The following is a 72,089-nucleotide window of genomic DNA, read 5'->3' on the forward strand; positions in this document are numbered from 1 at the left end:
AGCTCTACTACCTTGCTCTCCCTTTTTCTATCGGTGAGAGCAGAAAACCCGCCTTTGTCACGATTCCTCAATCTTACCTGAGGATTTACCAGTGCACCCCCTGACTACAGCAAGTTCTGGGCTCCATGGAGAGAGGTTTGGAGGTTCCCCATACGGGCCACCACTTGTCGTGCCCGCCTCGACCAGCAAGGAAGACGCAACACCAGAGCTCTTCTTGCAGGAGTTTTATTCAGGATCTTTTTCACAGCAATCGTTCTCTCTTTCTCTCTTTCTCTCTCTCTCTCTTTCTCTCTCTCTTTCTCTCTCTCTCTCTCTCTCTCTCTCTCTCTCTCTCTCTCTCTAGGCAAACCTCTTCCAGCCCTTAAAAAGGCATGGCTGCCAATCCTGGATTGCCATGTGGGCACTGCCCATAGGTTCACGCATATGCTAGCAGCTGACAATCATTGCATGATAATAGCATGAGTCAGGCCTTAGCCATATCAGGAGTTGATTATCACAGAGAACACTTGCTTTAGGGATCGTGGAGGGCGGGAGCTAGCACCATCAGGTGCGGCTCCACGCAGCTCTCTGCAAATAGGTGTGAAGAATTGTGTGAGGTGAAATTTAGAGCAATTTAGAAGAGAAATATAATGAAACACATTACATGTGTACATTGAAATATTATACTATGACCTTTTATATTATACTGTTAGGAAATCCTGAAAAAGGTGAAGGAAAGGTACACCAGTGTGCCCCTAGTTTATTACAAACTTCTGAGTCTGTTGAAATGTATATGCTTTCTACAGATAATGGTTTAAAACTTAATTCGTTTGAACTTCATAATGCAACAATAAATGAAATAATTTCTGCCTTTTCCTTACATATTCTTAGAAATTTTGTGCAGTATTTGGTACAAATCAAATCAAAAATGATGATAACATTGTGCCCACAGAAGAGCAACTATACTGTGATAACAATGCATATGATGGAATTTTAAAATCCCCCAGATATGGCTACCCACAACAGAGTCCCCTGTTCATGATGGAGGAGGAATTCAAGGGCTTGAAAATAGCCACATGCTGGCCATGGGCCATGACTGTGAAAACTCAAAGTACTAAGGAAAATATAAAATAATTTAGTACCTCTTTTGTATTACTCAATTAATGTATGGCTTTAGTAATATTGGTATGGTAGGAGAGTTTGAACTGTAGCATAATACAAACTTAGATGAATTAATTTAAGGATATATAGGTACAATTTATCTTTTTTTTCTATTTTTCATAAGACTGGCTGTTTCTCTTTCAGAGGCTGACATAGAAGTCTTTATGTTGATCAGAATGGTTACAAACTCATAGGGAATCTCCTATCTCTACCTTCCAAGTGCTGAGATTACAATAAGCAGATATGTGGAAACTGGAATGGTTTCTTTATTGATAACTTCAAATAAAATTGTTTTTAATTTATATATAAAAGTCAAGAAGAATCAGGCGGTGGTGCACATGCCTTTAATCACTCAGGAGGCAGAGGCAGGCGGATCTCTGTGAGTTGGAGGCATGCCTGGTCTATAAGAGCTACAGAGATATCCTGTCTCGAAAGAACAACAAAAAAAGTCAAGAAGATTAAAGTCAGTGTATTAATTGAAATACAATCCTCTTTTGAGAACTATTTTACTCTATGGTGTCCTAAAGTTTTATGGCATTGTAGGGGTCAGAAAGAGTCAACTTACTACATCTGCAGTTGATCTTAGCTGGTTTAGTTCTGTGGAATCTCTAGAATTCTTTTTAGAATCCTTTTGGGTTATTTTTCTAAGAGATGATTATCTATAATTCTGGTGTCCTCCCATTTCTTTTCCCAGGGCTGATTGGCATAAGACATCTCTCAACCCAAGAAGAAAATATGCCCTGGTAGAAATGAACCGACCAAGCATTATCTCTCAAGATATCAAGACATGATTCAAATTCTTTAATAAATGGCAAGAGAGTCCCATTAAATATTGAAGTCACGAGAAACAGGGGACCTATAGAATTTATGTGAAGATTTTCTTTCTATCCTTTCCAAATTATAGCTCTTATTGAGATCACTAATATAAATTGAAACTTCTTTGTCCTGAAAATAGGTTTAATAAGATTTCATTAGAATGTATATAAAATTTTGAATTTCCTGCAGACTTTTTAAAAGCATGGAGTTAATAGCCACTATTGTAGCTGGTGACTTGATTGTTTTCATTTTTATTAGTAGATTTTAAATATAAAATTCAATTCTTTTTAATTTATACACATGAACATTGAGTTTCCAACTCAGTGGGCATGCTTGATATAAAAGGGAAAACAGCATTCTCTAACACCCAAAATAATGGCAGTTCAGGAGAATTGCATTAATTCTCTATAAGTAATAAACATACTGTGGTTTGTGTGCAATAATTTTGACTTCTTTATTATTAATACAAATTTTGTTAAAATAAAACATTTTATTTTTCATCTGAATGAACTATCGATTTCTTCCACACTTTCCTTATGACATTCTTCATGTCCTTATTTCTAAAAGTATAAATCATTGGATTAAGTAATGGGGATAGCATGATATAAAATATTGCTATCACTTTGTCAAAGGAGAAAGAAGTAGGAGGCCTTGCATATGTAAATATGCATGGGATAAAGAATAAGACCACTACAGCAATGTGGGACCCACAAGTAGACAGAGCTTTCCATTGTCCTTCAGAACTGTGGGATTTTAGTGAAAGCAAGATAAAACCATAGGAAAAAAGCAACAAGGAAAAGATTATGATGCAGATAAACCCACTGTTGGCAGCCACCAAAAGTCCATAGATATGGGTGTCAATGCAGGCAAGCTCCAGCAATGGGTATAAATCACATATGAAATGATCAATGACATTGGGTCCACAGAATGGCAGCTGCAAAGTGAAGATAATTTGTATAATGGAATGTAAGAAGCCTCCTGCCCAGGCCACTGCCACCAGAATTCCACAGAATCTCTGAGTCATAATAGAAGAGTAGTGTAAAGGCTTACAAATGGCCACATAGCGGTCATAGGCCATGGCTGTCAGAACAATCACCTCAGCCCCACCAAAGAAGTGTTCAAAAAAAAGTTTTATCAGTCATTCTTCAAAGGAGATGGTTTTTCTCTCATAGACACAATCTACAATCATCTTGGGTGTCATGGCAGAGGAGAAGCTTGCATCCAGTAAGGACAGGAAAGCCAGAAAGAAATACATGGGGGAGCCCAGCAGTGTAGGGCTGCAAACAATGGTCACCACAATTGTCATGTTGCCACCGATAGTTGCAATGTAGACAAATAAACATATAATTAATATCAATTTATGAACATTTGGGTTCTGTGATAGTCCCAGGAAGACAAATTCAGTTACAAAACTCTGGTTTTTCATTGTTTCCAAGGAGAAGATGAATGTCCAATTGAGAGCATGTAATTTGGTAATGATAAATATTTTTGTCAATCCAATTTATGACTTTGAGATCAACAAAGACTTAATACAGCTAGATACAAAATTACATTGAGTGTTTGATTTCACTGAGAAACAAAAAAAAACCAAAAAAATACAAAAAAAATTTACATAGTAGTAGTAGAAGATCAATCAGATTGAGGTAAAGATACATTATAGAATAGTTAAAACCTAGAGGTCTGCACACATAGAAATGGAAACAGAAACATGTGTAGAAGATTTTCCATTCATTTCCACTTGTCCACACAAATGAAAATGCTTGTGCTCTTGCACTCATTAATTACATGTAGCAATAGAGAATCATATATTTATGACAATCTGGACATGTTTATAACTTTTGTTAAAAAATGTAAATAAAAATATTGTTTACTGTAGAAGTTAAAAATAATCTATGTTTATAAATTACACTTTCAGTTAATAGAAATCATTTCAACAATAAATAAAACTAAGAAACATGCAAAATGTACAATAGTTTCTGTCTTCAATTCTCTGATTAATTTCTATTAACTATGAATTCTAAAACTATTTACAAACTATCACCAAGTAACAGTAGGATAAAACAAAGTTCAAGTGATCATGACATCAGCCATTTCCTATGTATCTTCAAGGAAAGTATGCCAGTACATGAATCAGGGTCTGGCTACTCCAGCCTAAGGAGAAAACAGAAAGCAAATGGCAAAAATGAGTCAGAAAACCAGCTACTGACTCTCCCAAGCATACCCAATACAGGATTTGCTATTTGTTTTGTGGCTTGGAGCACATTACTTAAGGTTCTAAAAATTCTCAAAACTTGGAGTGACATTTCTGTGTTTGAACTTGATAAATATGTCTCTCAATTCATTCTTAAGAAAGCATGAAAACATGATAAGAATGCTGTCAGTATAAAAGGAGAAAGTATTGAGGGGTAAGAGCATACCACAGAGTCAGAAGAATGGTATTCTACTCCTAATTCTAACTGTACTATCACCACTAATGATGAACATTTTACTAACGTTCCTATAGATCTAAATATTTTAAATTATTTTAACCGGTCACAGCACAATCACAAACATTAAACATCTCTCCTTCAACAACTGATAAATGTACAGCATTGCCCTCAAAACTCCTTTCCACATAGCTTCATTGTATCAAAAAAATCAAATTGACTGGGACAGTGAAAAAAAGACAAAGCTTCTATTAATTCAATTATTCTTATTGCCTATTTCCTTAGCAAATATAGTGAATTAAGACTATGCAAAGTAAAAGTTAGCATTAAAATATTTAGTTGCTACTATCAGATATCTAATAATGACAGCTTGTTCATGTAGCAGACATTTTTCCCCAAACAAACTAAGCTACTTCTATATCTTCTGACATAAAATAGGGACAGGAACACAGATCAAGCTCAGAGACTTGTGAAAGTCTACCAGACAGTTATGTAATCACATTTTACAAAACACGCATCAATGATTATAGACAAAATTGATATCAGCATGAATTTAAGCAGCATCTACATAGAAAATAAAATTTTCATTAGCATAAAAACCTGCTCTTTAAAAATTATGCAATCTTCAATTATAACTCAAATTGCAACAAAAATGATTTTTTCATTAAACTATTTTATAAAGAATATGAATAATGATTTTGAAAATATAAACATGTTTGGAAACTTTCTATTAAATATCTCAGCTCTATAAACTTACTATAAAAGTGAAATGAATAGAGAAACAACATAATGCAAGATCGTGAATTATGTATATTAGTAAAATGGAGAGTACCTAAAATTTGCATAGAAGACATTTATACGAATCAAGCATTTATTCCTTATCCACTTAGGTAAGAATGTTCTTTTACATGACAATCTGGGAACTCTGACCCCTGACCCCTTCAGATTTCAGTACCTTCTCTTGGCTTTTCCTGATACTCTGATGATTGCTCCAAATGCTTCAATTGTCATAATATTGATATTTCTTGAGTAAGAAGGACTCTGACACCATTTCTGTGTTTCCACTGATGTTCATTCTAGAGGGTACGTGAACCCTCTCCTGGTTTCTTTCTAATTCATCTGATTTAAAGGAGACACTAATCCATGGCCAGCACCAACATAGCACATGGTTCCAGATGCTCAATTTTCCTGAGCATTCTAAGGCAGGAGCCTAACATTATTTACAAACATCAAATGAACACATTTAACTCAGAATACTCCACTATCTAACTTGTAACATTTTTCTTACCTTAATGCCTCTTCTTATGAAGTTGTCCTGTGTGTGATTACGGACATGGTAAATTCTGTGTTGTATATTAGTAAGTAGAAAGAGGACAGCATTCCATGATTCTGCATCAGGATTCTGGATATATTCTCTGAAAATTCACTATTTATTCTTAAAATTGAGGAAGTGCCATAGGATTAAAATATGTTAGAAAATAATTCCGTTGCAGTAGAAAAGTAAATTATATGCTTGCTGCATTTCTGAGTTGAATTTCATTCACAGATAAAATCTCAATAGAATATTAATTTCATTAAATTAATATAATATAAGAATGGGTGCTTTGCCTCCTACTTCAAGATTCTTATTAGTTTTTAAAGGCTTCAGTATTTATTGGATATTTATTATACATCAAGTCCTGTCCTACAGGTTTCATAGATGTTGTTTTACCTGCTTCTCCCATCATTGATCGGAGCAAACATGATTTACACACTAGAGCCTCTGATAATAAAATAAAATTATTATAAATCTCACTCATGTTAATCAATCCATTAACAGTTCTAGTGATGTCACTGTCCTGTTTTATACGGAGTAGGTTTACTCAGTACCTGGTCAAACTCTAAACCGATTTCTAATCTGTTTTCTCATCTAGGACAAAGTACAGGAGCTTCTTCTGCAAACCACTGCCCCTCATATGCTCTCTGCAACAGGTTATCAAGGAGAAACAAAAGAAGCTGTATTTTCTTTCTTTATTTGCAAACAGAATTTAAAGAGTTTTCTATGTGATTCAAGAATATGTAGCCCCACCCATCCCAGAGCTTGGAAACTTTCCATTATTGTGACCTCTAAGACCTAATTTTGAGAGCTGTTATTTTCTCACTTGTTTATGAATTTCTATGTCCTCAAAGAATTAGAGTGTTTTTTTCTCCTTTGGACTTCTCCATTATTTAGTTTGGAGATGCTTCCCAATATTATTTGAGTGCTGAGAAAAGATTGCACTCATCCACAAAAGAAGCATAATTTTTTTCTGGTACATTTGCATATTCATCAAAGAATAATATGTCTATTTACACACAGAAATATTTATTAGTTACTCAGAATGTTATGTTTTTCTCTCAGAAACTTATTTGGAGATTCTATAACTTTAAAACTAAATGCAAAATTTTGGCAATTAAATTTTTATAAAGGTGAGGGCATAAAGCTGGCCACTGTCATGTTAGTGAAACACAACAATGTTGACGGAGGCTACTCATTCATTGGCAGCTGCTCAGACCCAAAATAATCACACAGAAACTATATTTTTGCAATAATGTTTGGCTAGTAGCTTGAGCATATTTCTAGGTAGCTCTTATATCCTAAACTAACCTATCTCCATTAAGCTGTGAATAACCACAAGGTCGTGCTCTGTTGGCAAATTTTGGAGTCTGTCTTCTGCATCAGCAGCTACATGGCATCTGACTGACTCTGCCTTCTTTGTCCCATTAGTCACTTTAGTTTTCCTACCTAGCTCTACTCTGCCATATCACAGGCCAAAACAGCTTCTTTATTCAATAACAAGAAAAAGCAGCACATATACAGAAGAACCTCTCACACCAAAGGACAGACATGAGAGAAGCTAGCAATAAATCTGACACTAGAGAAATTCCCAGGAACCCACACGGATGAACCCAGCTAAATCCCTAAGCAATAGAGGAGAGAGTGCCCAAACTGATCTTAACCTGTTGTCAGATTGTTGAATATCTTAAAATTCATCATAGAACCTTCATCAAGTAACTGATGAAAACAGAGGCAGAGACCCACAGCAGAGTACTGGGCTGAAATCTCAAAATCCAGTTGAAGAGTGGAAGTAGTGAGAATATGAGCAAAGAGATCAAGACCATGATGGGGACACCTACTGAAACAGTTTACCTGAGCTAATGGGAACTCAGCAACTTCTGCCAGACAGGGAAGAAACCAGCACAGGATCAAACTATACCCTCTGAATGAGAGTGATATTTGTTTTTTTTTTATTTATTAAAGATTTCTGCCTCCTCCCCGCCACCGCCTCCCATTTCCCTCCCCCTCCCCTAATCAACTCCCCCTCCCTCATCAGCCCGAAGAGCAGTCAGAGTTCCCTGACCTGTGGGAAGTCCAAGGACATCCCACCTCCTTCCAGGTATAGTAATGTGAGCATCCAAAAAGCCTAGGCTCCCTCAAAGCTAGTACATAGAGTAGGATCAAAACCCAGTGCCACTGTTCTTGAGTTGTCAGTAGTCCTCATTGTCCGCTATGTTCAGCAAGTCTGGTTTTATCCCATGCTTTTTCAGACTCGGGCCAGCTGGCCTTCGTGAGTTCTCGATAGAACATCCCCATTGTCTCAGTGTGTGGGTGCACCCCTCGCGATCCTGAGTTCCTTATTCGTGCTCTCTCTCCTTCTGCTCCTGATTTGGACCATGGGATTTCAGTCCTGTGCTCCAGTGTGGGACTCTGTCTCTGTCTCCTTTCATCGCTTCTCTAGGATCAAAAATTATAGGCTCAATGTCCTTTAGTTATGGCTAGAGACCAATTATGAGTGAGTACATCCCATGTTCCTCTTTTTGGGTCTGGGTTACCTCACTCAGTATAGTGTTTTCTATTTCCGTCCATTTGCATGCAAAATTCAAGAAGGCCTTGTTTTTTACTGCTGCGTAGTACTCTAATATGTATATATTCCACACTTTCTTCATCCATTCTTCCATTGAAGGGCATCTAAGTTGTTTAAAGGCTCTGGCTTTTACATACAATGCTGCTATGAACATAGTTGAGCATATACTTTTGTTGTATGATAGGGCATCTCTTGGGTATATTCCCAAGAGTGGTATTGCTGGGTCCAGGGGTAGGTTGATCCCGAAATTCCTGAGAAACCACCATACTGATTTCCAAAGTGGTTGGACAAGTTTGCATTCCCACCAGCAATGGATTAGTGTACCCCTTACTCCACAACCTCTCCAGCAAACGCTATCATTGGTGTTTTTGATTTTAGTCACTCTGACAGGTGTAAGATGGTATCTTAAAGTTGTCTTGATTTGCATTTCCCTGATCTCTAAGGAAGTTGAGCATGACCTTTAAGTGTCTTTTGGCCATTTGAATTTCTTCTGTTGAGAATTCTCTGTTCAGCTCATTGCCCCATTTTATAATTGGGTAAATTAGCATTTTAAAGTCTAGTTTCTTAAGTTCTTTATATATTTTGGATATCAGACCTTTGTCAGTTTCAGGGTTGGTGAAGATTTTCTCCCAGTCAGTGGGTTGCCTTTTTTTCTTAGGGACAGTGTCCTTTGCGTTACAGAAGCTTCTCAGTCTCAGGAGGTCCCATTTATTCAATGTTGCCCCTAATGTCTGTGCTGCTGGGGTTATATGTAGGAAGTGGTCTCCTGTGCCCATGTGTTGTAGAGTAATTCCCACTTTCTCTTCTATCAGGTTCATTGTGTCCACTCTCTCCATACCTCTTCAATGTAGTGCTTGAAGTTCTAGCAATAGCAATAAGACAACATAAGGGGATCAAGGGGACTCATACTGGAAAGGAAGAAGTTAAACTTTCGTTATTTGCAGATGATATGATAGTATACATAAGAGACCCGAAAAACTCTACCAAAGAACGCCTACAGCTGACAAACACCTTTAGTAATGTGGCAGGATACAAGATCAATTCCAAAAAATCAGTTGCCTTCCTATACACTAAGGAAAAAAATAGAGCCATATCTAACACCATGCACAAAACTCAAGTCCAAATGGATTAAAGACCTCAATATCAGTCTGAACACACTGAATCTGATAGAAAAGAGTGACATTTGTATGACTGGGCAGACTGCAGAATTTACGGCAGTGGCACCAAGATTTATCCCTCCTGCTTACACTGGCCTTTGGAACCCATTCTCTTTGGATGGATACCTTGCTCAGCCTAGGTATAGTATGGAGGACCTTGGACATTCTCCATAGCAATGTGACTTACCCAGTCTGAGAATTATATGTGGTTGGGTTGGGGGAAAAGTGAAGGAAATCAGAAGAGGGAGAGAATGAGAACTGGAATTGTTATGTAAAAAGAAAAAAGTTTGTTTTATTATTTAAATATAACATTTCATAAAAAGAAAAATGAAAATATGGTACATTTACCCAATGAAATATTATTTGTCCATTAAAAAATTACATCATAAAATTATTATCAAAATGGATGGCACTAAACAAAAGCTATCTTGAGTTAGGTTTCCCAGATGCAGAAAACAAATATAGTATACATTTACCTATATGTAGATAATAGCTATTAAGTAAATGATATCCAAACTGTATTCTATAGAACCACTGAGGGTAGGTATATATAGTAACAGAATATATTGAACAGATATGGATCTCATTAGCAAAGGTAATTTGAGTAGATAATTATGGATGAATGGAAATAACTGGAATGGGAGGATCAAGTGGGAAGGAGAGAGGATATGGGGATAGAGAACTAAACTTAAGGACTATATGAGGGTTGGTCTGGAAACCTAATATAGTAGAGGCTTTCTAATATATATCCATATATGAAGGCAATCTAAATACGATTGCCAAATAAAGGGAGACATAGTCCCAACTCTACAGTTCTCTTGCCATCAAATGAAGCTTCCAGAACTGGGATTAGATTACATCTAACTGAGTTGTTGTTCGAAGGGGTTTATGGAGAATACTCAAACAACTGAGGCAATTGCCAAGAAAATAGGTTTCTGTCTGCAAATTGACAGAATGACCCATTACTGAGGACATTTTCAAAACTCATTTGTAACAGGAAGGGAACTTGTTTGTCCTGGCTGCCCAGAACTGAAATAACCACACAGAAATTGTATTAATGAAATTACTGCTTGGCCCATGAGCCCACTTCTTATTGGCTAACTCTTATTTTAATTTAGTCCATTTCTATTAATCTGTGTATTTCCACGTGGCAGTGGCTAACTGGTGAAAATTTACTGGGAAAAATTCCCAGCAACTATCTCCAGTGGATCCATGCCATCTCTCTGACTCTGCCTTCTTCCCAGCATTCCATTTAATTTCTCCACGTACCTAAGTTCTTCCCTATCAAGGGCCCAAAGCAGTTTCTTTATTAACCAATGAAAGTAAGACAAAGACAGAAGGACCTCATACACCATGCATTGAACATAGATTTGTCTATCTGATACTTATAAAAAAGCCTTTACTCCTACATTCTAGACTTTATAAAGTACAGACTTTGGTACAGGAAGGTACTCTGCTTGATACTAGAAGAAAGACAAACACCAAACCAGCCACAAACCCTTTGATCTATAATGATGTCCTACCTGAAAAATATGCTGAGACAATATTGCCACACAGCTTGTGGGAATAACCATCCAGTAACTGATTTGACTTATGATCTACTCAATCAAGTGGAACCAATACCCAACATTATTTGCGACCAAAACCATGATACTAGATAGTCCATGTATCTAGGGTCAACCCAAATAGTACTGGTCTAAAAAAGAGGAGAGATGATAAAATAATTTAATCAAAATGCAATTCTACTATATTTATAGATCAGTGCCTTGTTCATCCATAGTCAGTGGTACTTCCTCCTGTAGCATATGGGAACAAGTATAGAGACCCTCAGTATGACATTATATAGACTGTGAGATATCTGGGAGCACTCATGCCCAAGTTTGTCATCTCCATCAAATTCTTTCCCTCATAACTGAGAGAACACTGTGGAAGAAGAGGCATAAAGGATGTTAAGAACCAGAGGTGGGGGCCAGACGGTGGTGGCCTACGCCTTTAATCCCAGCACTCGGGAGGCAGAGGCAGGTGGATCTCTGTGAGTTCGAGGCCAGCCTGGTCTACAAGAGCTAGTACCAGGACAGGCTCCAAAGCTACAGAGAAACCCTGTCTCGGAAAACAAAAACAAAAACAAAAACAAACAAACAAAAAAAAAACAAAAAAAAACAAAAAGAACCAGAGGTGGAGGGGGATGTAGGAGACAGTTTTATCTTTTCCAGCAGAAACTATATTAATTAAAGCACAACTTTGCCTATTAGCTCGGGTTTTTTATTAACTAGTTTTACATCTTAAATCGACCCATTTCTATTTTTTTATATTTTACCCCATGTTCATGGTTTAATGTTAAAGTTTGGTAGGAGCACACCTTTCTCCTTCAGTGTCTACATGGTGTCTCTCTGACTCTGCCTTCTTTTCTCCTTTATCTCTGCTTGGAATTCCCACATTGCTCTGTTCTGGGCTGCCATAAGCCCAAAGCAATTTCTTCATTAACCAATGAAAATAAAACATATTCACAGGATATAGAGGGGAATCCGCTATCACCTCCCTTTTTCTGTCTAAATACAAAGAAAGGCTTTAACTTTAAGATTACATGACTGCTCTTTGGACTGGAGAGGGAGGGGGAAAGGAATGGGGGGAGGGGGAGAAGGGTGGGAGGAGGGGGCGTAGGGGGGAGGAGGGGGAGGGAAATGGGAGGCTGGGAGGAGGTGGAAACTTGTTTTTTTTCTCCTTTTCTCAATAAAAAAAGAAAAAAAGATTACATACAATAAAACTGTTATCAAGCTATCAAGAAAGAATTACAGTCACAATATTTAGTCCACATACATTTGGCAAATTAAGGAAGATACTTTATTATCTATCCTATTTTTGTGGATTTAAAGTTTTATTTCTAATCTATATTTTATAATTACAACTATATTTCTTCAACACCTTAAAAAACTCCAGAAGGATATAATAATACCTAAGTAAACAGGAAGCACACTGTAAGCAACTTCTAAAACTCTATAATTGACCAAGTCATCTTGCTGCCTGGAGGGTCACCCAAAGTTCTTCTGTACTATTGGGGCATCCATTTTCAGCCTTCAGGCCCATAATATCAGACAATCTTTTCATGAAGAAGGAAGTTTCAAAGACAGTTCTTCCTATAGTGGCAACATGTCGGTCACTTTCTTCTGTGTCCTGCAGAATGTCTAGCATAAATTTTAATGAAAGATTGTTTTACCTTTAGGCAAGTTCAGCAGTCATTTGTCTATGGGTTCTGAATGCCCAATTCATACAACATACCACTAAGCAATCCAGGTTCCCTAGCAGTTTCTTGCCCACATGGTTAACAAGCTACATAAGAAGCCTTTTCAATGACCATCATCCTCTTGAAGTAGATTGGTGATGACAGGAGCAGATGAGCATCATTGTTATAAAAAGTCCTAAGTTCTTAAAACATTTTGAATGCCAGATTCTGTTAGTCTTTCAAACGTTTGAGGAATACATACCCATCTGAAATATATCTCTGTACATCAAGAAAATTTAACTAACAGGACTACACGCTTAACTACTATAGATGTCTATTTACTTGTATTTCTTAATATACATTATATTTTAAATGAACTTCACAAACACAATACCTCAATCAAAAAAGAAATATTCATATATTAAAATTGACTTTAAATTTGTATCAATAAACCAAGATTCAGACCAATGCAAAGTATTCACCTCTATAGCATAAACCCTTTAAATTTAAACAAAAATTTCTAAACAATCATTTTGGGAATCTAGGTGTAGTTCTCTAAACCTCTTCATTTTGATTGGAAGTACTGTTATTCATGTTTTATGGGGTATCCTGTGTGCTAAATCATCTCAGTGAGCAGTCCTGAAGCTACCATGGATGTTGGACCATCTATGCCATTGTTTCATGGGGTCTTGTTTGATCAAGCCATATTAGACAGTAAGGAATCCACAGCTTTCTATCCTCTGTGGAAACAAAAGCAGATGCTCTTTTCCAAAGCAACATCTTTAATATATTGGGTTAGCTTAGTAGTCTGTACAATGAAATCTCTCTTTACTTTGCTAATCCAAGTAAAAAAAATTCAAAGAAAACAGTAATATACATAATCCAGGCTCACTGCATATATTCCATCTTTATGTGGCTTATTTTTATTACTCTATTACTTTTCTTGCATGTTTAATATTTATTTTTTATCTTTACTCTTTTAATCTATGACTGTCTGTACTCTTTTATATTATAACTCTCTATACTCATTTTCTCTCTATCCAAGCCTATATACATTTATCCAACACTGTGAATCATTCAGAAGTCTTTTTAATCTGAATCTGTCTTTATTGTGTGTGTATCTGTAATTTTTTTCTGATCAGGAGCATCTTTTTTTTTTAATGCTGAGTGGTCATGGCTAGGATCAAGTAAGTAGCCCTGCCTGTTGGCTCTGCCCAGTCCAACATGGCAGAAGCATGTTCAGTACCTCTGAGAGCCATGCATACCACCTTAGCTCCAGGGAGGCAATGGGTCTGTCACCATTAAGGAATTTACAACACACTGCTAACAGACCCCATTTAAGTGCTCGTCCTTCTGAAAGAGCCAGAGTTATTCTGGCAACTAGCACAAATTAGGAAGTCATACCTAAAGAAGCCATGAAGGCTTTATGGCCAATGCTGAGTCAGGAAGCCCTCTCTTAAAGGAGATGTGGTGCCCCTGCTGGCTGCCAGCAATCAGAGACAATCAAAAAAATATGTGTCTACCAAGAAGGTGGATGAAACTCTGTTTTTTTTCCTCCAGAATTCCTTTTCAAGCTCTCTCACATTTTATGTGGATATAGTCTGCCAAATGCTATGGGCCTGTAAGCTAAAGATAGGTGCCCCCATGTTTCAGAAGAACTTTGGGTGACTGTCCAGGCAATGAGACACCTCTATCAATTCTAGAGTTTTAGAAGTTGCTTGCAATGCACTTTCTGTTTCCTTAGGTAATAATATTTTTTTCTGGAGTCTTTGATGGAGCTTAAGAATAGATAGCTATAGTTTTATTTTATTAAGATATAAGATGAAGTGGGAATATATAAATATTGCGACTATAAATCTTGCTTCATACCTGTTTTATTATATGTAATTTTACTATGTTAAAGTTAAAACCTTCTTTTTTATTTAGACAGAAAAAGGGAGGTGGTGTGGGATTCCACTCTGTATACCATTGGCTAATAAAGAAGCTGCTTTTGGCCAATGACTTAACAGAATACAGTCAGGCTGGAGAAGACATATAGAGAGAGTAGGCAGTGTCAGTAAGAAGTCATGTAGCTGGCACAGGAGACAGGCATCTCTGCTGTAGCCCACCAAAACTTTGCCAGTAGGTCATGACCTTGTGGTGAAGCACAGATTAACAGAAATGGTTAATTCAAGATGTAAGTGCTGCACAAAGTTTCTGTATGATTATTTTGAGTCTGAGAGGCTAGGAATGAACAAATAGTTTCTCCCACTATAGGTATGAGCCTGAAGCATGAGAGAAAACTGGTATTTAATTCAGTGGAAATTTCAGAAAAGACAATAGAAGGAAATACATTTCATTTATTCTATTTCAATATTACATTCTACTTAGTTTTCACGCTTCACAAAGAAAGGTACAATTGGAGTCGTGCATACAGAAAATTAAGGCCCAGAGTATCATCTCATCAACAGTCTACAGAATTAATCTGAGATTTGGTTTCTTTGTTTTGTTTTTTATTAGTTGAAATTCACAATTGTGTCTTAATGAAAATCAGTACCTGGCATGATTACACTGCTAATGCATGTTGTCGCCTTGCTGTTTACTTTGAAACATGTAGATTTTCTACTGTTCCTATGACTTCCTTGTCTTAGTTTATCTATTTCAGTGAAAGGAGTTGAGTTAGATTAAAATGAAACATCTGAAATGAAATAGGTCAGATAATGTTATGAAACAGCACACTGGTCTAGTTAGAAAGTTTTAGATTGTTGCCAAGATATGAGTGGCACTACTGGACTAAAGACCTGTTTTAAAGATGTAAGTCATACCTGGCAATCAAAAACTAGACAAATAACAAAGGCTAATGAAACCTTGGATCTTAGAAGGGAATCTACAATGACCTGTTTAGCAAATCAGCATAATCCAACACGCATTCTAAATATCTGTCCTTATATCTAGAGATAAGTCTACCTCACCCTTCATCAAGTAATCTTCACTTTGCAACAGATGGAGACCATTACAGAAAAACACGATCAAAATGCGGACTTGTAGAGCCCAGTCCCAGTGGCTATATCTATATCATAGTTCCTATACCTAAGGCTCAAGGAGTCTCACAAAAGGAGAGAAAAGATTGTATAAATCTGGGGATCTGAGAATTTGCTGTGAGATTGTGTTTCCTGGAAATTCCAGAAGCTGTACTCATGAAGTTTCACCAACATGACTGCCTAAACATGGACTGAATAAAAATAAAAATAGACATGCTAAAGAGAACAACTGAAAAAACATGTGGCCTTAGTGCTATACAAAGAACTACAGGCAGCTAAGAAATACTGTGAGTGGAAAAAAATAGTCTTCACCAGAAAAAGAACACCAACCAGTTATTGTATACCAAATAGTTATGAAAGCATTAAAGTAGCAGTATATAAAATGCATATGGTATATTATCTTCATATGTTTTTATTACTATGACATTTATTCATATATAGGCATATATATATATAAATTTTAGAACTGCCTTACCAATTTCTATATGAAAATATTTTTTGTGGAGACAAAAAAGAGGGTATCCAACTTATCAAAAATTGTGTATAAATCAGGAGTTAAGTAGTTATGAAGAGTCCCGTCAGAGGATGCAAAGCATATTCCTATTATTCACATATATTTCTCACTTCTCAGGCCTAGGAACCATTTCTTGTTTTTCTCCACAGAACTTGTTCCTGTTGAAATATAACCTCCTTCTACATATTTATTTCACTTCAATGACTATTGTTACTGCAGCACAGAATAGGCTGCTCATCCTCACTGACTTTCAATAGTTCTCCCAGAGACTATTTATTTTCTACTTTTATTAATTTTTTTTCTACATATAGAACAATATTTCCCCTTAAGTCTTATCAGTGTTATCACTTGGAATTTCATAGCACAGTAGTGACTATCTAGCTTTAAACAATGTCTTCCTTTGAACTTAGACTATAATCCCAGCACTCATACACCAAATATGAGTGTATGACATAGTCTAACCTACTCTGAAACCAACATGAAAGATAAAGTAAAGACATGCAATAAAAAGTCATCTTAGTCATGCAAGTTTAAGACCTCATCACAGGAACCCAAGATCAAGGCAGGCAATCATTATATTGAAAGGAAACAAAAGAAAACATCCATTCAACTAGTGGGAAAAGTTCAAACCAGAATTGCAGAACAATATTCTTCTTTTTATTTTAATGAAAAAAAGGAAAAAAAAGTTTCCGCCTCCTCCCAGCCTCCCATTTCCTTCCCCCTCCTCCCAGCCTTCTCCCCCTCTCCCCACTCCTCTCCCCCTCCCTCTCCAGTCCAAAGAGCAGTCAGGGTTCCCTGCCCTGTGGAAAGTCCAAGGTCCTCCCCCCTCCGTCCATATCTAGGAAGGTGAACATCCAAACTGGCTAGGCTCCCACAAAGCCAGAACGTGAAGTAGGATCAAAACCCCGAGCCATTGTCCTTGGCTTCTCATAAGCCCTCATTGCTCGCCATGTTCAGAGAGTCCAGTTTTATCCCATGCTTTTTCAGTCACAGTCCAGCTGGCCTTGGTGAGTTCCCAATAAATCAGCCCCACTGTCTCAGTGGGTGGGTGCACCCCTCGTGGTCCTGACTTCCTTGCTCATGTTCTCCCTCCTTCTGCTCCTCATTGGGACCTTGGGAGCTCAGTCCAGTGCTCCAGTGTGGGTCTCTGTCTCTATCTCCATCCATCACCAGATGAAGGCTCTATGGTGATATGCAAGCTATTCATCAGTATTGCTCTAGGATAGGGTCATTTCAGGTTCCCTATCCTCAGCTGCCCAAGGAACTAACTGGGAACATTGCCTTGGGCTCCTGGGAGCCACTCTAGGTTCAAGTCTCTTGCCAACCCTAAAGCGGCTCCCTTAACTAAGAATTGTGCTTCCGTGCTCACCTATCCAACCTTCCTTTATCCCAATCATCCTTTTTCCCCAAGTTCCCCTTATCCTCCCCTTCTCCCTTTTCTCTCCCCATCTCCCCTTACCCCCATCCCACCCCACCCCCAAGATCCCAATTTTCTCCCCGGCAATTTTGTCTACTTCCCATTGCCAAGAGGATAACTATATGCTTTTCCTTGGGTTCATCTTCTTACTTAGCTTCTTTAGGTTCACCAATTGTAGACTCCGTGACCCTTATTTATGGCTAGAAACCAATTATGAGTGAGTACATCCCATGTTCATCTTAAGGTCATGCTCAACCTTCTTAGCGATCAGGGAAATCCAAATCAAAACAACTTTGAGATATCATCTTACACCTGTCAGAATGGCTAAAATCAAAAACTCCAATGATAGCCTTTGCTGCAGAGGCTGTGGAGGAAAGGGTACCCTCATCCATTGCTGGTGGGAATGCAATCTTTTGCAACCACTTTGGAAATCAGTGTTTTGGTTTCTCAAGAAATTCGGGATCAACCTACCCCTGGACCCAGCAATACACCGCTCTTGGGAATATACCCAAGAGATGCCCTATCATATGACAAGAACATTTGTTCAACTATGTTCATAACAGAACCTGGAAACAACCTAGATGCCCTTCAATGGAAGAATGGATGAAGAAAGTGTGAAATATATACATATTAGAGTACTACGCTGCGGTAAAAAACAATGACTTCTCAATTTTTGCATGCAAATGGATGGAAATAGAAAACACTATACTGAGTGAGGTAACCCAGACCCAAAAAGATGAACATGGGATGTACTCACTAAGAACAATATTCTTAAAAGAAGTTGAAGGTGATAATTTCAGATAACCACCTAAATTTAGCATAAATTTGTAAAGGATTGTGATGAGCTCCATAGGTGTTTTGTGGAAGGATTAACAGGATAAAAAAGTCACAAAGATGGATTGTAGAATATGAAATCCCTATAGCCAGAGAATGCCAGTCCAGAAAGAGGACATAAACATTACCATACGCAGTTTGATTAAATATTAATATTTCAGTTTTTACAGTGTATGTCAATAATATCTGTTGGAGGGATGCCGCTTGTTGGTTCCTGGCCACTTAGCCCTGAAATAATCACATAGAAACTACATTATTTAAATCATTGCTTGGACCATTAGCTATAGCTTCTTATTGGCTAACTCTCACATATTAACCCATTTCTATTATTCTGTATATATTCATGTGTCTGTGGCTTACTGACTAAAGTTCTGGCTTCTGTCTCCGGCAGGACTACATGGCTTCTTTTTTTTTTTTTTTGGAATAGTAGAGATTTGTTTTTTTTTCCATTTCTTTATTTATTAAAGATTTCTGTCTCTTCCCCAACACCTCCTCACATTTCCCTCCCCCTCCCCCAATCAAGTTCCCCTCCCTTGTCAGCCCATAGAGCTATCAGGGTTCCCTGCCCAGTGGGAAGTCCAAGGACCACCCACCTCCACCCAGGTCTAGTAAGTTGAGCATCCAAACTGCCTAGGCTCCCACAAAGCCAGTACGTGCAGTAGGATCAAAAACCCACTGCCATTGTTCTTGAGTTCTCCGTAGTCCTCATTGTCCGCTAAGTTCAGCGAGTCCGGTTTTATCCCAGGTTTTTTTCAGACCCATGGCTTCTTCCTAACTCCTCATTCTTTCTCCTAGCATTCAGTTTAGTTTTCCCTGCTTACCTAAGTTCTGCCATATCAACAGGTGAAGGCAGTTTCTTTATTCATTAGTGGTAATCGCGGCATATAGAGGTGAATCCCACATCAGATATCTGTTGAGATCTGACTTATGAGATTAAAAGATATATCTGAGTGACATGCTGAGGTTCAAATATTAGAGCTGAGATCTCAGTGAAATGGGAACCAAGTATAGGTAGTGGGTAGTATTAAGTTTGACCTTTGCAAGACATTGTTAGGTAGACATTCTACTTCCACTTAAAGTGGATGTGCATCCTTAATTTATTTTAACTTCAATTCATATCATGAATACTACCTAGTTTTCATGATCTAATATATGATCATATAATTTATAAGCTAATCAATATTTACTTCATGGGTCAAGATTATTTAAAAAATGTAAAGTTAGGGAAAACTACAAAACAATGACAAGGAGACATTTTTGGAATTTCTAAGGTTACAATGGTCATATGAATGTCCAGAGCAGTTCTAAAGTGTATAATTGTAAGAGTCTAGGCCTCCTTATTTTACTTTAAAAATTATCAAGAAGATTACAAATATGTTAAGTTAGGGATCTCATTATGTTCCTTCTGCTATGTTTTTAATTTATAATTGAACAAGAAAATATGTTCTACATAAAGTTCTTACACAGACCAAAATTTTCATATTATTAATATTATATTCCACGTTGAGACAAGGAAGGATAATAAAATTTAAATCTGGGTATTTTATGCTAAATGATTGGTATAAAATATGAAATACCATTCTCCACCATTAATACATAAAGGGCAAGCAATTTGCCAAAAATTTCTGATCTTCAGCTTGTAAAGCTATTAAATCCGTGTTGGATTTGTGTTTTATCTGTGAACTGAGAATGTATCTTTGATAACTCTGCTCTTGCTGAACTTAAGAATCAAAAGAAAAAAGCCTGTGCTCAGGGCATCACCACATTCCTTGCTGCCTCTCCTTAGTACTCAGCTCTATTCCATCTTCACTTCACCTGTTTATCAACAGGGTTTTCTGTTTTGTTCAGAGTGCTCTTTCCACTGGATTGCATGGCGTGGTCTCATCATTTGGATCTCAGTTTAAAAGGATGCCTGGGGAAGTGACTTTGTTAGCAGTAGAGTTTCCCATGACTTCAAAGGAAGATTAATGATAGATGTTCTGAGTAGCCCAGTACTTATGTAGGAAACAGATATGTTTTTTGGAAAAGACTTGAAATTTTTGATGTAGGTTTTTTAAAAAGGCAGCTAGCAAAATACCTTGCAAAAATCACCCACAGCACTATGCCTACCATTTGTTTCTATTCTGACCTAATTAGTAAACTGCCCCCAAACAAATTTTAGAAGGAACTATTAGTATATTGTCTCTTAGGCAATGAATTTGTGGGGGAAAGGGTCAGAGTATAATTTGTTAGAGACAGGTTTCTAATATGTGCATGTTTGCCTCATTTCAATCACATTCTTATGTGATCATGTCTCCACTGCCTGAGAATCTAATCACTTTGCCAATAATTTCCCATCTTTCCCTGCACTGAGGAAATGTTCCTCAGAGGCAGAAATAAACTGGAACAAGGCCAACATGATACTCTCCAAAACAACCAAAATTCATAGACCGTAGTAGATGCTATTCAGTTACTTAACCCAGAACTAATTTATGTTCTTCATGAACAGTTTGTCCATTGGTTTATCCAACTTGAAAAGGATAAAGGAAAGGGAATTAATTTTGCCTTACCTAATTAGTTAGTACCCTGTACCTAACATTTTTAATCCTGTTTACTGGTACTCTTACTTTTTAAGATTATTATTGAATTATGCACTAAAAGTCAATATTATTTCTCTTATAAATTTTAGGAAAAAATACCACACTTCCTTTTAGGTTATTTTTATTTTTGACAATTTTATACATATATAATGTATTGTGATCATATATACACCATCATCTTCTGTTATAAACCCTTCTACCCCTGTTAACCCTGTTCTTAACTAATCCCTCTATCTAAACAACCTCATTCTTCTACATACCCCAAATCTTACCAGGTTTCTGACCCACACTGCTCCCTGGACTTGGATGTTATTACTTTACTAAGTATAATCATATGGCATCAGTTTCTGAGATGCACTTGATGTACTAAGGAATATCATAATACTCCTTAAAACTATTTATGAGGAGTAAAAGTTAATCAAATGAGCTTGTTTGCATCTCTTCAGTTGTTTACTTTCTCACTTTGATTTTAAATTATCTAAATAATCTTTCTCTCATCCATTAAGAAGTTGGTATATCTCTTAGGACATAGTTATCAGCCTTGGTTTTCTACTTGAAATCATCCATCTGTCTTAGAATAGAAGATGTTTTTCCCAATACTACTTCTTCTGCCTTTTCATGACTCCTAGCTAATCATAGAACAAAGCAAACTACACTCAGCTTACTTTAATCACCAGAATATTGTATTTCAGTACAGTAAGTGCTGCAAATGATCAAGCTCCTAGGCTTGATCACTGTGGGAAAAATATCATTTTTTTGGCAAGATTTATGAAATTTTATTTTGGAGGAAATGTGATATACCAATAGGCCAATTTACTTATTTTTTTCAGACATTTTCTCTGGATTATTTGTGCTTTTTCTCCAGATGTCTCACTTGTCCAGTAGTCTTCAGATTCCTTAGCTGGATGTCTTTATTCTCCTGGAAATGTAAAAACAGAACCCTGCCTCCACCCTAACTTTTGGGAGTTTCCCTTTTGGTAAGTTATATCTGATCAAATTGAAAGCCTTTGTTAGTTGTATAAGTTAGTTTAGATTGAATGGTCATGTTATTTGATGAGCTACCACCTCTTCTAATCAAGAAGTCTCTTGACCTCTTATTCAAATCTAATCTTTATAATATTTGCTTTATGGTTTCTCCTGAAATTTTTCTTGATCTTCTAAAACTATTCTATCATCCACAGCAATATAGATTTCTACAATAGGCATTAGGTCTTTTAAATGCTCTGGGGAGGAGCCTCTCCATGGTAACAGAGAATGACTGAACCAAATTTGCCACGGGAGCCTGTGAGAGGCCCCATCAAGGTGTTTTCCAATGGCAAAGGGTTACCTTGTTTGTCCCTTGCTGATCTGTATTCATTGGTCCAGTATTGGCCTTTGCTGCAAATTCTGCATATTTCTTAAATCTCCTCAAATCTAACATTTCCACAGGAATCCAGTCAGCCCTTACATAGCCTAGGGGTTACCTGTCATTTGGAAGTTATTTCTGTAAGGTGCACTGGATAAATTGAGGTTGGTTGTTTGATAACCTTGGGCTCTTCCTCTCTAATTTTGCAATGAAATGGTGAGATTGGTTCTCCTTTAAATTCCTCTGTCTTTATCTGAATATCTCTATTATCTGTTTTAGTAACTTTTTCTAAGACCTGTATCTTGACACTCTTATCACCAACTTTTTTTTTAATAATTTTTTATTAAGAAAAGAAAAAAAAAACATAAACAAAAAACAAGTTTCCACCTCCTCCCAGCCTCCCATTTCCCTCCCCCTCCTCCCACCCTTCTCCCCCTCCTCCCACCCTTCTACCCCTCCCCCCACTCCTCTCCCCCTCCCTCTCCAGTCCACAGAGCAGTCCAGGTTCCCTGCCTTGTGGTAAGTCCTAGGTCCTCCCCCCTCCGTCCATATCTAGGAAGGTGAACATCCAAACTGGCTAGGCTTCCACAAAGCCAGCACATTAAGTAGGATCAAAACCCCGTGCCATTGTCCTTGGCGTCTCATCAGCCCTCATTGTTCGCCATGTTCAGAGAGTCCGGTTTTATCCCATGCTTTTTCGGTCACAGTCCAGCTGGCCTTGGTGAGCTCCCAGTAGATCAGCTCCACTGTCTCAGTGGGTGGGTGCACGCCTCGTGGTCCCGACTTCTTTGCTCATGTTCTCCCTCCTTCTGCTCCTCATTGGGACCTTGGGAGCTCAGTCCAGTGCTCCAGTGTGGGTCTCTGTCTCTGTCTCCATCCATCACCAGATGAAGGTTCTATGATGATATGCAAGATATTCGTCAGTATTGCTCTCGGATAGGGTCATTTCAGGTTCCCAATCCTCAGCTACCCAAGGAACTAACTGGGAACCTCATGTTGGGCACTTGGGAGCCCCTCTAGGGTCAAATCTCTTGCTCACCCTAAAGTGGTTCCCTTAACTAAGAATTGTGGTTCCGTGCTCCCCTATCCACCTTTCCTTTATCCCAATTCTTCTGATTCCCCAAGTCCCCCCTCCTTCCCTTCTACCTTTTCTCTCCCCATCTCCCCTTACCCCCATCCCACCCCACCCCCAAGATCCTAATTTTCTCCCCGGCAATTGGGTCTACTTCCCTTAGCCAAGAGGATAACTATATGTTTTTCCTTGGGTTCACCTTCTTACTTAGCTTCTTTAGGTTCACCTATTGTAGACTCCGTGGCCCTAATTTATGGCTAGAAACCAATTATGAGCGAGTACATCCCATGTTCATCTTTTTGGGTCTGGGACACCTCACTCAGGATAGTGTTTTCTATTTCCATCCATTTGCCTGCAAAATTCGAGAAGTCATTGTTTTTTACCGCAGCGTAGTACTCTAGCGTGTATATATTCCATACTTTCTTCATCCATTCTTCCATTGAAGGGCATCTAGGTTGTTTCCAAGTTCTGGCTATTACAAATAATACTGCTATGAACATAGTTGAACAAATGCTTTTGTCATATGATAGAGCATCTCTTGGGTATATTCCCAGGAGTGGTATTGCTGGGTCCAGGGGTAAGTTGATCCCGAATTTCCTGAGAAACCGAAACACTGACTTCCACAGTGGTTGCACAAGATTGCATTCCCACCAGCAATGGATGAGGGTACCCGTTCCTCCACAGTCTCTCCAGCAAAGGTTATCCTCGGTGTTTTTGACTTTAGCCATTCTGACAGGTGTAAGATGATATCTCAAAGTTGTTTTGATTTGCATTTCCCTGATTGCTAAGGAAGTTGAGCACGACTTTAAGTGTCTTTTGGCCATTTGAACTTCCTCTGCTGAGAATTCTCTGTTCAGTTCAGTGCCCCATTTTTTAATTGGGTTAATTAGCATTTTAAAGTCTAGTTTCTTGAGTTCTCTATATATTTTGGAGATCAGACCTTTGTCTGTTGTGGGGTTGGTGAAGATCTTCTCCCAATCAGTAGGTTGCCTTTGTGTCTTATTGACTATGTCCTTTGCTTTACAGAAGCTTCTCAGTTTAAGTAGGTCCCATTTATTCAATGTTGCCCTTAATGTCTGTGCTTCTGGGGTTATACATAGGAAGCGATCTCCTGTGCCCAGCTCCTGTAGGGTACTTCCCACTTTCTCTTCTATCAGGTTCAGTGTGTTCGGGCTGATATTGAGGTCTTTAATCCATTTGGACTTGAGTTTTGTGCACGGTGATAGATAAGGGTCTATTTTCATTCTTCTACAAGATGACATCCAGTTGTGCCAGCACCATTTGTTGAAGATGCTTTCTTTCTTCCATTTTATACTTTTAGCTCCTTTATCGAAAATCAGGTGTTCATAGGTTTGTGGGATAAAATCCGGGTCTTCTATACGATTCCATTGGTCGACTTCTCTGTTTTTATGCCAGTACCACACTGTTTTCATTACTGTAGCTCTGTAATAGAGTTTGAAGTCAGGGATGGTAATGCCTCCAGAAGATCCTTTATTGTATAGGATTGTTTTGGCTATCCTGGGTTTTTTGTTTTTCCATATAAAGTTGATTATTGTCCTCTCCAGATCTGTGAAGAATTTTGATGGGATCTTGATGGGGATTGCATTGAATCTATAAATAGCCTTTGGTAGAATTGCCATTTTTACTATGTTGATCCTCCCAATCCAAGAGCAAGGGAGGTCCATCCATTTTTTGGTATCCTCTTCAATTTCTTTCTTCAATGCCTTAAAGTTCTTGTCAAATAGATCTTTCACTTCCTTGGTTAGATGTACCCCAAGATATTTTATGCTGTTTTTGGCTATTGTGAATGGTGAAGCTTCTCTGATTTCCCTCTCTGCTTCCATATCCTTTGTGTATAAGAGGGCGACTGATTTTTTGGAGTTGATCTTGTATCCTGCCACATTACTAAAGCTGTTTATCAGCTGTAGGAGTTCTTTGGTGGAGTTTTTGGGGTCGCTTATGTACACTATCATATCATCTGCAAATAACGAAAGTTTAACTTCTTCCTTTCCAATTCGAATCCCCTTGATTCCATTATGTTGTCTTATTGCTATTGCTAGAACTTCAAGCACTATATTGAAGAGGTATGGGGAGAGTGGACAGCCTTGTCGTGTTCCTGAGTTAAGTGGGATGGCTTTGAGTTTCTCTCCGTTTAATTTGATGTTAGCTGTCGGCTTGCTGTATATAGCTTTTATTATATTTAGGTATGACCCTTGTATCCCTAATCTCTCCAAGACTTTTAACATAAATGGATGTTGAATTTTGTCAAATGCTTTTTCAGCATCTAATGAAATGATCATATGGTTTTTTTCTTTCAGTTTATTTATATGCTGGATTACATTGATAGATTTTCGTATGTTGAACCAGCCCTGCATCTCAGGAATGAGGCCTACTTGATCATAATGGATAATTTTTCGGATGTGTTCTTGGATTCGATTTGCCAGTATTTTGTTGAGGATTTTTGCGTCGATATTCATGAGTGAGATTGGCCTGTAGTTCTCTTTCCTGGTTGAGTCTTTGAGTGGTTTTGGTATCAGAGTAATTGTGGCTTCATAAAAGGAGTTTGGTAATGACCCTTCTGTTTCTATCTTGTGGAATACATTAAGGAGTATAGGTTAATTAGATCTTCTTGGAAGATCTGGTAGAATTCCGCATTGAAACCATCTGGTCCTGGGCTTTTTTTGGTAGGGAGGTTTTTGATAACCTCTTCTAATTCTTCGCGACTAACAGGTCTATTTAGATTGTTCACCAGGTCCTGATTTAACTTTGGTATATGATATTTATCTAAAAAAGTATCCATTTCCTTTACATTTTCCAATTTTGTGGCATATAGGCTTTTGTAGTAAGATCTAATGATTCTCTGAATTTCCTCTGTGTCTGTGGTTATGTCCCCCTTTTCATTTCTGATCTTATTAATTTGCAAATTCTCTCTCTGCCGTTTGATTAGCTTGGATAGTGGTTTGTCAATCTTGTTGATTTTCTCCAGGAACCAGCTTTTTGTTTCATTGATTTTTTGTATTGTTTTCTGTGTTTCTATTTTGTTGATTTCAGCCCTCATTTTGATTATTTCCAGTCTTCTACTCCTCCTAGGTGAGTCTGCTTCTTTTTTTTCTAGAGCTTTCAGGTGGGCTGTTAAGTCTCCAATGTGAGCTTTCTCTGTTTTCTTTAAGTGGGCACTTAGTGCTATGAACTTTCCTCTTAGGACTGCTTTCATAGTGTCCCATAAGTTTGAGTATGTTGTTTCTTTATTTTCATTGAATTCCAGGAAGACTTTAATTTCTTTCTTTATTTCTTCCTTAATCCAGCTATGGTTCAATAGTTGACTGTTCAGTTTCCATGACTTTGTATGCTTTCTGGGGGTAGCATTATTGTTGAATTCTAACTTTAATCCATGGTGATCTGATAAGACACAGGTGGTTACTAATATTTTTTTGTAACTGTGGATGTTTGCTTTGTTACCGACTATGTGGTCGATTTTCGAGAAGGTTCCATGAGCTGCAGAGAAGAAGGTATATTCTTTCCTATTTGGATGGAATGTTCTATAGATGTCTGTTAAGTCCATTTGATTCATTACCTCCACTAATTCTCTTATTTCTCTGTTAGGTTCCTGTCTGATTGACCTGTCCATTGGTGAGAGAGGAGCATTGAAGTCTCCTACTATTAGTGTGTGCGGTTTGATGGCTGCCTTGAATTTTAGCAATGTTTCTTTTATGTACGTGGGTGCTTTTATATTAGGGGCATAGATGTTCAGGATTGAGACTTCATCCTGATGAACTGTTCCTGTTATGAGTATAAAATGCCCCTCTCCATCTCTTCTGATTGATTTAAGTTTAAAGTCAACTTTGTTAGAGATTAGTATGGCCACACCTGCCTGTTTCTTAGGCCTTTTTGCTTAGGCCTGTTTGCTTGATAGGCCTTTTCCCAGCCCTTTACTCTGAGTAGGTGCCTGTCTTTGTGGTTGAGGTGTGTTTCTTGTAAACAGCAGAATGTTGGATCCTGTTTTCTTATCCAATCTCTTAGCCTGTGCCTTTTTATAGGTGAGTTGAGTCCATTGACATTAAGTGATATTAATGACCAGTGGTTGTTAACTCCGGTCATTTTTTTTTTAGTCGTAGAGTTTGTGTGTTTCCCTTCTTTGTTTTGTGTTGGTGAAGGGTCTCTAGATGTCTGAGGTATTGTGGTCATTGTTGGACTCCTTGGTTAGTGATTTCCTTCAATTACTTTCTGTAAGGCTGGATTTGTGGCTGCGTATTGTTTAAATTTGTTTTTATCCTGGAAAATTTTATTTTCTCCATTTATAGTGAATGAAAGCTTGGCTGGGTATAGTAATCTGGGCTTGCACCCATGGTCTCTCAGTTTCTGCAGTACATCTAACCAGGACCTTCTGGCTTTCATGGTTTCCATGGAGAAGTCAGGTGTAAGTCTGATAGGTTTACCTTTATAAGTAATTTGGCCTTTTTCCTTTGCAGCTCTTAATATTCTTTCCTTATTTTGTATGCTTTGTGTTTTGATAATTATATGGCGAGGGGATTTTTTTTTTGATCCAGCCTATTCGGTGTTCTGTATGCTTCTTGCACCTTCATAGGAAAATCTTTCCTTAGGTTGGGAAAGTTTTCTTCTATAATTTTATTAAATAGATTTTCTGGACCATTGAGCTGCCCTTCTTCTCCTTCTTCTACTCCTATTATTCTTAGGTTTGGTCTTTTTATTGTGTCCCATATTTCCTGAATGTTTTGTGATGAGAGTTTGTTGGACTTGCTGTTTTCTTTGATCAGTGTGTTTATTTTCTCTATGGTATCTTCAGAATCCGAGAGTCTTTCTTCTATCTCTTGTATTCTGCTGGTTATGCTTGTTTCTGTAGTCTCTATTCGTTTACCTAGATTTTCCATGTCCAGACGGCCCTCTGTTTGTGTTTTCTTCTTTGCCTCCATTTCAGTTTTCAGGTCTTGAACTGTTTCCATTATCTGTTTGATTGTTTTTCCTTGGTTTTCTAGGGTATCATTCACTGATTTATTCAATTCTTCAAACTTTCTGTTATATTTCTCATCCATTTCTATAAGGGCGTTTTTTACATGCTGTTTAAGGGTGTCAATCACTTTCATGAAGTCAATCTTTTCTCCTTCCTCTTGATTAAGGGGTTCTTGTCCTCCCGTTGTGAGGTCGCTTGTTTCTGGTAGCTTCATGTTGCTTTTCAGCTTGTTGGGCGAATTCTTGCCTTGACGTCGGCCCATCTCTTCTTCCAAATGCTCCCTATGGATCTTCTTTTACCGGATTAGGTCTCCTTGCCTACCAAACGCTGTCTCTCCCCAATGTTGGCTCTCCCAATGCTGGGTCTCCTGGCACCGAAAGATCAGGCCTCCGTGCTGGTTGGGCAGCTCGCAGACAAAGCGCCTACCCCGCTTGGTGCAGGCAGGCCACAGAAACAAAGGAACTGCTGCCCGCCCGGGAGCCCCGGATACTCGGACCCTGCGCCCAGATAGGCTGGGCTGGGCGATGCCATGCGCCTAAAGAGGGCAGTGGGGGCGAAGTGGGGAGGGCTCTGGACGGAAGCTGGGTGGGCCAGGAAGAAAGAGGCAGCACCCGGGGAGTAGAGGCCCTGCAGAGAGCCCAAGCAGGACAGGGGGCCAAGAAACCCGTCCCAGGCTGGCGCCGTGGGCCAGAAACTCACTCCAATGCTGGGTCTCCTGGCGCGGAAAGATCAGGCCTCCGTGCTGGTTGGGCAGCTCGCAGACAAAGCGCCTACCCCGCTTGGTGCAGGCAGGCCACAGAAACAAAGGAACTGCTGCCCCCCGGGAGCCCTGGCTACTCGGACTCAGCGCCCAGATAGGCTGGGCTGGGCGATGCCACGCGCCAAAAGAGGGCAGTGGGGGCGAAGTGGGGAGGGCTCTGGACGGAAGCTGGGTGGGCCAGGAAGAAAGAGGCAGCACCCGGGGAGTAGAGGCCCTGCAGAGAGCCCAAGCAGGACAGGGGGCCAAGAAACCCCCGAGCTCCCCGTCCCAGGCTGGCGCCGTGGGCCAGAAACTCACCCCAATGCCGAAAAATATCATTTTTGTAGTGAATTCAATATTAAAACTTTAAGGTAAACAAGGCAGACACACTCCAAAAATAAATGTTCAAGGTCTAACATTACTGGATATTCAAATTATGGAAGAAATATCTCCCTGAGCAGTAAAATTGAGAAGGGGTATTTGTAGAAAGCATGAATGGAGATACTACAGTGAAAGAAAATTGAAATCATAAAGGTGTTTTTATGATAATATGGAGCAACTTGATTCCCATGGGTACAGAGGATCTTTGCTACTTAACATAGCTTAAGTGGGAAGAGACAACAAAAAAAAAAAAACAAAGAAAAAAAAAACCTGGACAATTTTCTTCCAAGGACAAAAGGAATCACTAAGAGCATGCATCAATTCCTTATCTTTATTTATAAACATACCACAAATTATTGTGCTTTTATTCTCAAATGGAGAAGTAAGAGTTAGAAACTAATGTAGATCCTGCAGTTGACTTGATGTTTGATTTGAGGAAAACATATTAGTAGCTTTCTCAGATTTAATTATCTTTATTGTGAAATGGATACAGTGTCTTTAAAATAACCAGGTTTTTTTTGTTTTCTCTTTCTTTTTTATATTCTGTGTCATCTACCTAAGTGAATGTGTCAGATACATGATAATATATTTAATGTAAACATTTGCAACATACATACAGAGTAATGACATGAGAAAATTATTTTGCATATTTAAGTGTGGTAAAATGGAAGAATATTTGCTCATATTGTTACAAATGTCTACTCCAGTACTGTTGAGGGAAAAAATTATCTATCCCTTATATCTTAGAAAAAAAATAGCCATGACAATATGTGAGAAAATAAGAACAAATTCAGAGTAAGTTTCAAAATGTCTGCCTTATATTTCACCCTGATGTCAGGGAACAGAGACTGGTTAAAAACTGTTTCTTCCTTTTGTATACTTGACGTTTACACATTATATTATTTTTATATAAATAATACCAGATAAAAGTGAGGTAAGAAACATGTCAACAAGTTTTTCATTATTCCTCAAATGTCTAATTTATATTTTTCTGTTCTTTTTGTACTACCACAGTCTATGCAAGATGTATTTGAAATTCTGCCAAAAAGTCCATGTTACCCACATCGCAAGTATATGAACAAATTAAATAAATTTTGATGAGTCTCTAGAGGAAAAACATAGTCCAAAATCATTAAAGTTGTATACTTGGTGCTTTCTATTGGAAACCCAGACTCTATGAACATTGAGCTTTGAAAACAAAATATACATTTAAAACTAGTAAAGGCATATAGAAGGCCTCACCACATTAACTGGCCAAAAAATGTTGTTATGGGAAGTTTTGTTTTTACTATTTGTTAATGATCTGTGGAACTTCTTAATTCTCTTTCACAGTTTATCACAAACATTATCCTAGTTGTTTCTATACATCACCACCTTCTGGTCATTTTGAATAGACTAAGTTACTCTCCCCCCAAACAAACTCTTCAAGGCATTCTTCACCTCTGTGTTTCTTGCTGTGTAAATGATGGGATTTAGCATGGGAGTAAGGATTGCAAAGAACACAGTCACCAGCTTGTCCACCTGGTAGGTGTTCACAGGGCGCATGTAAGTAAATATGCAAGGCACAAAGAAGAGAACAACCACAGTGAAGTGAGAGCCACAGGTGGAAAGGGCTTTGCGTCTCCCTTCGGAACTATGAGATTTCAAGGACTGCAGGATCACTATGTATGAGATAAAGAGCATGGTAAATATGAGCAAGCACATGGCCCCACTGTTGGCAGCCACTATCATGCCTAGTGTGTGTGTGTCTCTACAAGCAAGTTTTAACAATGGGAAGAGATCACACATGAAGTGATCAATGGTATTAGGGCCACAGAAGGGCAGACTGATCATAAAAAATATTTGCATGGTGGCATGCAAGATCCCTCCAACCCAAGCTACCACCACCAGGAGTCTGCAGAGCCCTCGTCGCATAATGGTCATGTAATGCAGAGGTTTGCATATGGCCACATAGCGGTCATAGGCCATCACAATGAGGAGGATGATCTCTGTTCCACCCAGGAAGTGCTCCACAAAGAGCTGAATCAGGCAGCCACCCAAGGATATTGTCCTCCTCTGGTACAGCAGGTCAATTATCATTTTCGGGGTGGTGACAGAGGTGTAGAAAGCATCTATGATGGATAGGTAAGTGAGAAAGAAGTACATGGGAGCTGAAAGGGTACGGCTGAAGGAGATGGTGATGACAATGAGTAGATTAGCCAACACGGTAAATAGGAAAACAAACAAAAAGACAATGAACAGTATTTTCTGCAAGTGTGGATTCTGTGTGAGACCCAAGAGAACAAATTCAGTCACATTACTGGGAGGCCTGTGGAGCTCCATTCAGGAAATAATACCTTCTCAAGATCTGAATTCCCTACAAAAGCATAAAGGTAGGTTGTTAATTCTGAGTGCATTATCGTTTGATGTTCATGTTGCAGCAATAGGCCTTTCTGTAACTGTGGAGCACATTCTTTGTATTCTAACACAGTAGCTTCTTCCATCTTTATTCATCTCATCATACTCTCGTCACATACCAATACTATCAGCTACAATACATCTATAGGGTAATAGTCACTACTTAATTTTCAGGAAAAATGCTGATATATATATGTGTGTGTGTGTGTGTGTGTGTGTGTGTGTGTGTGTGTATGTGTGTGTGTCTGTGTGATGTTTCTGAGTTGCTCTTGTGTTCTTTCTGTTTTGGCTTACCCCTGAGCCTGAGCATTTTCACATTATGAGACACATTTTATAAGCTGCCAATTGCTTGCGCACATAAAGAATATTATTAGTTTCTGAATTTTCATTTGATTATATAGATGTAACAATGAATGAAAGACATAGTTATCATAGTCATCCCAGTCATGGTTACCTGCATAACATAGAAACAACCAACCAAACTTCTTCCATATAGGAAGGAGGTTCCCATCCCTTACTGGGAAGCTACCAGTATTGTAGCTGAAGGAGTAAGAACCATTCACTTTTGTGTTGTTGTTAACATGTGGGCACAATTAAATTAAGATTGACTTGGTGAATTATCATGTTTCATTGTATACATCAATAAAATTCTAAATAATAAAGAAAGATTAATTCTTTTAAAAAACCTGATCAAAGCATATCTCTGATAAGCAAGGCTTCTGTTTTAGCAAGATGTACAAATTGTAGGAGAGATTTATTCCATGACATCTACTGCAACATATGTGCTATACATATCTATTTCATCAGTCTGTTAGTATAGTTTCTGGCATAACACCTTCAGGGTCTACCACATATTATGTAATGAGGAAATACACGATGAACCTCATAGTTCACACATCTTGGTTTGTAAGATACAATGCTTCCCAGTCAGTGGATCAGAGAGCCCAATCACCTCCGGCAACCCAGTTACTCATCCATGCTGCAAAATCTTCAAGAAATATGATTAATCTTTTAAAGTCAAAGTTAATTTAATATTTTTGATATATTTAAAGGTTATTACAAAGCTAATTATCTTTAAGAATCAGTGTTATTCACTTTCCAGATAGTTAAGTGTTGGCTACAAATATTGTTAATTCTTTAAATTATGTTTCCCATACATTTCTTTATCGTGGCCTCTTTTTTTTAAATGTTGTTACATATACAAACACATATATGAGTATATATGTGTGTATACATTAACATATATATATATATATATATATGTTCCTAGGCAGTGAAATACAATCTTCTTAATGTATATAATGACTAAATACGTATATGTGTATATATGTATTATATATAAATTGGTATTGGAATAATCACATTTAATAAATTTATAGTTTTAAAAGACTAGGAAAACAACTTTGGTTTTTTAATTCATAAACATTTACTAAGGAAAAGAAACACTACTGCCTAAGATAAAGCAAAATGCTTATGCAAACATATATGATAATTTCGGTAAACAAGTATCTATTAGATAGCTACTCCGCAAATATTTGTTAGACCATATATATATATATATATATATATATATATATTTGCCTACATAAAGACTATGAAAATGTCTATGTTAATAGCCAGCAGTGGTTTCTTTTATGATATGTTTTTCATCACAGTTCATCTATCTAGGGAAAATCTTTATCACCCCTATTTCTATGCAGTGTTAATTTTCATATTCTCAGTTCTTTATCAGTTACTCATATAATTCACCATAAATAACTTATGGATAACAATATAGAATCAATTGTAGAACATGTGAAATACATTTTGATTTGCAGGCATAAATTTCCTCACAAAATGAAAAGAAAACATCTCTAAAAATACATTTCATATTTTCTATGTTAAGAGGATAGTTTGCTTTAGCTTTTATTGTTCAAGGTAAAATTTTGGTACATTTTTTGAGAAGGACATTCTGGAGCATCACTGTATCTTTTACTGTGAGTTAACATGTCTAGACATAGAATAGGGCACATACCCAAGGTGATACAATGACCTTTGTATTAACTTAGAGCAGTGGTCATCAACACGTGGGCCAAAACCCCCAACTTCTGATATGGGGGCCATATATCAGAAATCCTACATATTAGATATTTTCAATACAATTCATAGCAGTAGCAAAATTGCATAATATAGTAATGAAATAATTTAATGATTGATGTTTATCACAACAACAAGAACTGTATTAAATGTTTAAAGCATTAGAAAGATAGAGAACCCTGCCTTGAAGCAATAGAAGCTGTTTCAATTCTATTCTACAACTTTTCACTATTAACCCTAGAAATTAGCCCTAAAATAAATATTTTGAAAAGACAAACATTCAGCCAAGCAATGTTGGCCTATAACTTTAATCCCAGCACTTGGGAGGCAAAGGCAGGTGGCTCTCTCTGAGTTCTGGCTAACCTTATTTACAGAGTGAGTTCCAGGACAGCTACAGCTATACAGTGAAACCCTGTCTCATAAAAACAAACAAAACCCAAAATACAAATATTCTAAAGAAATATTTTAAGTGGAGTTATCAAAGATTGAGATTGAATAGAAATCATATGAATTATCCGACATCAGAGAAATGTGTATGTAAAATATTCCAGATCACTTAGAATGCTATGTAACTCTCATTGAAGTGTTTTGTCCTGGCAGGGTTTTTCATACCTTCATGCCAAGCACTTGGGAGAAGGAGGCAAAAATATCAGAAGCTCAAAAACACTCTCTACCATATAGCAGTTCTATAAGCAGCCACTGTTACATGAGATTGTTAAAAATAAAAACAATAAAAAGATTATTTTAATCTTTAGAACACAACAGGAAAACTCTTGTATTATCATATTAATTAGGGGAATTTAGAATGGAAAAGTCAATATGTAGTATGATTTTTACTAATTTAAATATATTAAAATATAGGGAAAGACCCCAGAGATGTTTACTTCTATGGGGGTGAAACTAACAGAGTTATCTATACTGTTTGGAATGCTGAGAACAGACAAGCCTAGAATGATTGGGATAGTGGGTGATTATACAATTTTCGACTTCTTTGCTCTTCTTGAGATCTATAATTATGGTTCCTTTACAAAATATGAATCTCTCACCTATCAATCCACCTGGCAAGCTCAATGTCCTGAGTCCTAGGTATCTGTTAGTTCCTCAAGACATAAAGCTATAAGCTTAAAAATGTCAACTAGCTCCACAGTGCAAATTCATCATTGATTATAACTGGCTCCTGTGGATAATGCCTTTCTCTGGAGCTTATCAAGCATTTCCAATGTGCCCTCTTATTAGTCAAACTCTGATTTTTTTTCATTCTGATTAATTAGACCTCAGGAGCATTCCACTGCCATTAATAAACTTTGCTTAAAAAAACTATTATTTCACTGAATATAGAGAACATCTACAGCATTTGTTTTTAAATAACTTTTCCTTGAGTCCAGCTGAAGATGTTCACTATGCCAAAGGAAATTAAAACAGTAAGCTACTAATGAACTTCAATATTTGATGACAAATGAACTAAGAGTATTTATGAGGAGTCTGGAAATTTAATATTTAAATTAAACGAGACAACCAAGTAAGAAGTAAAGGCTCCCATTAGTAGGTCAAAACATCACCTCTGCCCCCACTGTTAGGGATGTCACAAGAAGACCAAGCTACTCAACCATAGCATAATGCAGAGGACCGGGGCATGACCCCCACAGGTTTCCTGATTTCTGTGAGCTCCCATTAGTCTCAGTCAATTGATTCTGTGAGCCATGTTCTTATAGTGCCCCTCAACCCTCTGGTTCTTCTGAACCTTCCTCCCCCTTCTCTAAAGAACGTCTCAAGCTCTGCCTAAAAACAAAGCTTTCACTTTGTTTGGCTGTGGAACTCTTCATCTGCTCCCATCAGTTGAAGTCTCTGTGGTTTCTTTGATGTGAGTTCTGCTAGGTTCCCATTGGTCCTAGAACACTCTGTAGGCAGGGTAAGCTGTAGGTCCAAGGCATTGTGGTTGGGTTGGTATCCCAATCACTCTAATCAAGGCCTTGCTTGGTTATAGAATTTGGCTGGCTCAGGCTCCTTGTCCCCATGACTAGGAGTCTTTGCTAGTATTACTCTAGTAGATTCCATGGAGTTTCCTTGAACTAGATTTCCACATAGCCCCTAAAAGCTCCCACAAGTCCAGTCTTTTCTCTCAATATTTACTTCCCCATCCACTTGATCCTTCCAGTTCCCAACCCGTCTTGACCACAGTCTACCCACTAAATCCATTCTATGTTCCCTTCAAAAGGAGATCATTGGCATCCCCCCTTAAACCCTCCTTGTTACTTAGCTCTCTGGGACTATGGAATATAGCATGATATTATCTTCTACATTACAGCTAATATCTACTTATAAGTGAGTACAATTAAGGCATAGTTCTACATACAATGGCATGTATTCAGTTTCATTCAAATAGGTTTTCTGAATGAAAATGTATTCTGAATCAAAATGAAGAAGTGTTATTTTTGAGAAAATCTAATCAATATGAGTGATATTTAAAGAACAAAGTGAAATTTAAAGAACAAAAATGGTCACACAGAGGCGGCACGGCGGCCAGACACACAGAGGCAGCATGCGGCCAGAAGCAGAGGCGTGACACTGCATTCAGGAAGAGGCTTTGGCGGACCAGCGCGGTGGCAGACCCAAGTGGCAGGGACAGGCATGCAATAAGGAGAGCAGATCGCCCTACTACAATTAAATCAAAGAGGTAGGCCTTTGGTTGGCCAGGTCACTGGCACATGGGGAGCCTGGTCCGGTCCTGAAGACCCTTCGGAGGGGTGAGAGGATTCTTGGCCTGTGGCAGGAACCAAGAAACAGAGCGAGGGCATTTTGTAAGAGGAGCCTTTGGCCAGCAGGGAAACCTGATCCGGTTTTTAAAAGACCCATTAGATAGGATCAATAGGAGGAGATGGGTAGGAGCCAAGGCAAGAATTCACCCAATAATCTGAAAAACAACATGAAAACACCAGAACCCAATGATCTTACAACAGAAGTATTTGAACAACCTAACACAGAAGAAGTGGAAAAAATCGACTTTATGAAGGCAATAGAGTCCCTTAAACAACATGTAAAAAATGCCCTTATAGAAATGGATGAGAAGTATAACAAAAAGTTTAAAGAAATGAGTAAATACATACATGATACCCTGGGAAACCAAGAAAAAAGGATCAAACAGGTAATGGAAACAGTTCAAGAATTGAAAACTGAAATGAAGGCAAGGAAAAAAATACAAACTGAAGACCAGCAGGATATGGAAAATCTAGGTCAATGAGCAGAGTCTACAGAAACAAGCATAATCAATAGAATACAAGAGCTAGAAGAAAGAATCTCAGATGCTGAGGACACCATAGAGAAAATAAACGAACAGATCAAAGAAAACAGCAAAGCCAACAAATTCTCAACACAAAACATTCAGGAAATATGGGACACAATAAAAAAAAAAACAAACCTAAGAATAATAGGAATAGAAGAAGGAGAAGAGTCACAACTCAAAGGCCCAGAAAATATTTTCAACAAAATTATGGAAGAAAACTTTACCAACTTAAAGAAAGATATTCATTTAAATATTCAAGAAGCATACAGAAAACCAAACAGACTGGATCAAAGAAAAACATCTCCTCACCATATAATAATCAAAACGCAAAATATACAGGTTAAAGAAAGAATATTAAGAGTTGCAAAGGAAAAAGGGCAAGTAACTTATAAAGGTAAACTGATCAGACTTACACCTGACTTCTCTATGGAAACTATGAAAGCCAGAAGGTCCTGGATAGAGGTACTGCAGAAACTAAGAGACCATGGATGCAAACCCAAACTACTATACCCAGCCAAGCTATCATTCATTATCAATGGAGATAGCAAGACATTCCAGGATAAGAACAAATTTAAACAATACGTAGCAACAAATTCAGCCCTGCAGAAAGTAATAGAAGGAAAATCACAACCCAAGAAATCCAACACTGCCTACAATAACCCAGGCATATAGTGACCCTTCACCAGCACATCTCAAAGAAGGGAGACACACAATCTCTACTACCAAAAGCAATAAGAATAACCGGAGTAAACAACCACAATGATATTAAGTGGTCATTAATATCACTTAAAATTAATGGGCTCAATTCACCTATAAAAAGGCACAGGCTAAAAGATTGGATACAAAAACAGGATCCAACATTCTGCTATTTGCAAGAAACACATCTCAACCACAAAGACAGGCACCTACTCAGAGTAAAGGGTTGGGAAAAGGTGTTTCAAGCAAATGGTCCTAAGAAAAAAGCAGGTGTGGCCATATTAATTTCTAACAAAACTGACTTCAAACTAAAATCAATCAGAAGAGACCGACATGGTCACTTTATACTCATAACAGGAACAATTCATCAGGATGACGTCTCAATCCTGAATATCTATGCCCCTAATATAAAAGCACCTACTTATGTAAAAGAAATATTACTAGAACTCAAGGCAGACATCAAACCACACACACTAGTAGTAGGAGACTTCAACACACCTCTCTCTCCAAGGGACAGGTCAATCAGGCAGAAACCTAATAGAGAATTAAAAGAATTATTGGAGGTAATGAAGCAAATGGACTTAACAGACATCTATAGAACATTCCACCCAAATAGGAAAGAATATACCTTCTTCTCTGCAGCCCATGGAACCTTCTGAAAAATTGGCCACATACTCAGAAACAAAGGAAACCTCCACAGATACAAAAAAAATATCAGTGTCCACCTGTGTCTTATCAGATCACCACGGATTAAAGTTAGAAGGCAACAACCACGCTACACCCAAAAAACCGACAAACTCATGGAAACTGAACAGTCAATTACTGAACCACACCTGGGTCAAGGAAGAAATCAGGAAAGAAATTAAAGTCTTCCTTGAATTTAATGAAAATAAAGGGACAACATACTCAAACCTATGGGACACAATGAAAGCAGCACTAAGAGGAAAGTTCATAGCACTAAGTGCCCACTTAAAGAAAACAGAGAATGCATACATTGGGGACTTAACAACACACCTGAAAGCTCTAGAAAAAAAAGCAGACGCGCCCAGGAAAAGTAGAAGACTGGAAATAATAAAACTGAGGCCTGAAATCAACAAAATAGAAACACAGAAAACAGTCCAAAGAATCAATGAAACAAAAAGCTGGTTCTTGGAGAAAATCAACAAGATCAACAAACCCCTATCAAAACAAATTAAATGACAGAGAGAGAACACGCGAATAAATAAGATCAGAAATGAAAAGGGGGACATAACCACAGACACAGAGGAAATTCAGAGAATCATTAGATCTTACTACAAAAACCTGGATGCCACAAAACTGGAAAATACAAACGAAATGGACATTTTTTTAAATAAGTACCATATGCCAAAGCTAAACCAAGACCAGGTGAATGATCTAAATAGACCGGTTACTCGCGAAGCATTAGAAACGGTTATCAAAAATCTCCCTTCAAAAAAAAGCCCAGGACCAGATGGTTTCAATGCAGAATTCTACCTGAACTTCCAAGACGAATTAATAACTATACTCCTTAATGTATTCAACAATATAGAAACAGAAGAGTCATTGCCAAATTCCTTTTATGAAGCTACAGTTACCCTGATACCAAAACCACACAAAGACCCAACCAAGAAAGAGAATTACAGACCTATCTCACTCATGAACATCGACGCAAATATTCTCAATAAAATACTGGCAAACCGAATCCAAGAACACATAAGAAAAATTATCCATTATGATCAAGTAGGCTTCATCCCAGAGATGCTGGGCTGGTTCAACATACGCAAATCTATCAATGTATTCCACCATATAAATAAACTGAAAGAAAAAAACCATATGATCATTTCATTAGATGCTGAAAAAGCATTTGACAAAATTCAACACCCCTTTATGATAAAGGTCTTGGAGAGAATAGGGAAACAAGGGTCCTACCTAAATATAATAAAAGCTATTTACAGAAAGCCAACAGCTAACATTAAATTAAACGGAGAAAAACTCAAAGCCATCCCACTAAAATCAGGAACACGACAAGGATGTCCACTCTCTCCATACCTCTTCAATATAGTGCTTGAAGTTCTAGCAATAGCAATAAGACAACATAAGGAGATCAAGGGGATTCGTATTGGAAAGGAAGAAGTTAAGCTTTCGTTATTTGCAGATGATATGATAGTATACATTAGCGACCCCAAAAATTCTACCAAAGAACTCCTACAGCTGAGAAACACCTTTAGTAATGTGGCAGGATACAAGATCAACTCCAAAAAATCAGTTGCCTTCGTATACACTAAGGATAAGGAAGCAGAGAGGGAAATCTGAGAAGCATCACCTTTCATGATAGCCACAAATAGCATAAAATATCTTGGGGTAACTCTGACCAAGGAAGTGAAAGATCTATTTGACAAGAACTTTAAGGCATTGAAGAAAGAAACTGAAGAAGACACCAGAAAATGGAAGGACCTCCCTTGCTCTTGGATTGGGAGGATCAACATAGTAAAAATGGCAATTCTACCAAAAGCAATCTATAGATTCAATGCAATCCCCATCAAAATCCCATCAAAATTCTTCACAGATCTGGAGAAGAAAATAATCAACTTTATATGGAAAAACAAAAAACCCAGGATAGCCAAAACAATCTTATACAATAAAGGATTGTCTGGAGGCATTACCATCCCTGACTTCAAACTCTATTACAGAGCTACAGTATTGAAAAGAGCTTGGTATTGGCATAAAAACAGAGAAGTCAACCAATGGAATCGAATAGAAGGCCCTGACCTTAACCCACAAACCTATGAACACCTGATTTTCGATAAAGGAGCTAAAAGTATACAATGGAAAAAAGAGAGCAACAACAAATTGTGCTGGCAAAACTGGATGTCAATCTGTAGAATGAAAATAGGCCCATATCTATCACCATGCACAAAACTCAAGTCCAAATGGATCAAAGACCTCAATATAAATCTGATCACACTGAACCTGATAGAAGAGAATGTGGGAAATACCCTACAATAGATGGGCACAGGAGACCGCTTCCTATGTATAACCCCAGAAGCACAGACATTAAGGGCAACATTGAATAAATGGGACCTACTAAAACTGAGAAGCTTCTGTAAAGCAAAGGACACTGTCACTAAGCCAAATCGCAACCCACTTACTGGAAGAAGATTTTCACCAACCCCGCAACAGACAAAGGTCTGGTCTCCAAAATATATAAAGAAATCAAGAAACTAGACCGTAAAAGGCTAATCAACCCAATTATAAAATGGGGCATTGAGCTGAACAGAGAATTCTCAACAGAAGAAGTTCAAATGGCCAAAAGACACTTAAGGTCATGCTCAACTTCCTTAGCAATCAGGGAAATGCAAATCAAGACAACTTTAAGATACCTTCTTACACCTGTCAGAATGGCTAATATAAAAAACACCAATGATAGCCTTTGCTGGAGAGGTTGTGGAGAAAGGGGTACACTCACCCATTGCTGGTGGGAATGCAAACTTGGGCAACCACTCTGGAAAGCAGTGTTTCGGTTTCTCAGGAAGTTCGGGATCAACCTACCCCTGGATCCAGCAATCCCACTCTTGGGAATATACCCAAGAGAGGCCCTATCATACAACAAAAGTATATGCTCAACCATGTTCATGGCAGCATTGTTTGTAATAGCCAGAACCTGGAAACAACCTAGATGCCCTTCAATGGAAGAATGAATGAAGAAAGTATGGAATATATACATATTAGAGTATTACTCAGCAGTAAAAAACAAGGACTTCTTAAATTTTGCATACAAATGATGGAAATAGAAAACACTATCCCGAGTGAGGTAAGCCAGACCCAAAAAGAGGAACACGGGATGTACTCACTCATATTTGGTTTCTAGCCATAAATAAAGGACATTGAGCTTATAATTCATGTTCCTAGAGAAGCTAAATAAGAAGGTGAATCCAAAGACAAACACATAAGCATCCTCCTGAATATTAACCTTCATCAGGTGATGAAAGGAGACAGAGACCCACATGGGAGCACCGGACAGAAATCTCAAGGTCCAAATCAGGAGGAGAAGGAGACGGAGCATGAGCAAGGAACTCAGGACCACGAGGGGTGCACCCACACACTGAGACAATGGGGATGTTCTATCAGGAACTCACCAAGGCCAGCTGGACTAGGTCTGAAAAAGCATGGGATAATTCCGCACTAGCTGAACATAGCGGACAATGAGGAATACTGAGAACTCAAGAACAATCGCAGTGGGTTTTTGATCCTACTGCACGTACTGGATTTGGGGGAGCCTAGGCAGTTTGGATGCTCACCTTACGAGACCTGGATAGAGGTGGGCAGTCCTTGGGCTTCCCACAGGTCAGGGAACCCTGATTTCTCTTCAAGCAGATGAGGGAGGAGGAATTGATCGGGGGAGGGGTGGGAAATGGGAAGCGTTTGTGGGGAGGAGGCAGAAATCCTTAATAAATAAATAAATTTTAAATAAAAAGAAAAAAAATGAACAAAAATGGTTAGCAAAACTGAGATGGCATGACTCAACATAGTGTAATTAGATGTGAATATTTTAGTCTGATCAGAGTATTTGCAATAGCTGAAACAAGTTTGAGGGAAAATTTGAAATTCCCTAAGGAAGTAAAGTAAATGTGTATTTTACTGAGTGTTATCTATAAAAATGTCAGAAATTTGATTTTCAGTCCTAGGATGAACTTACCTGCAAGTACAATACTTATCTGCATGTACAAGGACAAATATTCAGGCTATATTTATGGATTATGTTTAGTTAATGTAGTGGTGGTTGTAGATTTCTCTCCAAGATCCTGAATACACTAAAATCAAGTAATTGGCTATGTTTTCAACATAAGTCTTGGTTTCCCTCTTGTTGAGTAGTTCTTAAGTCCAATCAAATATTGATTGGTTACTGCTAAGGTATGCATGCCACTAATGCACCCTTAGGGTTGTAATGGCATGCTTGCCACTGGTGTGATTCATAGACATCATCACTAGGTAGGATTGGTGGTTGCTTCACCTTCTTTGGAAGCATGCATGGTTCCTGTTGTGCCATGAAAGCTAGTCCTCAGAAGGAGGTATTTATGTCACATCCTAGCTCAGGGTCTTCTGGCTCTGTATCTGAAGCAATAAGGACTTAGCTTCCACCTCTGGTGGGCAACCAAGGAAAATAACAATGGCCTCATGCTTTTTGACATCTCTTGAAGAACCCTAACCAACAACTCAAAACAGGGGTCTGGTATTGGGTATTCTATTAGGTGGTCTTTAATGCTTGGAGAGGGCACCATTAGGCCAAATGAGAAAATTTTATTTAAACTATATGTATATTTATACATAAAAGTACATGTAGTATAGAGTTTTTATTTAGGTAGTGAATAGTAAGATTACTTACAACTTTTTAGACATAATTAATCTAATTTTACTTATCTCAATCCCATCCCTCTCCCCTAGAAGCTCCACTTTTCCAATTTTTTTGAATGGATATTTTATATGCTGTTATTCTGCTCTCTATTGCAACTCATACTATGACAGTGGCCTTTTTTATATTTCATGGTTTCTGAAGTTAGTCCAGAATCTATAGCTGCACTCACAACTGAAGATTTGTTTCTAGGAGCTTCCATTAAGAGATAAACATGTGATATGTGTCTTCTCGGATCTGGCTCAATATGGTATTTCCTTGCTCAATCATATTACAAATAAATTTCATGATTTCATTATTAACAGCTGAATAGTTTTCCAAAGTGTATATGTACCACAATTTTATTGTCCATTGATCAGTCACAGTATATTTAGCTTATTTCTACATTCTACTATTGTGAAGAATGCATCAATGAGCATGGCTGAGGAAATGTCTGTGATGTCAGATTGTGAATCAAATGGGTACAATTCAAGGAGTAGTACAACTGGGTCATATGGTAGATTTAATTTTAACTTTTTGTGAGTTCTCTACAATGATTTTCATAGTGGCTTCACCAGTTTGCACTTCCAACAAAGAAATTTTGTAGCACAAAAAAAAACATGAGCAGAAATAATTTGAGATATGCGTGGCCTTCGTATCACTGTTTCATTTCATTCAGGATATCTGTCCTTGAAGCCATAGACAGATGAAGGCATAAAGATGAAAAGAATAAGACTAGAGGATAGTCTCTACCCACTCTCCTTGTTTTATAACCTAGTTTAGCAACATTTATTCTTATCCATTCTGGTTTTGATCAGTACACAGGATTTAAGGGCTATGAGAATTATGTATATAGCTCAGTAAAATGTGAATATCTTATTGCTTGAAATATAAAAAGTCTTTGTACATTTTAACTAATTTATTTTGTTTCTAGCTTCATTTGTCTAATTTGGATTACTCCAGGAGGAATATATGTTATTTCATGCTAGGTTGAATTTCAATATATCACAGAAAATTTTCTGCCATCCTTGTTGAGGAACATTCCACTTCCCTTGACCAACCACACTGGGAACAGCCTCCCTTTCTTTGTAAAACAAAGGATTGTTTTCCTTATTGTGTAAAAATCAAAGTTTCTGAAGAAAAAAAGTCCATGGTGTAAAGCGTATTGACATCTAAAATAAGAACACAGATGGGACCTAACATTTGCCTTTACTTATTCTATCTCCTTCACTTTGCCTGAATCCTGCCTAGGCCACCTGCAGATATGTAAAACCACTCCCTGTTGCCCCTTCAGTGTGGATACCAGAGGAAACAGCGCCCTCTTCTGGTAGTTGCTATCACAATTTCTCTGGGAGGAATTAGTCTTGCCTTTGTGTCTGCAGAGCTCAGTGCTTGAACAGTGTCTCTCAGATTTTCAACATAAGACAAAAGGCACATCTGTCAAACAGGTCCACTGCAGCTCCTTTGCCAATTCCTTAAATAGCAGTGCTGCCACGACATTTTCTCACTGCTTCTTCTGCAAACATGCAGGGCAGGACACCTATGGTTATTCTACAGTAGGTTGATGATATCAAACTGATTTCCAAAGTGGTTGCAAAAGATTGCATTCGCACCAGCAATGGATGAGGGTACCCCTTCATCCACAGCCTCTCCAGCAAAGGCTATCCTTGGTGTTTTTGACTTTAGCCATTCTGACAGGTGTAAGATGATATCTCAAAGATGTTTTTATTTGCATTTCCCTGATTGCTAAGGAAGTTGAGCATGACCTTAAGTGTCTTTTGGCCATTTGAACTTCTTCTGTTGAGAATTCTCTATTCAGTTCAGTGCCCCATTTTTTAATTGGGTTGATTAGCATTTTAAAGTCTAGTTTCTTGATTTCTCTATATATTTTGGAGATCAGACCTTTGTCTATTGCGGGGTTGGTGAAGATCTTCTCCCAGTCAGTAGGTTGCCTTTGTGTCTTAGTGACAGTGTCCTTTGCTTTTCCATATAAAATTGATTATTGTCTTCTCCAGATCTGTGAAGAATTTTGATGGGATCTTGATGGGGATTGCATTGAATCTATAAATTGCCTTTGGTAGAATTGCCATTTTTACTATGTTGATCCTCCCAATCCAAGAGCAAGGGAGGTCCATCCATTTTTTGGTATCCTCTTCAATTTCTTTCTTCAATGCCTTAAAGTTCTTGTCAAATAGATCTTTCACTTCCTTGGTTAGATTTACCCCAAGATATTTTATGCTGTTTGTGGCTATCATGAATGGTGAAGCTTCTCTGATTTCCCTCTCTGCTTCCATATCCTTTGTGATTTTTTTGGAGTTGATCTTGTATCCTGCCACATTACTAAAGCTGTTTATCAGCTGTAAAAGTTCTTTGGTGGAGTTTTTGGGGTCGCATATCTACACTATCATATCATCTGCAAATAACGAGAGTTTCACGTCTTCCTTTCCAATTCGAATCCCCTTGATCCCAATATGTTGTCGTATTGCTATTGCTAGAACTTCAAGCACTATATTGAAGAGGTATGGCGAGAGTGGACAGCCTTGTCGTGTTCCTGAGTTAAGTGGGATGGCTTTGAGTTTCTCTCCATTTAATTTGATGTTAGCTGTCGGCTTGCTGTATATAGCTTTTATTATATTTAGGTATGACCCTTGTATTCCTAATCTCTCCAAGACTTTTAACATAAATGGATGTTGAATTTTATCAAATGCTTTTTCAGCATCTAATGAAATGATCATATGGTTTTTTTTCTTTCAGTTTATTTGTATGATGGATTACAATGATAGATTTTCATATGTTGAACCAGCCCTGCATCCTAGGAATGAAGCCTACTTGATCATAATGGATGATTTTTCGGATGTGTTCTTTCTTGGATTCCGTTTGCCAGCATTTTGTTGAGGATTTTTGCGTCGATATTCATGAGTGAGATTGGCCTGTAATTCTCCTTCCTAGTTGAGCCTTTGTGTGGTTTTGGTATCAGAGTAACTGTAGCTTCATAAAAGAAATTTGGCAATGACTCTTCTGTTTCTATATTGTGGAATACATTAAGGAGTATAGGTATTAGTTCTTCTTGGAAGTTCTGGTAGAATTCTGCATTGAAACCATCTGGCCCTGGGCTTTTTTGGTAGGGAGGTTTTTGATAACAGCTTCTAATTCTTTGCGACTGACAGATCTGTTAAGATTGTTCACCTGGTCCTGGTTTAATTTTGGTATATGGTATTTATCTAAAAAAGTGGCCATTTCTTTTACATTTTCCAGTTTTGTGGCATACAGGCTTTTGTAGTAAGATCTAATGGCTCTCTGAATTTCCTCTGTGTCTGTGGTTATGTCCCCCTTTTCATTTCTGATTTTATTAATTCGCGCATTCTCTCTCTGCTGTTTGATTAGTTTGGATAGGGGTTTATCAATCTTGTTGATTTTCTCCAAAAACCAGCTTTTTGTTTCATTGATTCTTTGGATTGTTTTCTGTGTTTCTATTTTGTTGATTTCAGCCCTCAGTTTGATTATTTCCTGTCTTCTACTCCTCCTACGTGAGTCTGCTTCTTTTTTTTCTAGAGCTTTCAGGTGGGATGTTAAGTCTCCAATATGTGCTTTCTCTGTTTTCTTTAAGTGGGCACTTAGTGCATTGAACTTTCCTCTTAGCACTGCTTTCATAGTGTCCCATAAGTTCGAGTATGTTGTTTCTTTATTTTCATTGAATTCCAGGAAGACTTTAATTTCTTTCTTTATTTCTTCCTTAATCCAGGTATGATTCAGTAGTTGACTGTTCAGTTTCCATGAGTTTGTAGCATTTCTGGGGGTAGCATTGTTGTTGAATTCTAACTTTAATCCATGATGATCTGATAAGACACAGGTGGTTACTAATATTTTTTTGTAACTGTGTAAGTTAGCTTTGTTACCGAGTATGTGGCCAATTTTTGAGGAGGGTCCATGAGCTGCAGAGAAGAAGGTCTATTCTTTCCTCTTTGGGTGGAATAATCTATAGATGTCTATTAAGTCCATTTGCTTCATTACCTCCATTAATTCTCTAATTTCTCTGTTAGGTTTCTGTCTGATTGACCTGTCCATTGGTGAGAGAGGAGCATTGAAGTCTCCTACTATTAGTGTGTGTGGTTTGATGGCTGCCTTGAGTTTTAGTAATGTTTCTTTTATGTATGTGGGTGCTTTTATATTAGGGGCATAGATATTCAGGATTGAGACTTCATCCTGATGAATTGTTCCTGTTATGAGTATAAAATGTCCCTCTCCATCTCTTCTGATTGACTTAAGTTTGAAGTCAACTTTGTAAGAAGTTAGTATGGCCACACCTGCTTGTTTCTTAGGTCCATTTGCTTGATAAGCCTTTTCCCAGCCCTTTACTCTGAGTAGGTGCCTGTCTTTGTGCTTGAGGTGTGTTTCTTGTAAACAGCAGAAAGTTGGATCCTGTTTTCGTATCCAATCTCTTAGCCTGTGCCTTTTTTTATAGGTGAGTTGAGCCCATTGACATTAAGTGATATTAATGACCATTGTTTGTTATCTCCGGTCACTTTTTTAGTAGTAGGGTTTGTGTGTTTCCCTTCTTTGATTTGCACTGGTGAAGGGTCTCTAGATGTCTGAGTTATTGTGGTCATTGTTGGACTCCTTAGTTAGTGATTTTCCTTCTATTATTTTCTGTAAGGCTGGATTTGTGGCTGTGTATTGTTTAAATTTGTTTTTATCCTGGAAAATTTTGTTTTCTCCATTTATAGTGAACGAAAGCTTGGCTGGATATAGTAGTCTGGGCTTGCATCCATGGTCTCCTAGTTTTTGCAGTACATCTATCCATTACCTTCTGGCTTTCATGGTTTCCATAGAGAAGTCAGGTGTAAGTCTGATAGGTTTACCTTTATAAGTAACTTGGCCTTTTTCCTTTGCGGCTCTTAATATTCTTTCTTTATTCTGTATATTTTGTGTTTTGATTATTATATGGCAAGGGGATGTTTTTTTTTTTGATCCAGCCTATTTGGTGTTCTGTATGCTTCTTGAACCTTCATAGGTACATCTTTCTTCAGGTTGGGAAAGTTTTCTTCTATAATTTTATTAAGTATATTTTCTGGACCGTTGAGCTGCACTTCTTCTCCTTCTTCTACTCCAATTATTCTTAGGTTTGGTCTTTTTATTGTGTCCCATATTTCCTGAATGTTTTGTGATGAGAGTTTGTTGGACTTGCTGTTTTCTTTGATCAGTGCATTTATTTTCTCTATGTTATCCTCAGAATCTGAGATTCTTTCTTCTATCTCTTGTATTCTGCTGGCTATGCTTGTTCCTGTAGTCTCTTCATTTACCTAGATTTTCCATGGCCAGCCGGCCCTCTGTTTGTGTTTTCTTCTTTGCCTCCATTTCAGTTTTCAAGTCATGAACTGTTTCCATTATCTGCTTGATTGTTTTTCCTTGGTTTCCTAGGGTATCATTCACTGATTTACTCAATTCCTCAAACTTTCTGTTATACTTCTCATCCATTTCTATAAGGGCATTTTTTATATGCTGTTTAAGGGTGTCAATCACTTTCATGAAGTCAATTTTTTCTACTTCTTCTTGATTAAGGTCTTCATGTCCTCCCGTTGTGAGGTCACTGGCTTCTGTTGGTTTCATTTTGTTTTTCAGATTGTTGGGTGAATTCTTGCATTGGCGTCTGCCCATCTCTTCCTCCCAATACTCCCCTATGGATCTTCTTTTACAGGATCAGGTCTTCTTGCCCACTGATATACCTTCCCAGAGATGTCACTCTGTAGTAATAAGAGCGGCGGGGCTGCGTTCCCAGCACCCCGGCCGCCTGCTTGGCTAGCTTATGCCCGAAATAACAACACACAAACTGTATTCATTTAATCACTGCTTGGCCCATTTCTATCTAGCCTCTTCTAGGCTAATTCTCACATATTAATTTAGCCCATTTATAATCATCTGTGTTGTGCCCCTAGGTGTGCTTACCAGGAAGATTCTAGCCTATGTCCATCCTGGGTCGGAGTTTCATAGCGTGCGTCTGCCCAGGAGCCAGGAGCATGGCGTCTCTCTGAGGCATCTGCTCCCGAGAGGAGAGCTGCTGAGTCTGAGCTCACTTCCTCTTCCTCCTAGCGTTCTGTTCTGTTTACTCCACCCACCTATGTTCTAACCAATAAAATGGGCCAAGGCAGTTCCTTTATTAGCCAATGACCTTCCTCCATCATCACTCCCCAGTGATGTTTCTCCTGGTGTCCAGAACGGATCTCCATGCTGCTTGGTTAGCTCGCAAACAAAGGGCCCACCCTGTTTGCTGCAGACAGGCTATGGAGACAAAGGAGCTACCACCCTCCCCTTTGCCCTCCCGATTCGGGTTCGGTCCCAGCGCCCAAGCAGGCTGAGCTGGGAGGTGCTATGCCGCCGAAGAAGGGAGGGAGGGAGGGAGGGAGGGAGGGAGGGAGGGAGGGAGGGAGACAGGGGGTGGGGGGATCTGGATGTAAGCTGGATGGGATAGGAAGAGAGAGGAGGAATCGGGCAGTATAGCCCCTGTAGGATGACCAGGAAGTGTAGGCAGGCTGAGGAACGTCTGAGTCCTCTGTTCCTAGCTGCCGCAGCACTCACTCACCACAATGATGTTTCACCCGGTGCCCAGATCGAAACTCCATGCTGCTTGTGTAGCTCACAAAAAAAAGGGCCCACCCTGTTTGCTGCAGGCAGGCTATGGAGACAAAGGAGCTACCGCCCTAACCTTTGCCCTCCCGATTCGGGTTTGGTCCCAGCCGATTAATTTCTTTATAAAAATTATTTTTAAAACAATTTTATATTGATTCTTTGGGAGTTTCCCATCATGTATCCCAATCCTGCTCACCAACCAGTCTGTCCATGTCCTCCACTTACCCTTGAAGTATCCCCTCAAATTCCTCAAAAAAAAAAAACAGTTAAGTACATAGGAGCCCTGAGCCACAGAGTCAGGGAATATAGAATTGCAATTTGGTTATAATTCTCTAAATGCCATTTTAATTCTTATTTTAATTTATTTTTGTTAATTAGAATAGAAAACAATATTTTTCATTATACATACCAATCCAAGTTCCCACAGCCTCCCCTCCTCCCATTCCTTCTAATTAGCCTTTCACAACACCCCCATCCACTCCACAGAGAGGGTAAAGTACATGGCTTTGGGGAACATCCAAGGACCTCCCTACTATATCTAGGCTGAGCAAGGTATCCATCCAAAGAGAATAGGTTCCCAAAAAGGCATTATAAGCAGTAAAGATAAAACCTGGTGCCACTGCTAAGCAGAGATACAGAGGGTTATAGAAACAGAAAGGAGAGACTGAATACTAAACAGGGCATAGTGTTTATCCTAATGCATCCTAGGTGCTGAGGGTCCTCACATTGAAAATCAATGCCTGGATCTCCAAAAGTAGAACACACAAAGAAAATGTGTAGACAGAATGCAAAGGTGTTTGTTGGGTTCATTTTCTGAACATAATTATCATCATGTCTCTGTTTGTATCCAGAAAAACAAGAAGATTGGACAATATTTCAGTCTCTCCCAGTCTCACAGCCTCTAAGCACTGTTTCTTCTGACCTCTTCTTTTTCTCTGCTGCCGTCATACTCTCCCTTTTTCATATTTGCACAATATTTCCAAGTTTACCATTGTTTCCTGAATGATACTAAGTGGAAAATAAAATTTAATAACTACTATGACAGAATAATATCATTCATTTTATTGTAGATGGTGTAGCAAGACAGAATATGAGAAATACTTGACACAGTCAGAGCAGTGCCAAAAGCCATGGACCCTGAAGCCACACCTGGTTACAGCACGAGGTTCACTCAGTTTGTGTCATCCTGATCTTGTCCTTCTTAGTAAGTCTCCTCTGCCTCTGTTTCAACATTTGTACCACAGGGACTTCAATAATATCCATCTCCTAGAGTGTCTGGTGGTATTCTTATGAAACACCTAAACACTGCCCAGAATATCAGACATCTCACTGGTGGCTGTGATCACTATTCTAGGATGGTTCACTGTGAGCATGAGCTGAGAAAAAAGTCATGAGAATTTCTGTCCACTTAGCAGGAATGTAGACATAGTCTGGGTTAGAAAAAACAGCACATGTGTGTCTCATGAACTTTTTTCTGGACTTGGATTAAAATTATGCATTTTAGGAATAATTTGTTTTATTATATGTACTATTATTATCAATATTTACCTGTGAAGAAATATGATTGAACTAATAGCATTCAAGAAAATTTCTTGTCCAAGGACTTGGTACCAGAGGACATGTGCAGAGTCAGGATGGCTGTAAAAGCAGTTGTGATGCACCTTATACATGTCTCCTTCACATTTATGCTGCCATCCGAGCCAAAACATCAGTCCTTGTCATTCTTGAAGTTCCCAACTGCCATAGGTATGCCTGTCACGGAACACAGGGTTATCAAATAACTTATTTTCAATTCTGTCTTCTACATTGTACTTCTACACATTCAGTTGCTTCAATATTGATTAGCATTATTTTTCACCAGATCAAAACTTCTAGTCATATATGATTATTATGTAGTAGTATAATAGAGAAAAACAGCAAACTCTCAGATCCCCTGATTTATGCAATCTTTTCTCTCCTTCTGTGAGACTCCTTGAGCCTTAGGTATAGGAACTATGATATAGATATAGCCACTGGGACTGGGCTCTACAAGTCTGCATTTTGATTGTGTTTTTCTGTATTGGTCTCTATCTGTTGCAAAGTGAAGATTACTTGTTGAAGGGTAAGGTAGACTTATCTCTGGGTATAAGGACAGATATTTAGAATGCGTGTTGGATTATGCTGATTTGCTAAACAGGTCATTGTAGATTCCCTTCTAAGATCCAAGGTTTCATTAGCCTTTGTTATTTGTCCAGTTTTCGATTGCCAGGTATGACTTACATCTTTAAAACTGGTCTTTAGTCCAGTAGTGCCACTCATATCTTGGCAACAATCTAAAACTTTCTAACTAGACCAGTGTGCTGTTTCATAACATTATCTGACCTATTTCATTTCAGATGTTTCATTTTAATCTAACTCAACTCCTTTCACTGAAATAGATAAAAATAAACTAAGACAAGGAAGTCATAGGAACAGTAGAAAATCTACATGTTTCAAAGTAAACAGCAAGGCGACAACATGCATTAGCAGTGTGATCATGCCAGATACTAATTTTCATTAAGACATGATTGTGAATTTTTAACTAATAAAAAACAAGACAAAGAAACCAAATCTCAGATTAATTCTGTAGACTGTTGATGAGATGATACTCTGGGCCTTAATTTTTTGTATGCACAACTCCAATTGTACCTTTCTTTGTGAGGTGTGGAAACTAAGTAGAATGTAATATTGAAATAGAATAAATGAAATGTATTTCCTTCTATGGTCTTTTCTGAAATTTCCACTGAATTAAATACCAGTTTTCTCTCATGCTTCAGGCTCATACCTATAGTGGGAGAAACTTTGTTCATTCCTGGCCTCTCAGACTCAAAATAATCACACAGAAACTTTGTCCAGCACTTACATCTTGAATTAACCATTTCTGTTAATCTGTGCTTCACCACGAGGTCATGGGCTACTGGCAAAGTTTTGGTGAGCTACAGCAAAGATGCCTGTCTCCTGTGCCAGCTACATGACTTCTTACTGACACTGCCTACTCTCTCTATATGTCTTCTCCAGCCTGACTGTATACCATTGGCTAATAAAGAAGCTGCTTTTGGCCAATGACTTAACAGAATACAGAGTAGAATCCCACACCACCTCCCTTTTTCTGTCTAAATAAAAAAGAAGGTTTTAACTTTAACATAGTAAAATTACATATAATAAAACAGGTATGAAGCAAGATTTATAGTTGCAATATTTATATATTCCTACTTCATCTTATATTTTAATAAAGGAAAACTATAGCTATCATTATTAAACTCCATCAAAGACTCCAGAAGGAAATATTATTACCTAAGTAAACAGGAAGTGCATTGCAAGCAACTTCTAAAACTAAATGATAGAGATGTCTCATTGCCTGTACAGTCACCCAAAGTTCTTCTGAAACATGGGGGCACCTATCTTTAGCTTACAGGCACATAGAATTTGGCAGACTATATCCACATAAAAACTGAGAGAGATTGAAAAGGAATTCTGAAGGGAAAAAAACAGAGTTTAGTACACCTTCTTGGTAGATACAATTGTCTCTGATTGCTGGCAGCCAGCAGGGGCACCACATCTCCTTTAAGAGAGGGCTTCCTGACTCAGCATTAGCCACAAAGGCTTCATGGCTTCTTTGGGTATGACTTCCTGATTTGTGCTAGTTGCCAGAATAACTCTGACTCTTTCAGAAGAACAAGCACTTAAATGGGGTCTGTTAGCAGTGTGTTGTAAATTCCTTAATGGTGACAGACCCATTGCCTCCCTGGAGCTAAGGTGGTATGCATGGCTCTCAGAGGTACTGAACATGCTTCTGCCATTTTGTACTGGGCAGAGCCAACAGGCAGGGCTACTTACTTGATCCTAGCCATGACCACTCAGCATTTAGAAAAAAAGAAGCTCCTGATCAGAAAATAATTACAGATAAACATACAATAAGGACAGATTCAGATTAAAAAGACTTCTGAATGATTCACAGTGTTGGATAAATGTATATAGGCTTGGATAGAGAGAAAATGAGTATAGAGAGTTATAATATAAGAGAGTACAGACAGTCATAGATTTAAAGAGCAAACATAATAAAATAAATATTAAACATGCAGGAAAAGTAATAGAGTAATAAGAATAAGCCCGATAGAGATGGAATATATGCAGTGAGCCTGGATTATGTATATTATTGTTTTCTTTGAATTTGTTTACTTGTATGAGCAAAGGAAAGAGAGAGATTTCATTGTACAGACTACTAAGCTAAACCAATTAATATATATTAAAATATATATATATAATATATACAATATATTATAGGTATCTTGACTTTAAAATTTAGGTCTAAGGAGATGTTGCTTAGGAAAAGAGCATCTGCTTTTGTTTCTACAGAGGATAGAAAGCTGTGGCTTCCTTACTGTCTAATATGGCTTGATCAAACAAGACCCCATGAAACAATGGCATGGATGGGCCAACATCCATGGCAGCTTCAGGACTGCTCACTGAGATGATTTAGTCCACAGAATACCCCATAAAACATGAATAACAGCACTGCCAATCAAAATGTAAAGGTTTAGAGAACTACACCTAGATTCCCAAAATGATTGTTTAAAAATTTTTGTTTACATTTAAAGGGTTTATGCTATAGAGATGAATACTTTGCATTGGTCTGAATCTTGGTTTATTGATACAAATTTAAAGTCAATTTTAATATTTGAATATTTCTTTTTTGATTGAGGTATTGTGTTTGTGAAGCTCATTTAAAAATATAGTATATATTAAGAAAATATAAGTAAATAGATAGTAATCTATAATAGTCTAGCTTGTAGTCATGTTAGTGAGATTTTCTTGATGTACAGAGATATATTTCAGATGGGTATGTATTCCTCAAACGTTCGAAAGACTAACAGAATCTGGCATTCAAAATGTTTTAAGAACTTAGGACTTTTTATAACAATGACGCTCATCTGCTCCTGTCATCACCAATCTACTTCAAGAGGATGATGGTCATTGAAAAGGCTCCTTATGTAGCCTGTTAGCCATGTGGGCAAGAAACTGCTATGGAATCTGGATTGCTTAGTGGTATGTTGTATGAACTGGGCATTCAGATCCCATAGACAAATGACTGCTGAACTTGCCTAAACGTAAAACAGTCTTTCATTAAAATTTATGCTAGACATTCTGCAGGACACAGAAGAAAGTGACTGACATGTTGCCACTATAGGAAGAACTGTCTTTGAAACTTCCTTCTTCATGAAAAGTTTGTCTGATATTACGGGCCTGAAGGCTGAAGATGGATGCCCCAATAGTACAGAAGAACTTTGGGTGACCCTCCAGGCAGCAAGATGACTTGGTCAATTATAGAGTTTTAGAAGTTGCTTACAGTGTTCTTCCTGTTTACTTAGGTATTATTATATCATTCTGGAGTCTTTTAAGGTGTTGAAGAAATATAGTTATAATTATAAAATATAGATTAGAAATAAAACTTTAGATTCACAAAAATAGGATAGATGATAAAGGATCTTCCTTAATTTGCCAAATGTATGTGGAATAAATATTGTAACTATAATTCTTTCTTGATAACTTGATAACAGTTTTATTGTATGTAATCTTAAAGTTAAAACCTCCCTTTGTATTTAGACAGAAAAGGGGAGGTGATAGGGGATTCCCCTCTATATCCTGTGAATATGTTTTATTTTCATTGGTTAATGAAGAAATTGCTTTGGACTTATGGCAGCCCAGAATAGAGCAATGTGGGAATTCCAAGCAGAGATAAAGGAGAAAAGAAGGCAGAGTCAGAGAGACACCATGTAGACACTGAAGGAGAAAGGTGTGCTCCTACCAAAATCTTAACATTAAACCATGAGCCTTGTGGTAAAATATAAAATAATAGAAATGGGTCGATTTAAGATATAAGAACTAGTTAATAAAAAACCCAAGCTAATAGGTAAAGTAGTGTTTTACTTAATATAGTTTCTGTGTAATTATTTTGGGTCTGGGCGCCTGGAAAAGATAGAACAGTCTCCTACATCCTCCTCCACCTCTGGTTCTTAACATTCTTTATGCCTCTTCTTCCACAGTGTTCTCTCAGTTATGAGGGAAAGAATTTGATGGAGATGACAAGTTTGGGCATGAGTGCTCCCAGATATCTCACAGTCTATATAATGTCATTCTGAGGGTCTCTATACTTGTTCCTATATGCTACAAGAGAATGTACCTCTGACAATGGATGAACAAGGCACTGATCCATAAATATAGTTGAATAGCATTTTGATCAATTATTTTATCATTTCTCCTCTTTTTTTAGACCAGTACTATTTGGGTTGACCCTAGATACATGGACTATCTAGTATCATGTTTTTGGTCGCAAACAATGTTGGGTATTGGTTCCACTTGATTGAGTAGAACATAAGTCAAATCAGTTACTGGATGGTTATTCCCACAAGCTGTGTGGCAATATTGTCTCAGCATATTTTGCAGGTAGGACATCATTATAGATCAAAGGGTTTGTGGCTGGTTTGGTGTTTGTCTTTCTTTTGGTAGCAAGCAGAGTACCTTCCTGTACCAAAGACTGTACTTTATGAAGTCTAGAATGTAGGAGTAAAGGCTTTTTATAAATAACAGATAGACAAATCTATGTTTAATGCATGGTATATGAGGTCCTTCTGTCTTTGTCTTACTTTCATTGGTTAAAAAAGAAACTGCTTTGGTCCTTGATAGGCAAGAACATAGGTAGGTGGAGAAATTAAATGGAATGCTAGGAAGAAGACAGAGTCAGAGAGATGGCATTGATCCGCTGGAGATAGTTGCTGGGAATTTTCCCTAGTAAATTTCCTCCGGTTAGCCACTGCTACGTGGCAAAACACAGATTAATAGAAATGGATTAAATTAATATAAGAGTTAGCCAATAAGAAGTTAGAGCTCATGGGCCAAGCAGTAATTTAATTAATTCAATTTCTGTACGGTTATTTCAGTCCTGGGCAGCCAGGACAAACAAGCGGCCTTCCTGTTACAAATAGTTTTGAAAGTGTCCTCAGTAATGGGTCATTCTGTCAATTTGCAGACAGAAACCTGTTATCTTGGCAAGTGCCTCAGTTGTTTGAATATTCTCCATAAAGCCCTTTGAACAACAACTCAGTTAGATGTAATCTAATCCCAGTTCTGGAAGCTTCATTTGATGGCAAGAGAACTGTAGAGTTGGGACTATGTCTCCCTTTATTTGGCAATTGTATTTAGATTGCCTTCATATATGGATATATTTTAAAAAGCCTCTACTATATTAGGTTTCCAGACCAACCCTCATATAGTCCTTAAGTTTAGTCCTCTGTCCCCATATCCTCTCTCCTTCCCACTTTATCCTCCCATTCTAGTTATTTTCATCCATCCATAATTATCTACTCAAATTACCTTTGCTAAAAAGATCTATATCTGTACAATATATTCTGTTACTATATATTCCTATCCTCTGTGGTTCTCTAGAATACAGTTTGGATATTATTTACTTAATAGCTATTATCTACATATAGGTAAATATATACCATATTTGTTTTCTGCATCTGGGACACCCCTCAAGAAAACTTTTGTTTAGTGCCATCTATTTTGTTGAAATGTAAGATATAATTTTTTAATGGACAAATAATATTTCATTGGGTAAATGTACCATATTTTCATTTTGCTTTTTATGAAATGTTATATTTAAATAAGAAAACAAACTTCTTTCATTTTATATAACAATCCCTCTTCTCACTCCCTCCACTCTTCTGATTTCCTTCACTTTTCCCCCAACCCAACCCCATACAGGTCTCAGACTGGGTAAGGCACATTGCTATGGAGAATGTCCAAGGTCCTCCATACAATACCTAGGCTGAGCAAGGTATCCATCCAAAGAGAATGGGTTCCAAAAAGCCAGTGTAAGCAGGAGGGATAAATCTTGGTGCCACTGCCGTAAATTCTGCAGTCTGCCAAGTCATACAAATGTCACTCTCATTCAGAGGGTCTAGTTTGATCCTATGCTGATTGCTTCCCTGTCTGGCAGAAGTTGCTGAGTTCCCATTAGCTCAGGTAAACTGTTTCGGTCGGTGTAACCATCATGGTCTTGATCTCTTTGCTCATATTCTCACTACTCCCACTCTTCAACTGGATTTTGAGTTTCAGCCCAGTACTCTGCTGTGGGTCTCTACCTGTTTCCATCAGTTACTTGATGAAGGTTCTATGATGAATTTTAAGATATTCATCAATCTGACAACAGGTTAAGGCCAGTTTGGGCGCTCTCTCCTCTATTGCTTAGGGATTTAGCTGGGTTCATCCTTGTGGGTTCCTGGGAATTTCTCTAGTGTCAGATTTATTGCTAGCTTCTCTCATGTCTGTCCTTTGGTGTGAGAGGTTCTTCTGTATATGTGCTGCTTTTACTGGTTATTGAATAAAGAAGCTGTTTTGGCCTGTGATAGGGCAGAGTAGAGCTAGGTAGGAAAACTGAACTGAATTCTGTGACAAAGAAGGCAGAGTCAGTCAGATGCCATGTAGCTGCTGATGCAGGAGACAGACTTTGAAACTTTGCCAATAGAGCATGACCTTGTGGTTATTCACAGCTTAATGGAGATAGTTTAATTTAGGATATAAGAACGACCTAGAAATATGCTTAAGCTACTGGCCAAACATTATTGCAAAAATATAGTTTCTGTGTGATTATTTTGGGTCTGAGCAGCTGCCAATGAATGAGTAGCCTCCATCAACATTGTTGTGTTTCACTAACATGACAGTGGCTAGCTTCATGCCCTCACCTTCATAAAAATTTAATTGCCAAAATTTTGCATTTAGTTTTAAATTCATAGAATCTCAAAATAAGTTTCTGAGAGAAAAACATAACATTCTGAGTAACTAATAAATATTTCTGTGTGTAAATAGACATATTATTCTTTGATAAATATGCAAATGTACCAGAAATAATCATGCTTCTTTTGTGGATGAGTGCAATCTTTTCTCAGCACTCAAATAATATTGGGAAGCATCTTCAAACTAAATAATGGAGAAGTCCAAAGGAGGAAAAAACACTCTAATTCTTTGAGGACATAGAAATTCATAAACACATGAGAAAACAACCGCTCTCACAATTATGTCTTAGAGGTCACAATAATGGAAAGTTTCCAAGCTCTGGGATGGGTGGGGCTACATATTCTTGAATCACATGGAAAACCCTTTAAATTCTGTTTGCAAATAAAGAAAGAAAATTGAGCTTCTTTTGTTTCTCCTTGATAACCTGTTGCAGAGAGCATGTGAGGGGCAGTGGTTTGCAGAAGATGCTCCTGTACTTTGACCTAGATGAGAAAACAGATTAGAAATAGGTTTAGAGTTTGACCAGGTACTGAGTAAACCAACTCCATATAAAACAGGACAGTGACATCACTAGAACTGTTAATGGATTGATTAACATGACTGAGATTTATAATTATTTTATTTTATTATCAGAGGCTCTGGTGTGTAAACTGTGTTTGTTATGATCAAGGATGGGAGAAGCAGGTAAAACAACATCTATGAAGCCTGTAGGACAGGACTTGATGTATAATAAATATCCAATAAATACTGAAACCTTTAAAAACTAATAAGAATCTTGAAGTAGGAGGCAAAGCAGCCATTCTTATAAGTTTAATGAAATTAATATTATATTGAGATTTTTATCTGTGAATGAAATTCAACTCAGAAATGCAACAAGCATATAATTTACTTTTTTACTACAACGGAATTATTTTCTAACACATTTTAATCCTCTGACACTTCCTCAATTTTAAGGTTAAATAGTGAATTTTCAGAGAATATATCCAGAATCCTATGCAGAATCATGGAATGCTGTCCTCTTTATACTTACTAATATACAACACAGAATTTACCATGTCCGTAATCACACACAGGACAACTTCATAAGAAGAGACATTAAGGTAAAAAAAAATGTTACAAGCCAGATAGTGGAGTATTCTGAGTTAAATGTGTTCATTTGATGTTTGTAAATAATGTTAGGCTCCTGCCTTAGAATGTTCAGGAAAATTGAGCATCTGGAACCATGTGCTATGTTGGTGCTGGCCATGGATTAGTGTCTCCTTTAAATCAGATGAATTAGAAAGAAACCAGGAGAGCGTTCACGTACCCTCTAGAATGAACATCAGTGGAAACCAGAGATGGTGTCAGAGTCCTTCTCATTCAAGAAATATCAATATTATGACAATTGAAGCATTTGGGGCAATCATCAGAGTATCAGCTAAAGCCGAGAGAAGGTACTGAAATCTGCAGGGGTCAGGGGTCAGAGTTCCCAGGTTGTCATGGAAAAGAACATTCTTACCTAAGTGGATAAGGAATAAATGTTTGATTCGTATAAATGTCTCCTATGCAAATTTTAGGTACTCTCCATTTTACTAATCTACGTAATGCATGATCTTGCATTATGTTGTTTCTCTAATTCATTTCACCTTTATAGTAAGTGTATAGAGCTGAGATATTTAATAGAAAGTTTCCAAACATGTTTATATATTCAAAACCATTATTCATATTCTTTATAAAATAGTTTAATGAAAAAAATGGTTTTGTTGCAATTTGTGTTACAATTGAAGGTTGCATAACTTTTAAAGGGCAGGTTTTTATGCTAATGAAATTTTTATTTTCTATGTAGATGCTGGTTAAAATAATGCTGATATCAATTTTGTCTATGATCATTGATGCATGTTTTGTAAAATGTGATTACATAACTGTCTGGTAGACTTTCACGAGTCTCTGAGCTTGATCTGTGTTCCTGTCCCTATTTTATGTCAGAAGATATAGAGGTAGCTTAGTTTGTTTGGGGAAAATGTCTGCTACATGAACAAGCTGTCATTATTAGATTTCTGATAGTAGCAACTAAATATATTAATGCTAACTTTTACCTTGCATAGTCTTAATTCACTATACTTGTTAAGACAATAGGCAATAAGAATAATTCAATTAACACAAGCTTTGTCTTTTTTTTCACTGTCCCAGTCAATTTGATTTTCTTGATACAATGAAGCTATGTGGAGCAGGAGTTCTGAGGGCAATGTTGTACATTTATCAGTGGTTGAAGGAGAGATGTTTAATGTCTGTGATTGTGCTGTGACCGGTCAAAATAATTTAAAATATTTAATCTATAGGAACGTTAGTAAAATGTTCATCATTAGTGGTGATAGTACAGTTAGAAGTAGGAATAGAATACCATTCTTCTGACTCTGTGGTATGCTCTTACCCCTCAATACTTTCTCCTTTTATACTGACAGCATTCTTATCATGTTTTCATGCTTTCTTAAGAATGAATTGAGAGACATTTTTATCAAGTTCAAACACAGAATTGTCACTCCAAGTTTTGAGAACTTTTAGAACCTTAAGTAATGTGCTCCAAGCCAAAAAACAAATAGCAAATCCTGTATTGGTTATGCTTGGGAGAGTCAGTAGCTGGTTTTCTGACTCATTTTCGCCATTTGCTTTCTGTTTTCTCCTTAGGCTGGAGTAGCCAGACCCTGATTCATGTACTGGCATACTTTCCTTGAAGATACATAGGAAATGGCTGATGTCATGATCATTTGAAGTTTGTTTTATCCTACTGTTACTTGGTGATAGTTGTAAATAGTTTTAGAATTCATAGTTAAATACCCAAGAGAAATTAATCAGAGAATTGAAGACAGAAACTATTGTACATTTTGCATGTTTCTTAGTTTTATTTATAGTTGAAATGATTTCTATTAACTGAAAGTGTAATTTATAAACATAGATTATTTTTAACTTCTACAGTAAACAATATTTTTGTTTACATTTTTTAACAAAAGTTATAAACATGTCCATATTGTCATAAATATATGATTCTCTATTGCTACATGTAGTTAATGAGTGCAAGCGCATAAGCATTTTCATTTGTGTGGACAAGTGGAAATGAATGGAAAATCTTGTACACATGTTTCTGTTTCCATTTCTATGTGTGCAGACCTCTAGGTTTTAAATATTCTATAATGTGTTGGGGACGCAGCCCCGCCGCCGCCCCTATTACTTCATATGGCGCCCACATGGACAACTGCTTCCACATAAAGCCTGAGACAGCTTGGGAAGTAATTCTAGAACAAAATGAAAGCATTGTGCCTGGTTTCTTGGTAGCAGCAATTTCTCGGTTCTACTCTGCTTGCTAGAGGCAAGCAAGCGCCTCATCTAAGAGAGGCTTCCTGACTCAGCTTTAGCTGCAAAGCCTGCAACTCATTAAGAGGTCCTGCCACGAAACACTTAAATGGTGTTGACGAAAAGCTGGACGCATGCTTTTCGGTTTTCAGCCGTAGCAGGAAAAAAGCTGCGCAGTTTAAAAATGCCGGCTTTCTGGGCTGTCCTGCCAGGGCAAACTCTGACTCTTTTATGCAGGCGGCTTGTGCGGTTTGCAAGCACAGGCTGCTGAAGCTCGCTTGCTGGCTATAGCCAGTACCTCAGCCATGAGGCTAGAAAGCTAAGGAATGGACTGGATCTAGCTGGCAAAGCCACGCCTTTAGTCCTACTCAGATTGCTTGGTAAATTAAAGACTCGTGTGGTCAGAAAAAGAGAGATATACAGTAAAGAGAGATTCAAAGACAAAGAAAATTTCTAAATGGTTTACTGTGTGTTAAAAATTTATGCAGACTAAAAGTTGAAGTTCTTAAAGTAAAAAACATAAAAAAAGGAAGAGAGGTGTTGTGTGTGGTAGCACACGCCTTTAATCCCAGTGCCTAGAAGGCAGAGACAAACAGATCTCTGTGAGTTCAAGGTGTAGTAGTGTACACCTTTAATCCCGAATGCCTGGGAGGCAGAGACAGGCGGATCTCTGAGAGTTCAAAGACAGCCTGGTCTACAGAGTTACTTCAGGTCAAAGATACAGAGAACCTGTCTCAAAAAGCAAAGAGTTAAAAGTAAAAATAAACAAAATAGAGGTTAAAATAAAACGAACAAAGATGGAAAATACACAGAGAATCTTGATACTGTATGCTATTATGCTCTCTTTAAATTATTTAAATGCTGAGGAAGGAACAACAGCTGCTAAAAGATATTTATTTATAAATGCTGCTGAACTAATCCAACATAGATACTTTGAAAATGCCTTAACTTTGAAATTTGGATCTAAGGACATGATGCTTTGGAAAGGAGTTTCTTATTTTGTTTTCACAGAGGATGAGACGCTGTTCATTTCTTCTATTCCGATTTGGTATGATGGACCACGCCCTCCTGAAGGATTGTTGTGAACATCTTCAGAAAATTGCTTCGCTCAACTGCCAACTGAGATGAAACTAACACACAGGTTATACCATGAAAGACCTAATTAACGACGCCCCCATTCAGCAGGAAGCAGTTTGGAGAGAAATAACTGCGCCCATATTCCCAAATATTGTTTATAAATGTTCTTTTACATTCAAAGGGGGATATGATATAGATATGAATAATTTACATTAGTATAGATTTTGCTTTATTGATAGAGATTTAAGGTCAATTTTGTTATATGTATAAGTGTTTCTGATTTTGATTAAGGTATTGTGATTGTGTAGTTCATTTAAATATGTACTGTATAATTAAGAAATATAGGTTGTTAATGGAGAATCATCGATAATAGTAAAGCTTGTAGTCATGTTAGTTAGATTTTCTAGATATATAGAGATATATTTTAGATAGACATTCTTCATGTCTTTCAAAGATTACAGAATAGGACATTTGATGTTTTAATAACTGAGGACTTTTCATGACAATGAGACACTCTGCTCCTGGCAGCACCAATCTACTTCAAGAGGAAGATGGGCATCGAAGAGGCACCTGATGGAGTTTGATAGCCATTTGGGCAAGAAACTGCTCTTGCCGGGACTACTGCATAAACTGGACACAGAGAACCCGCAGAGAGAGGACTACTGAACTTGCCTAAGGCGAGATGATCTTTCGGGGTTCCTGATTCATGAAAGAGTCTGCGAGACATTCTGCAGGACACAACAGATAGTGACTGAACTGACTTTGAATTTTCCTGCTTTATGGAAATGTCTGCTGGATAGCATGGGCCTGAAGGCTGAAGATGGATGCCCCAACGGTACAGAGGAACTTTGGGTGACTGTCCAGGCAGCGAGATGTCTTTGTCATTTCTAGAGTTTGAAGTTTCTTAGTTCTTGTTTACTTAGGTAATATATCTTTCTGGAGTCTTTGATGGAGTTAAGAATAGTTAGTTATAGTTATAGTTTTCCTTAGTTATGATAAAGATTATTGTAACTTTTACTTGATAACTGTTTTGTTATATGTAATTTTGCTATGTTAAAGCCTTTTTTTTTTTGTTTAAACCGAAAAAGGGGAAATGATGGAGGAAGGTCATTGGCTAATAAAGGAACTGCCCTGGCCCATTTTATTGGTTAGGACATAGGTAGGTGGAGTAAACAGATCAGAACGCTGGGAGGAAGAGGAAGTGAGGTCAGAGACTCGACAGCTCTCCTCTCGGGGCAGAGCCATGCCGTGCTCCGGGATGAAGCTCCGACCCGGGATGGACATAGGCTAGAATCTTCCCGGTAAGCGCACCTTGCGGTACTACACACAGATGATTAGAAATGGGCTAAATTAATATGTGAGAATTAGCCTAGAAGAGAATGGGCCAAGCCGTGTTTAAAAGAATACAGTGTCCGTGTAATTATTTCGGGGCATAAGCTAGCCGGGCAGGCGGCTGGGGTGTTGGGGACGCAGCCCCGCCGCCCCTATTACTTCAATAATGTATCTCTACCTCAATCTGATTGATCTTCTACTACTACTATGTAAATTTTTTTGTATTTTTTGGGTATTTTTTTTTGTTTCTCAGTAAAATCAAACACTCAATGTAATTTTGTATCTAGCTGTACTAAGTGTTTGTTGATCTCAAAGTCATAAATCGGATTGACAAAAATATTTATCATTACCAAATTACATGCTCTCATTTGGACATTCATCTTCTCCTTGGAAACAATGAAAAACCAGAGTTTTGTAACTGAATTTGTCTTCCTGGGACTATCACAGAACCCAAATGTTCATAAATTGATATTAATTATATGTTTATTTGTCTACATTGCAACTATCGGTGGCAACATGACGATTGTGGTGACCATTGTTTGCAGCCCTACACTGCTGGGCTCTCCCATATATTTCTTTCTGGCTTTCCTGTCCTTACTGGATGCAAGCTTCTCCTCTGCCATGACACCCAAGATGATTGTAGATTGTGTCTATGAGAGAAAAACCATCTCCTTTGAAGGATGCATGATACAACTTTTTTTCGAACACTTCTTTGGTGGGGCTGAGGTGATTGTTCTGACAGCCATGGCCTATGACCGCTTTTTGGCCATTTGTATGCCTTTACACTACTCTTCTATTATGACTCGGAGATTCTGTGGCATTCTGGTGGCAGTGGCCTGGGTAGGAGGCTTCTTACATTCCATTATACAAATTATCTTCACTTTGCAGCTGCCATTCTGTGGACCCAATGTCATTGATCATTTCATATGTGATTTATTCCCATTGCTGGAGCTTGCCTGCATTGACACCCATATCTATGGACTTTTGGTGGCTGCCAACAGTGGGTTTATCTGCATCATAATCTTTTCCTTGTTGCTTTTTTCCTATGGTTTTATCTTGCTTTCACTAAAATCCCACAGTTCTGAAGGACAATGGAAAGCTCTGTCTACTTGTGGGTCCCACATTGCTGTAGTGGTCTTGTTCTTTATCCCATGCATATTTACATATGCAAGGCCTCCTACTTCTTTCTCCTTTGACAAAGTGGTAGCAATATTTTATACCATGCTATCCCTATTACTTAATCCAATTATTTATATTTTTAGAAATAAGGACATGAAGAATGTCATAAGGAAAGTGTGGAAGAAATTGATAGTTCATTCAGATGAAAAATAAAATGTTTTATTTTAACAAAATTTGTATTAATAATAAAGAAGTCAAAATTATTGCACACAAACAACAGTATGTTTATTACTTATAGAGAATTAATGCAATTCTCCTGAACTGCCATTATTTTGGGTGTTAGAGAATGCTGTTTTCCCTTTTATATCAAGCGTGCCCACTGAGTTGGAAACTCAATGTTCATGCATATAAATTAAAGAGAATTGAATTTTATATTTAAAATCTACTAATAAAAATGAAAACAATCAAATCACCAGCTACAATAGTGGCTATTAACTCCATGCTTTTAAAAAGTCTGCAGGAAATTGAAAATTTTATATACATTCTAATGAAATCTTATTAAACCTATTTTCAGTACAAAAAAAATTTCAATTTATATTAGTGATCTCAATAAGAGTTATAATTTGGAAAGGATATAAAGAAAATCTTCACATAAATTCTATATGTCCCCTGTTTCTCGTGACTTCAATATTTAATGGGACTCTCTTGCCATTTATTAAAGAATTTGAATCATGTCTTGATATCTTGAGAGATAATCCGTGGTTGGTTCATTTCTACCGGGGCATATTTTCTTCTTGGGTTGAGAGATGTCTTATGCCAATCAGCCCTGGGAAAAGAAATGGGAGGACACCAGAATTATAGATAATCATCTCTTAGAAAAATAACCCAAAAGGATTCTAAAAAGAATTCTAGAGATTCCACAGAACTAAACCAGCTAAGATCAACTGCAGATGTAGTAAGTTGACTCTTTCTGACCCCTACGATGCCATAAAACATTACAACACCATAGAGTAAAATAGTTCTCAAAAGAGGATTGTATTTCAATTAATACACTGACTTTAATCTTCTTGACTTTTTTTGTTGTTCTTTCGAGACAGGATTTCTCTGTAGCTCTTGTAGACCAGGCTTGCCTCCAACTCACAGAGATCCGCCTGCCTCTGCCTGCTGAGTGATTAAAGGCGTGTGCACCACCACTTGATTCTTCTTGACTTCTATATATAAACAAAAACAGTTTTATTTGAAGTTATCAATAAAGAAACCATTCCAGTTTCCACATATCTGCTTATTGTAATCTCAGCACTTGGAAGGTAGAGACAGGAGATTACCTATGAGTTTGTAACCATTCTGATCAACATAAAGATTTCTATGTCAGCCTCTGAAAGAGAAACAGCCAGTCTTATGAAAAATAGAAAAAAAAGATAAATTGTACCTATATATCCTTAAATTAATTCATCTAAGTTTGTATTATGTTACAGTTCAAACTCTCCTACCATACCAATATTACTAAAGCCATACATTAATTGAGTAATACAAAAGAGGTACTAAATTATTTTATATTTTCCTTAGTACTTTGAGTTTTCACAGTCATGGCCCATGGCCAGCATGTGGATATTTTCAAGCCCTTGAATTCATCCTCCATCATGAACAGGGGACTCTGTTGTGGGTAGCCATATCTGGGGGATATTAAAATTCCATCATATGCATTGTTATCACATTATAGTTGCTCTTCTGTGGGCACAATGTTATCATCATTTTTGATTTGATTTGTACCAAATACTGCACAAAATTTCTAAGAATATGTAAGGAAAAGGCAGAAATTATTTCATTTATTGTTGCGTTATGAAGTTCAAATGAATTAAGTTTTAAACCATTATCTGTAGAAAGCATATACATTTCAACAGACTCAGAAGTTTGTAATAAACCATGGGCACACTGGTGTACCTTTCCTTCACCTTTTTCTGGGTTTCCTAACAGTATAATATAAAAGGTCATAGTATAATATTTCAATGTACACATGTAATGTGTTTCATCATATTTCTCTTCTAAATTGCTCTAAATTTCACCTCACACAATTCTTCACACCTATTTGTAGAGAGCTGCGTGGAGCCACACCTGATGGCAACGTGTACAGAGCTGCGTGGAGCCACACATGATGGTGCTGGCTCCCGCCCTCCACGATCCCGAACGCAAGTATTCTCTGTGATAATCAACTCCTGATATGGCTAAGGCCTGACTCATGCTATTATCATGCAATGATTGTCAGCTGCTTGCATATGCGTGAACCTATGGGCAGTGCCCACATGGCAATCCGGGGTTGGCAGCCCGTGCCTTTTTAAGGGCTGGGAGAGGTTTGCCTAGAGAGAGAGAGAGAGAGAGAGAGAGAGAGAGAGAGAGAGAGAGAGAAAGATTGCTGTGAAAAAGATCCTGAATAAAACTGCTGCAAGAAGAGCTCTGGTGTTGCGTCTTCCTTGCTGGTCGAGGCGGGCACGACAAGTGGTGGCCCGTATGGGGAACCTCCAAATCTCTCTCCATGGAGCCCAGAACTTGTTGCAGTCAGGGGGTGCACTGGTAAATCCTCAGGTAAGATTGAGGAATCGTGACAAAGGTGGGTTTTCTGCTCTCCCCGATAGAAAAAGGGAGAGCAAGGTAGTAGAACTGTGACAAGAGTGGACTGGTTAAAAGTGAGATTGTATGACTCTAACATTTGTTCAGATGGGCGCTTCACCTTCACACCCATTTTGTTTAGCCCTTAAGAAACGAGTCAGATAAGTTTGGAAGCTCGTGTGGCGTTGCTTGAAAGACCAAAGGTATAGTGAAACAATAGAGAATAGCCAGGTCGCCTTAGAGATCCAACAGAGAAGAAAAGATCTGAGAGAGCAGGCTCTGAAAAGGCTATGTTTGATGCTAGGTCATGTAAAGGTACGAGGAAAAGGGACCCAGGAAAAGGAAAAACAGGATTATATCCTAGTCTGTCAGAACTGGAGGAGTCAGATATTTCCACTCAGTCTGATGATGATGACGATGAGGAAGAGGAGAGCTTATGTGGTCCCCCTAGAATCTATCCGTAAATCTCTAGACAGGATAAAGATCAAGAGGAAAGAAAGGGAGAAACAGAAGCAAAAACAACTCGAAAGTACAAGGAGGAGTGTAACTCCTTCGACCCCCCTCTGTATCCTGAGGTAAAGGGAGCAGAAGGAGGGATTTCTTTCAGTCCTGGAGTATGGAAGGAGGTCAGAGCGGAAATGATGACCCAGAAAGTAGTTAGAATGATGACTGCTTTCCCAGTATTTCAAGATCAACAAGGTAACAGATATCATGAGCTGTTAGATTTCAGGGTTATCAAAATATTGGTCGAGTCTGTCAGGACCTATGGAATTTCAGCCTCTTTTATGGTGGCTCAGTTGGAGGCTTTATATAGATACACTATGACCCCATCTGACTGGATGAACCTTGCAAAGGCTTGCTTATCCCCTGGTCAATATTTGGATTGGAAAGCTTTTTTAATTGAATTTGCCAGTGCACATGCTGCAATAAATTTGGCAGCTGGAGGAGCTCAGGCAGTCTGGGATTCAGACATGCTACTCGGATAAGGTAGATTTGCCAATCAACAAAATGGATATCCTCCTCAGGTGTATGAGCAAATTAACAATCTTGCTACTCGAGCCTGGAAATCTCTGCCAAATAGAGGGGAAGTAAGGGGTAATCTAACAAAGATTATCCAAGGACCTACAGAGCCTTTTCCTGATTTTGTGGCCAGGGTGGTAGATGCAGCAGGAAAGATATTTGATGACCCTGACACTGCCTTGCCATTAATTAAACAGTTAGTGTTTGAGCAATGTACTAAGGAATGTAGGGCAGCTATCACTTCATATAAGAGCAGGGGGTTGGAATATTGGATGAGAGCATGTAGAGAGCTAGGAGGCCCGTTAACCAATTCTGGGCTAGCTGCTGCTGTACTTCAGCTAAGTAAAAAACGGTAACAATATGGGAACTTGCTTTCGATGTGGCAAGGCAGGCCATATAAGGTGTAACTGCCCTCAAGGAGGAAGCAGTCAGCAGGGACATGCCCAGGAAGCTGGAAATGGTCAACGCCCAATTCCAGGACTATGCCCCAGATGTAAAAAAGGAAGGCATTGTGCGATTGGGTGTAGGTCAGTAAAAGATATTAAAGGACAACCTCTAGTAAATGTTACTATGCCAAAAAAATGGACGGCTGGGCTCCCAGTCTCAGGGCCCCCAAATATATGGGGCCATAGAGGATCAGAGCAGAGAAGGGAGTCACGAGCAGTGGCCAACCTTCAGACACCCCAAGGACCGCGGCAAGCTACTGCAGGTTCAGCAGGATTGGACCTTCGTGCCACCACCAGACTCATATTAACCCCCCAAATGGGAGTTCAGACAGTAGACTCCTCTTCAACCTGGTACAGTGGGATTATTACTAGGGAGATCATCTATTACACTAAGAGGATTACGTGTCCATCCTGGGATAATTGATCCAGACTATACAGGCATTGCTAAAATCATGGTTGAGTTGCCTAAAGGTATTACCGCAATTTCCCCAGGTGGTAGGATAGCTCAACATGTTATTTTGCCTAGTCTACATGAAAAACATCCAGCTAAAGACATTGAAAGAGGAGATAAGGGATTTGGTTCGTCAGGTACAGACTTAACATTCTTATCCTTGGATTATGACCAAAGGCCTATTTTACAACTAACTGTTAATGGAGTCAAGATCATATGCCTTTTGGATACAGGCGGCGGATAAAAGTATCATAGCCAGTAAAGACTGGCCAGGAGGATGGCCTATACAGACCTCATCATGCACCTTACAAGGATTAGGATATGCAGGTGCCCCTAATATTAGTGCTAACTTATTAAATTGGCAAGATACAGAGGGCCACTCTGGAGTAATTCAACCTTATGTTCTTGAACTCCCAGTATCATTATGGGGAAGAGATCTCATGAAATCTATGGGTTTTAAATTAAGTAATGAATATTCAGAAAAGGCTCAAAGCATTATGAAAAATATGGGCTGCCATCCGAATTTTGGACTGGGCAGGTATTTAAAGGACAGAAAGATCCGATAGTGGCAGTACTAAGAAAACCCAGACAAGGGATGGGTTTTTCTTTGGGGCCACTGGGGAAGGAATTCCCATTACTTGGAAAACAGAGGATCCAGTGTGGGTTCCTCAATGGCCTCTTTCCTCTGAGAAGCTCATGGCTGCCAATGATTTAATAATGGAACAGTTAACTCTGGGCCATATTAAACCATCCATTTCCCCCTGGAACACACCTATTTTTGTAATCAGGAAAAAATCAGGAAAGTGGCGCCTATTACATGATTTGCGAGCTGTTAATCATCAAATGCAAGCCATGGGACCGGTGCAACGTGGGTTGCCATTACTATCCTTTTTGCCTGCCTCCTGGCCTATTATTGTGATAGATATAAAAGATTGTTTTTTCTCCAGCCCTTTGTTTGATAAAGACAGTGAGAGATTTGCCTTTACAGTTCCGTCTCTTAGTCATGAAGAACCAGACAAAAGATATGAGTAGGTTGTCTTGCCACAGGGAATGGCCAATAGTGCTACAATGTGTCAGCTGTATGTGGGGGAGGCTATTGCACCCCTGAGAGAAAAATTTCCCACTCTAAGATGCGTTCATTAATGGACAATATATTGCTGGCTGCCAAGAATGAACGAATGTTAGATCAGACTTATGTGGAGCTTATTAAGCTACTTGAAAGGAGAGGGCTGCATGTAGCCCCTGAAAAAGGTACAAAAGGATAAAATTGTTAACTATTTATAAGTAAGAGTTTGTGAGAAACAGATTATCCCTCAAAAGATAGAGTTAAGGAAAGATAGTTTAAAGACACTAAATGATTTTCAAAAACTGTTAGGTGATATAAATTGGATTAGATGTTATTTGAAGTTACCAAACTACGAGTTAAAGCCCCTGTATAGTGTTTTAAATGGAGACTCTGCTTTGGATTCTCCAAGGCACTTGACTACTGAGGCACGAGAAGCATTAAAAAAGGTGGAAAACAGGTTACAAGATGCCTTCCTACAAAGGATACAAGAGGGTCAAGATATTGCTTTATGCATTCTTCCCTCATATTACCAGCCCACAGGACTCTTATGGCAGAGTGGGCCATTGTTTTGGATATATCCTAAGATATCTCCAGCTAAATCTCTTGAGCATTATCCTACTGCTGTAGTGACTTTGGCATTAACCGGAATTCAACAGTGCCTACAATATTTTGGGGTTGCCCCCACAACCATTATAGTGCCTTATTCCAACCATCAAGTAAAGATTTTATGTGCTACCTTAGACGACTGGGCCATCTTGCATTGCTCCTATCCAGGGCCTATAGATGGTCACTATCCTAAACATCCATTGCTGACTTTCTTTAAGGAACACCCAGTGATATTTCCCAAAATTACTTACT

The 72,089-nt window shown here is 38.1% G+C and overlaps 2 protein-coding genes and 1 pseudogene across 2 annotated transcripts; 1 reads left to right on the forward strand and 2 right to left on the reverse strand.

Annotated features, from left to right (window-relative positions):
* Window positions 1-2,446: 2,446 nt before the first annotated feature.
* Window positions 2,447-3,409, reverse strand: LOC121448589 (annotated as a pseudogene).
* Window positions 3,410-30,908: 27,499 nt separating this feature from the next.
* On the reverse strand, window positions 30,909-31,835 carry LOC121448487 (olfactory receptor 140-like). The gene has a single exon (XM_041652547.1). The coding sequence runs from the start codon at window positions 31,833-31,835 to the stop codon at window positions 30,909-30,911; it is 927 nt and encodes a 308-aa protein (XP_041508481.1).
* A 33,080-nt stretch (window positions 31,836-64,915) lies between these two features.
* On the forward strand, window positions 64,916-65,857 carry LOC121448572 (olfactory receptor 4C15-like). Its single transcript, XM_041652695.1, has one exon. The coding sequence runs from the start codon at window positions 64,922-64,924 to the stop codon at window positions 65,855-65,857; it is 936 nt and encodes a 311-aa protein (XP_041508629.1). The 5' UTR covers window positions 64,916-64,921.
* Window positions 65,858-72,089: the final 6,232 nt, after the last annotated feature.

The sequence above is a fragment of the Microtus oregoni genome, unplaced genomic scaffold (genome assembly GCF_018167655.1).
Source record: "Microtus oregoni isolate MIOR12 unplaced genomic scaffold, Mior012 000005F_ref0000423, whole genome shotgun sequence".
NCBI lineage: Eukaryota > Metazoa > Chordata > Mammalia > Rodentia > Cricetidae > Microtus > Microtus oregoni.

What these genes read in the sequence shown, in the direction of transcription:
- LOC121448572 (XM_041652695.1), top strand. Translation starts at nt 64,922, where the DNA reads ATGAAAAACCAGAGTTTTGTAACTGAATTTGTCTTCCTGGGACTATCA.
- LOC121448487 (XM_041652547.1), bottom strand. Translation starts at nt 31,835, where the DNA reads ATGGAGCTCCACAGGCCTCCCAGTAATGTGACTGAATTTGTTCTCTTG.